The sequence below is a fragment of the Bombina bombina genome, chromosome 9, assembly GCF_027579735.1.
Source record: "Bombina bombina isolate aBomBom1 chromosome 9, aBomBom1.pri, whole genome shotgun sequence".
Classification (NCBI taxonomy): Eukaryota; Metazoa; Chordata; class Amphibia; order Anura; family Bombinatoridae; genus Bombina; species Bombina bombina.
In genome coordinates, this window is record NC_069507.1 from 103,359,936 (window position 1) to 103,432,024 (window position 72,089).

The following is a 72,089-nucleotide window of genomic DNA, read 5'->3' on the forward strand; positions in this document are numbered from 1 at the left end:
AGAGCTTGATGCCCCTGTTTCTGCGCCAGTCTTCAGGCTCGCCGAAAAAAAACAGTTATGAAGCAGCTCCATAACTTGTCTGCCTGCTCTGAGGCTGTGGACAACAATCCGCCCGATCCTAAACTGCTTGTGTAATGATAAATGCAGACAGTGTATGCTGTCTGCATTTATCAATGTGCGGCAAACATGATACGCTACATCATATTATGTACGCTTGCACTTTTTTCAAATTGACCCCCTGGTCTCATTTGAGACCTTTGTAACCCCTGCAGTTATGCCCCTGTAGGTGGGAGATAGTGATTAAAATAAATAAATAAAGGTAGAAATATGTTGTTGAAGATGGAGATCCCCCTTGATATTTACCTTTTGAGGTTGACTTTTTTCACATTAAAATGTTATGGTCTGAATCCACCCCTTTCCTTCAAGGGACATGAAAGCAAAAAAAAAATCTCTCATGATTCAGATAGAGAATACAATTCCAATTGACTTCTATTATTTAACTTGCCTCATTCTTCAGATATCCTTGTGGAATAAATAGCTATACACATGGGTGAGCTAATCACATGAGGCATCTATGGGCAGCCACCAATCAGCAGCTACTGAGACTATTTAGATATGCTTTTCAGCAAAGGATATCAAGAGAATTAAGCAAATTCGATAATAGAAGTAAATTGATAAATAAGTTGTTTAAAATTGCATGCTCTTTTTAAATCATGAAAGAAAAAATTGTGTTTCATGTCTCTTTAACCCACCATACACCATGCTGCATTTTCCCCTTTTCCTTCAATGTAAAAGAGACAATGAGGTGCGTGTGGGGGGAACAAATCCTCCTTCAGCAGAATTTTTAAGGGCCTGACAAACATCTCCCTTTGTTTTGCGAATGGAAACTAGAATGGTTTCCTGTCCTGCTGCTAACTACTAAGGAGTAATGCGAGTAACTGTTTGTTTTGTACTCTGTTTCCATGAGCTCAGTTACTGTAGAGCATGTGCTCAGATTTATAAATACTGTCATGTTGGCAGCTGTGATGTTGCTTCTAGAGGAGCAGTGTGGGTAGGTGCCCGTTTTGAGCTAAGCTGCAGAGCACGCACAGCAGACTTGATAAATTTTGCATGTCATATATTATACAGGCGAGTCTGTATTTTTCTATTTAATTTTTTTTTTACTGAGGATGCAGAAGTGTTTTAAATGGACAGTTAATGCTAAATAATGTATATAATCATATACAAAAGTGTATACACAGAAACGAGAAGCAATAAAGGGACACTAAACCCAATTTTTTTCTTTTATGCTTCAGATAGAGCATGCAATTTTAAGCAACTTTCTAATGTACTCCTATTATCAATTTTTCTTTTTTCTCTTGCTATCTTTATTTGAAAAAGCATGAATGTAAGCTTAGGAGCCGGGCCATTTTGGTTCAGCATCCCGGGTAGTGCTTGCTGATTGGTGGCTACATTTCATTATTTATTTAGTCCTCTTTCGGTGTAATTTAACTTTGTAAATGGGAAAATTGTAGGCTTCCCAATTCCTGTTAGAAATGAAAGTGAAGACTTAATGCTATTACAGTCCACACAGTCATTGGTTGCACCCTAAGCAGTCCCTAAGTGGCCTTAGCAGAGAAGGAAACCTAGGTTACAACATGGCCACTAATGCTTTAAACCTTTCAATAATTAAACAACTAATCATTGTAAAGATGGCTCCTGGTAGCAGTAGTGGTGGGGGGGGGACTTTTGACCCCTGGGAGGAACACCCCTATGAGGCCGAAACCTTGCATGATATGCTTTGAAATTAAAGAATAAATGGAGATATCTTGTGGTGCTGTGGCATTTTTATGGACTTTTGCTGTATATAGGGGATTTACAGTAACCCTTGCTACGTGAACCCTCTCAACAACAAGAATCATTTAAGAAGATTGTACCCAGTGCTAAGCCTATTTTGTACCTTGTAGCTGTTAAGGATTTGTACTAGGGGAGAGGGTATTTATGGGGTAGCATGGGAATAGGCGGCCCCTTAGCGTCTCAAGAGTATTTTCCCTGCCACCCTTAGGGGTACTAAGTCCTCATCCTTTCAGCAACATGATCAAGGCCAGTTGTGGTTGCATTATCCTCCCCATGGGGTTGGGGGAGCAGGTGAAATAGCTCTTTGAGCATGGGGTTCCTTGGAGTGTTATGTGTTATGAATGGTAAAGGACTTAGTACTTTGCTATGTCCAGGTGAATTATGGGAATGGCCTGGTCAAGAAAAGGGGGTGTGTCTTGTCTGGAATATCAGCCTAGCACCAGTGAGTTACACAGTTAAATTATTTTACATCTTGTTTGTTTTAAAGTTTATATGATATTTATATTTTTGTAATATTTTATATTAAATAAACAGGCAGATATATTTTCTACTAAAAAATAAGGTTATTTTATGTGTTATTTATAAGGGAATCTGCATATTATTCTCAGTTTAATCTTCTCTTTGAATATAGCATGCTATCTATCATTTACTGTTCCTTGAAGTGTAAGTAAGAGGTATACTTTGTAACTTACTTTATGCAACATGGGCAGTGTCACTGCAATACAGCTGTTGTATATAAGAAACTGTGTTGCATTATTAGAGTACATCATATGCAAACAATAACATAAAGGCAAATGACAGAATCAGTGTCACATGATATCAGTTTTCAATAAAGATTTGTGCATTATTTTATTCCCTTTCCAATTATTGCAATACTAAATAATATAATATCTAACAGCGCTGCGGAATCTGTTGGCACTTTATAAATAAAGAATAATAATAACATACTCCTTGCCCTCATGTATTTTTTGCAGCATTAATAAAGTACTCTGAATATATTACTGTAATTTATTTGGCAGTTAGACTTTTTAAATATCACGATTTGCATTAAAACAAAAATGTATGTAAAAAAAACAAAAATATTGTATATTAGTAATAATATAGTTTCAATGTGTTTATGGGTGTGTGTAAGACTATAAATGTATTCACTCTTTGTTTATCTCAGTATTTCAGATATACAGTACGTGAGATTATGGTGTAAGCAACTCAATAAGTATGCCTAATAAACAAATTGGAATGGTATGCTGTAGACATGTGCGATTCGGTTCGGCCCGAATCGAAATTCGGACGAATTTGTTCGAATTCGGAGATTCGGATCGATTCGAATTTCCGAATTGCGGTAGTTCCGAATCTACCGAATAAATCCGAATCGATTCAAATTTATTTGGTAGATTTGGATGGCTGTGTATTACACTAGTATACTAGTGTAATACACAGCACATCCCACTTTACAGTGACCGAATTTCCGAAAATCCGAATCGTTTCGAACCGAATCGAACCAAACCGAAACGAATTTGAACCGAATTTTTTCGAATCCGAAAGAATCCGAATGAATCCGAACCGAATTCATTCAATTTCTTCCAAATTCGAATCAATCTGAACTGAAATTCGAATCGGTCCGAATCGATCCGAACCGAATTTTTCGCGGCTGCACATGTCTAGTATGCTGACAGGCACATATCTATGTATTTATAACTTTTGTATTAGCAAATACAGTAGCGTGGTCACTACTCGCCACGCTATTGTGCAGGTCCTGGTAACTGAGAGCTTTTAGCGTGGCTGAGGTTCCGGAAAGAAGAGAAGCAGGTTAGCGTGCTCTCCAGAGCGTGTTAATGTAAGTACTGCTACTATTGTAGTCACAGGTAAACTTTTCACATGTAGCTTTGAAACATTTACATTCATTTTAATGAAAATGATGTCAATGTTTAACTCAAATTCAGTATTTGTTTTCTTTTAAATTCAGAGCTTTATCAACTGAATTTAATGAATTTAAATAAGAGTTCTAAAGAGAGCTTTAGGTACAGAATGGAAAACATTAGCATGTTAAAGCAGCAATTTGAAGCAACTTTCTAATTTACTCCTATTATCAATTTGTCTTCCTTCTCTTTGTATCTTTATTTGAAAAGCAGGAATGTAAGCTTAGGAGCCAGCCCGTTTTTGGTTCAGCACCCTGGGTAGTGCTTGCTGATTGGTTGGTAAAATTTGAGTTTCATATCCCTTCAACAAGTAAATAATAAAAAAGACAATGCAATAACACTCACTCTGAATTTCAAATAAACAGTAGATTTGTATGTGACACATTTATTTTTTCTCCCATTTTCCGGCCCCCTAATACCATGTGACAGACATCAGCCAATCACAGAGTAGTATACATATACCCTGTGATCTTGTGCACATGCTCAGTATGATCTTGTTCCCCAAAAAGTGTGTTTATAAAAAGATTATGCAAAATTTGATAATGGTAGTAAATTGAAAAGTGTCTTAAAACTTGATGTTCTATCTGAATCATTAAAGTTTATTTTGACTTGAGTGTCCTATTAAGTAGTAACCCTGCTACTCTTTAATATCCCTTTAACCTATTTATTGAAATCTGTGACTTAGCTCAACACACTGATTTGTATTTTATGTGGCTGAAAATCCTGAGTCTGTAGCAGCCAAACGTGAAGATAAATGCTGAAGTTTGGTGCTGTTGTCCTCTATTTTATATGCTCCTTCTAGAATATTCCGCTGTGTGGCACATTGAGGATTATTGACCAATTAGCTTAAACTCATGTGCGCACACAAGATCCCTGAGCAGTTCACGCCTTTTTTGTTTTAACCAATCCTTTGGATACCAGGGAGCGGTACAACTCCTGCACATACGTGTAAACACACTTAGAATCCGGGACTTTCATACGCACCATGTCTTCCACATCCAGCAGAGGCGGGCAGTCAGCTAGGCGCCTAGAGGGACGGAGAAATAATGACGCAATGAGAAAGAGGAATTGGTAGATACAGACATGGAAGGGACATGAAATTCATAATTAAAGGAAAGTCAAAATTAAACTTGCATGATTCAGATAGAGCGTGCAATTTTAAGACACTTGAAAAATGACATATACATATTCTATACTAGTAGTAGCTAGCTGGTGATTGGTGCCTGCACACATTTCTCTCTTGTAATTGGTTGACTAGATGCGTTCAGCTAGCTTCCAGAAGTGAATTGATTATCCTTCATCAAAGCATAAGAGAATGCAGCATATTTTATATTAGAAGTAAATTGGAAAGTTGTTTAAAAGTGTATACTCTCTCAGATGATGAAAGAAAATATTTGTGTTTCATGTCCCTTTAAACAAACATAGGCAGGCTCAGGAGCAGTAATAAACTACTGGTAGCTAGCTAATAATTGGGAGCTACACACATATGCCTCTTGTGATTAGCTCACTAGATGTGCTCAGTCCCAGTAAGTAATTGTTGCTCTGCAGCTGGCTTGACCTATGTGTTTAAATCCATTGCAAAATCCTGTAATACGTTAGACAATTTTCTTTTTACTTTTAATAACTTAATTTTTACAGGAAAAATATTCAAATTAAAGGGACATGAAACCCAAAATGTTTCTTCCATGATTTAGTTAAAGCATACAATTGTAAAAAAAAATTCTAATTTACTTTAATTTTCAATTTTGCTTTATTCTCTTGGTATCCTTTCTTGAAGGAGCAGCAATGCTGAACATATTGTTAAGTCAATCACAAGAGACATATATATGCAGCCACCAATCAGAAGCTAGCTCCCAGCTCCTGAGCCAAGCTAGATATGCTTTTCAACAAAGGATACCAAGAGAATGAAGCAAATTAGATTTTAAAAAAGTAAGTTGTTTAAAAATGTATGCTCTAACTAAATCATGAAAGATTTTTTTTGGGTTTCATGTCCCTTTAAGTAAGTAGGATTTATGAATAATATTCAACATTCTGAAACATTATTTGTTCTTTTGTTGAATGTGCTATTTTAACTTACTTTAGTGTTTGTATGTATGTAATCTTTTGAGATACTATACTCTATATTACATACGGACACTACTGAGCATGTGCAAGAGTTCATAGTATATATGTGTATGGGTTTGTGATTGGCTGGTGGATGTCACATGATATAATGGGCAAGCAAAATGGAAGTAACTTTCACATTTGTCAGAAAAAATCTACTGATCATTTGAAATTCAAACTAAGTACTATAGTGCTTTTTATTATTCATATTCAAAATTAAACTTTCATGGTCGGGCATGCAATTTAAACAACTTTCCAAATTACTTTTATCATCAAATTTGCTTTGCTAGCTTGATATTCTTTGTTGAAAGCTCAACCTAGGTAGGCTTATATGCTATTTTCTAAGCCCTTGAAGGTCGCTTCTTTTCTCAGGGCATTTGACAGTTTTTTACAACTAGACAGCGCTAGTTCATGTGTGCCATATAGAAAACATTGTTCTCACTCCTGTGTAGTTACCTAGGAGTCAGCACTTATTGGCTAAAATGCAAGTCTGTCAAAAGAACTGAAATAAGGGGGCAGCCTGCAGAGGTTTAGATACAAGGTAATCACAGAGGTAAAACGTATATTAATATAACCGTGTTGGTTATGCAAAACTGGGGAATGGGTAATAAGCAGATTATCTATCTTTTTAAATAATAACAATTCTGGAGTAGGCTGTCCTTTTAAGCAATTCTACTATGTTCAAATAATGTAAATAAATTGGCCTAGATCCAATAAAAACCACTTATGAAGCTAGTATGTTGAGGGAAAAAAAGAGGCAATATGGCAACTCAAAAATTGCAGAATTCATAAATATTTGTATCCGACCCTCGTCACAACCTCTAGTAGTGATCTCGGCTCTATTATAATCAATGGAGCTGCATATATCTCATTACAGTAAACTTCTTGCAGCATAGGACAAGTTCCACTGTTAAGGACACCGGCATCAGGAAAATGACTTCAGGACTTTACAAAGCAAACAAATTAAAACAGGAAAAACACTCTAGAAAATGGTTTACTCTATAACATAAGAACACTTTGAAAATGTAAAAGGAAAATTAAAGAAAAATAAATACAAGGCAACCTCTTTTACCCTTTCCTGAAAGAGTTAATTTGTCTATATCAGAACTAAGTTCCGATTTAATCAAATTGAAATTACACGATCATTCATGCAATCGCGTGATTTCAATGATGGGATTGGGTTAGAGGGCCTATGACGCTAGGTATGCCCTCCAGCCCACGATCCAATTTACCAAGCAGCTATGACTTCAGGACAGCCAAACGGCTAGGTCATTCCATGCTGTCCTAACGGTGCTAAAGCCCAGCGCAGTTATGACAGCATGGAACGTCCTAACGGGGTAAAGGGTTAAAAAATGTGATGCACTACTGTGACATGAGATACTTCACAAGGACAATAGAGTCTTTATAAATTATGCATGCTTGGCCAAGGTTTAGATTAAAAGTCTTGATCACACACTGGACCTCCTACAGTCAGCCCCCCTTGTCCTGTCTGTGAGGTTTCCAAGAGGACCCTCATTCTATCCAGTGGGACTACTTTTCTATTGGCCCATGATTCAGATAGAACATGCTAAACAACTTTCTATTTTACTTTTATCAAATCTGCTTTGTTCCTTTGTTGTTGTTTGTTAAAGAGTAAACCTAAATAGGCTGATAGGAGTTTAAGAGCGTGCATGTGTCTTTAACAGTCTATGGTAGAAGTGTTGGCAACTATGTATAATAATACTACAAACATTATGGCATGCCCTACTGCCAAATGGCTAAAGACATATGTAAACTGAGCTCACCTAGGATAACGTTTAACAAAGGATACCAAGAGAACTAAGCAAAAGTGATAATAGAAGCTGTTTAAAGGTTCATGCACTATCCAATCCATTTAAGTTTAATTTTGATTTTACAGTCTCTTTGACCAGGTTTCAAATGTGTTTCCAAACTTCTTGTGGTTATTGTTTTAGCCATTTAGCAACAGTTTCTTATTTCATGTACAAGATTTTGTGTATTGATGTTAATGTTAAGAAAACCAACCTCATGTCTCTGGGGCCTATTTATCAAAGGTCTTGCGGACCTGATCCGACAGTGCCGATCAGGTCCGCAAGACCTCGCTGAATGCGGAGAGCAATACGCTCTCCATATTCAGCATTGCACCAGCAGCTCACCCTGCCCCCTGCAGACTCGCGGCCAATGGGCCACCAGCAGGGGGGTGTCAATCAACCCGATCGTACTCGATCGGGTTGAATTCCGGCGATTCCTGTCCGCCTGCTCAGAGCAGGCGTTCAGGGTTATGGAGCAGCAGTCTTTGTGACTGCTGCTTCATAACTGCTGTTTCTGGCGAGACTGAAGATTTGCCAGAAACACAGGCCCCTAAGCTCCGTTCGGAGCTTGATAAATGGGCCCTTTTAAATCCAACTCCTTTAAGGCTAGATTATGAGCTAGAGCGCGAATTGCGCTAGATATAAACCTTTTGCGCGTTTTACATTACAAAGTATAGTTACACTCATAATAACACTATCTAATAAAAATGATTGGAATGTGAAATATTCATATTTTCATGTCGGGTTAGCGCACATTGGAATATGAGATCGGGTTTGCGCAACAGTATGGTGTTTCAACTCATAATACGAGCGCTACCTGATGTGCGCAAAATGCTTACTTCTAGCACAATTAACGCTCAAGCGAGATCTTTAATTAGCGTGCCGCTTGCAATCTGACCCTTTGGGGCCGAATTATCATTGTGTGAGCGGATATGATCCGATATTGCGGATCATGTCCGCTGCACATCGATAAATGCCGACAGCATGCGATCTCGGCATTTATCATTGCACCAGCAGTTCTTGTGAACTGCTGATGCAATACCAATCGGCCGCTAGCAGGGGGTGTCAATCAACCCGATCGTATTTGATCGGGTTGATCTCTGACGATGTCTGTCTGCCGCCTCAGAGCAGGCGGACAGGTTATGGAGAAGCGGTTTTTAGAAGGCTCGCCAGAAACACGGGGCATTAAGCTCCATACGGATCTTGATAAATATGCCCCTTTATCTTGATAAAAAACTAAAACAAAAATATGCATGCCGCTGTGTGCTGAAATCTGAATTCTACAAGATTGTAAAATCTTTGCTTTACAATATAAGTCACTTCGCATATCTCCTTTATGAAGAAGAACAGCCCATTTTCTTAAAGAGTTATATTAAAACATTGTGAATTCTGCAAGACATATTCGATAAAATTACACAATAAATAACCTTTTGATAACCATGCCCATAGGGAGCAGACAAAAACCAGATAGGAAACAGACAAAAAAGGTAAAAAGTGAATAACAAAAAGACTGGCAAAGGAAGGGGCAGAAAAATAATAGTCAGCAAATGAAATAAATAAAAGAAAGAAAAAAATAGGCAAGTTAGAATGGAGATATTGGGCTAGATTCATAGATGCTTGTTAAATTGTTGAGCGGCATTGTTGTTGAACAGAGATGATACCAAATGTTGAATCACTTGAAAGTGATGGGGCACACCTATAAAAAAAACATCTCTGCAATACAAAATCTGGAGTAGACTGTCTCTTTAACATATATAATTGTTTAAAAAGATAGCTAATCCCTTTATAAAAATTCCCCAGTTTTGCATAACTAACACTGTCATAATAATATACTTTTTACCTCTGTGATTACCTTGTATCTAAGCCTCTGCAGACTGCCCCCTTATTTCAGTTCTTTTGGCAGGCTTGCCTTTTAGCTAATCAGTGGTGACTCATAAATAACTCCACATATGTGAGCACAATGTTATCTATATGACACATATGAACTAGCACTGTCCAACTTTGAAAAGCTAATAAAATGCGCTGAGATAAGAGGCAACCTTCAAGGGTTTAGAAATTAGCATATGAGCCTACCTAGGTTTAGCTTTCAACAAAGAATAGCAAGAGAACAAAGCAAATTAGATGACAAAAGAAAATTAGAAAGTTGTTTAAAATGACATGCCCTATCTGAATCTTGAAAGTTAAATTTCGACTAGACTGTCCTTTTAGCTGCATCTGGCTGATGTCCTATTTGTCATGATAATTTTTTGTCATGATAGTAATTTTTCTATATACCTTTGGTATCTGTTTTTAATTTGAACTAATAAATGTTGAACTTTTAATATCCACCGGCTGGTGCTCCGTTTTTCTAGTTTACTTCATGTCCCTTTAAGTGCCCTGATACACGATATCACGCACAGCAAACATGAAATGTTAGCAATGTGGAAAAGCATTAATTACAATCCGTTTAACTTAGTCGCAAAACTGGTTTTGTAAATGTTTGTAACTGTAAAATATTCGTGTGTTTTAATAGCGTAAAGTTGTCTCGCTGTATAGAAAGAAAACCGCTGCAGAAACCTTCCTAACGCCAAACAAGTGACTGGCTACTCTAGTGGGTGTTCTAGAAGAGTGGTTGGAGTTTTTCACCTAAGTCTCGTTCATAAAGACTCTACTGTACTGTATAGTATCTTGTCTTGTGGCTGAGTCCCGCTTTTTAAAGCTGACAAAGTATTTCCTATTGATTTTTTGTTAAAGGGACATGAAAGCCAAATTGTTTCTTTCATGATTCAGATAGAGCATACAACTTTACACAATTTTCAGATTTACTCCTTTTATATAATTTGCGTCCTTATCTCAGTATCCTTTGTTGAAAAGCATACCGTGGTTCAGGAGCAGTAATGCACTCGTGGGAGCTAGCTGCTTATTGGTGGCTGCACATATATGCCACTTTTCATTGACTCAAGAGATGAGTTTAGCTAGCTCCCAGTAGTGCATTGCTGCTCATTCAAGAAAGGATATCAAGAGAATGATGCAAATTTGATAGAAATATATTTGAAAGTTGTTTAATAATTGTATGATTTATCTAAATCATAAAATAAGTTTTTTGTCTTTCTTGTCCCTTTAACTTATTCAGAGTTTTCTTTTAAGCATATGTTAGAAAACACTGTTATATAGGGTGTATTTCTTTCCTAAGATATGGTGAGTCCATGGGTTCATCAATTACTGTTGGGAATATCACTCCTGGCCAGCAGGAGGAGGCAAAGAGCACCACAGCAAAGCTGTCAAGTATCACTCCCCTTCCCACAATCCCCAGTCATTCTCTTTGCCTTCAGTGCAAGGAGGAGGTGAAGTTAGGTGTCTGTTAATGATTTTTTCTTCAATCAAGATTTTATTATTTTAAAGCCAGAGCAGGCTTGCTCTGATCTTTCCTGACAAATGTGGGTATAGCTGTACTCCATGTTAGTCTCTTCAGTAGGGCTGTAGTAGCTTTCAAGCAGTTAGGAACTTGTGGGGTGGGCCTCACTGCGTTTTCCTCACAGGTTGCTGCCCTTACATTGAAAGCCAGAGTAGGTTTACTCTGTCCTCTCTTGTGTTCACAGATCTCTGTAAGGAGTTGCATCCTCTCATACCGGGTGAGCTGTCCTCCTGCCGGACAGACTGAGGTGCAAGTAAGTGCTATTTTGTTGTTTTATATAGAAGACACAGGAATTTGGCACTTAAATTGGTATCTGCATTTTATTGGGGACTTAAGCTCCTCTTGTTAAACAAGTTCATTAGGCAGGAAGCAGGCACTGGGACTTTGAGTGGTTATATGTATGGGGAAAACCCAGGCACTTTAACTAGGTTGTTCAGTGTAGTTCTATCTGGAGTGTGTTGGATAACTTGACATGTCTCAGTTTAGATATAACTAATTTCTGAGACATGTTCACGGAGCGCTTTGGTCGGAATTTGATTATTTCGTATAATGGCCGCTGGGACCGTCTCTATTATTATTAGGGAGGCGGGTCTGTTTTCTGTGGCGGTAAACTTTTCCCTACTCGCGCGCTTTCATTTTTGCAGCGTAGCTGATAATGGAAGTGCTGCTGCATCAAGCTCTTCAACTGAGCTGTCGATTACAGTCACTACAGACTTTGTTCTATCAGTGGGTTGTGTCCGGTGTGCAGAGGGGACAGGAAGGCACCTCAGTGGCACGCTGAGGTGTAGAGAGCCTGTGTCTGTTAAAATTGTCTTACATTTTATTACTTAGCTAAGTATCTTGCCAAAGTTAGTCGGTTTTATAAACCTTGCCTTAGCCGTATTCTGTTGGGAACGGATGCTCTTAAAGGAGCAGTACATTTAAAAAAATGTTTTGTTTTTGTTTCTTTTTTGCAAGATGGATCAAGAGTCTGTGACTCCTGCTTAATGCATGCTTTGTATAGATGGACAAGTTGAACCCCCTTTGCCTTTTTGTTCTGATTGTATTGAAAGAACTTTAATGTACAAGGATAGACTTTTTGTTACATAGCCACCATTCTCTCAGGTTGATGCTGCTAAGGCAATGCTGCAGCTTTCTCCTCAAGCGTCCCAAGCCCATAACCATTCAGTACCCTGTGGTTCCTCACAATCTACTGGAGGAGTGTATTTGCATGCAGAAATTGTGGCCCAGGTATCCTCGGCGGTATCTGAGGCATAGCTGCCATTCCCTTACTTCAGGGGAAACACAAGAGGAAAGTTAAAAAATCAGATTGTAAGGTTTCTGATCCTGCCCAGGCTAACCAAGTTACTCTTTCTCATAAGTCTGAAGAGGAAGATACTTTGGTATAGACATGTGCACGGCTAAAAAATTCGGTTCGTTTTCGGTTCGGATCGATTCGGACTTTTCAAATTTCGTTTCGGATCGAATCGGATTCGGCAAAATTTGAATAAATTCGTTTCGGATTTATTCGGATCCGAATAAATTCGTTTCGGATTTATTCTGATTCGGCTGAATTCGGTTCTATTCCGTTCCGAAATTCGGTATGTTTTTAGTACACTAACACCCATTTAGTACACTAAGTCACTAACACCCATAAACTACCTATGAATCACTAAACCGAGGCCCCCCCACATCGCAAACCCTATAATAACATTATTTAACCCCTAATCTGCCGATCGGATATCGCCGCAACCTACATTATAGCTATTAACCCCTAATCTGCTGTCCCTAACACCGCCGACCCCTACATTATAGTTATTAACCCCTAATCTGCCTCCCCCAACGTCGCCGCAATCTAACTACAAGTATTAACCCCTAATCTGCCGACCCGATATCGCCGCCGCCTACATTATAGCTATTAACCCCTAATCTGCTGTCCCTAACACCGCCGACCCCTACATTATAGTTATTAACCCCTAATCTGCCCCTCCCCAACGTCCCCGCAATCTAACTACAAGTATTAACCCCTAATCTGCCGACCCGATATCGCCGCCGCCTACATTATAGCTATTAACCCCTAATCTGCTGTCCCTAACACCGCCGACCCCTACATTATAGTTATTAACCCCTAATCTGCCTCCCCCAACGTCGACGCAATCTAACTACAAGTATTAACCCCTAATCTGCCGACACGATATCGCCGCCGCCTACATTATAGCTATTAACCCCTAATCTGCTGTCCCTAACACCGCTGACCCTTACATTATAGTTATTAACCCCTAATCTGCCTCCCCCAACGTCGCCGCAATCTAACTACAAGTATTAACCCCTAATCTGCCGACCCGATATTGCCGCCGCCTACATTATAGCTATTAACCCCTAATCTGCTGTCCCTAACACCGCCGACCCCTACATTATAGTTATTAACCCCTAATCTGCCCCCCCCAACGTCGCCGCAATCTAACTACAAGTATTAACCCCTAATCTGCCGACCCAATATCGCCGCCGCCTACATTATAGCTATTAACCCCTAATCTGCTGTCCCTAACACCGCCGACCCCTACATTATAGTTATTAACCCCTAATCTGCCCCTCCCCAACGTCCCCGCAATCTAACTACAAGTATTAACCCCTAATCTGCCAACCGCAAATCGCCGCCACTATAATAAATGTATTAACCCCTAAACCGCCGCACTCCCGCCTCGCAAACACTATAATACATTTTATTAACCCCTAATCTGCCCTCCCTAACAACGCCGCCACCTACCTACAATTATTAACCCCTAATCTCCCGCCCCCAACGTTGCCGCTACTATAATAAGGTTATTAACCCCTAAACCTAAGTCTAACCCTAACACTAACACCCCCTAACTTAAATATAATTTAAATAAAACGAAATAAGTTTACTATAGTTAAATAAATGAATCCTATTTAAAACTAAAGACTTACCTGTAAAATAAACCCTAATATAGCTGCAATATAACTAATAATTACATTGTAGCTATTTTAGCATTTATATTTATTTTACAGGCAACTTTGTATTTATTTTAACTAGGTACAATAGCTATTAAATAGATATTTACTGTTTAATAGCTACCTAGTTAAAATAATTACAAATTTACCTGTAAAATAAATCCTAACCTAAGTTACAATTACACCTAACACTACACTATCATTAAATTAACTAAATAAATGAATCATATTTAAAACAAAATACTTACCTGTAAAATAAACCCTAATATAGCTGCAATCTAACTAATAGTTGCATTGTAGCTATTTTAGCATTTATATTTATTTTACAGGCAACTTTGTATTTATTTTAACTAGGTACAAAAGCTATTAAATAGTTATTGACTAATTAATAGCTACCTAGTTAAAATAATTACAAAATTACCTGTAAAATAAATCCTAACCTAAGTTACAATTAAACCTAACACTACACTGTCATTAAATAAATTAACTACAAGTACCTACAATTATCTACAATTAAATAAACTAAAGTACAAAAAAACCCCACTAAATTACAAAAAAAAACAAACACTAAATTACAAAAAATAAAAAAATATTACAAGAATTTTAAACTAATTACACCTAATCTAAGCCCCCTAATAAAATAACAAAGCCCCCCAAAATAAAAAAAATGCCCTACCCTATACTAAATTACAAAAGTTAACAGCTCTATTACCTTACCAGCCCTGAACAGGGCCCTTTGCGGGGCATGCCCCAAAGAAAACAGCTCTTTTGCCTGTAAAAAAAAAACACAATCTCCCCCCCCCCACATTACAACCCACCACCCACATACCCCTACTCTAACCCAAACCCCCCTTAAATAAACCTAACACTACCCCCCTGAAGATCTCCCTACCTTGAGTCGTGTTCACCCAGCCGGGCCGAAGTCTTCATCCGATGGGGCAGAAGAGGACATCCAGACCGGCAGAAGTCTTCATCCAAGCGGGGCAAGAAGAGGTCTTCCATCCATCATACAAGTACCAAAATACAAACAAACACTAAATTACCAAAAATAATAAAATATTACAATAATTTTAAACTAATTACACCTAATCTAAGCCCCCTACTAGCTATTAATATAGCTTCAATATAACTAATAGTTACATTGTAGCTATTTTAGGATTTATATTTATTTTACAGGCAACTTTGTATTTATTTTAACTAGGTACAATAGTTATTAAATAGTTAATAACTATTTAATAACTACCTAGCTAAAATAAATACAAATTTACCTGTAAAATAAATCATCACCTAAGTTACAATTACACCTAACACTACACTATCATTAAATTAACTAAATAAATGAATCCTATATAAAACAAAAGACTTACCTGTAAAATAAACCCTAATATAGCTGCAATATAACTAATAGTTACATTGTAGCTATTTTAGCATTTATATTTATTGTACAGGCAACTTTGTATTTATTTTAACTAGGTTCAATAGCTATTAAATAGATATTGACTATTTAATAGCTACCTAGTTAAAATAATTACAAAATTACCTGTAAAATAAATCCTAACCTAAGTTACAATTAAACCTAACACTACACTATCATTAAATAAATTAACTACAAGTACCTACAATTAAATACAATTAAAAAAACTAAACTAAAGTACAAAACCCCCCCCCACTAAATTACAAAAAATAAAAAAATATTACAAGAATTTTAAACTAATTACACCTAATCTAAGCCCCCTAATAAAATAACAAAGCCCCCCAAAATAAAAAAAAAATGCCCTACCCTATACTAAATTACAAAAGTTAACAGCTCTATTACCTTACCAGCCCTGAACAGGGCCTTTTGCGGGGCATGCCCCAAAGAAAACAGCTCTTTTGCCTGTTAAAAAAAAACACAATACCCCCCCCACATTACAACCCACCACCCACATACCCCTACTCTAACCCAAACCCCCCTTAAATAAATCTAACACTACCCCCCTGAAGATCTCCCTACCTTGAGTCGTGTTCACCCAGCCGGGCCGAAGTCTTCATCCGATGGGGCAGAAGAGGACATCCAGACCAGCAGAAGTCTTCATCCAAGCGGGGCAAGAAGAGGTCTTCCATCCATCAGAAAAGTACAAAAAAATAAACAAACACTAAATTAGCAAGAATAATAAAATATTACAATAATTTTAAACTAATTACACCTAATCTAAGCCCCCTACTAGCTATTAATATAGCTACAATATAACTAATAGTTACATTGTAGCTATTTTAGGATTTATATGTATTTTACAGGCAACTTTGTATTTATTTTAACTAGGTACAATAGCTATTAAATAGTTAATAACTATTTAATAACTACCTAGCTAAAATAAATACAAATTTACCTGTAAAATAAACCCTAACCTAAGTTACAATTACACCTAACACTACACTGTCATTAAATTAACTAAATAAATTAATCCTATATAAAACTAAATACTTACCTGTAAAATAAACTCTAATATAGCTACAATATAACTAATAGTTACATTGTAGCTATTTTAGCATTTATATTTATTTTACAGGCAACTTTGTATTTATTTTAACTAGGTACAATAGCTATTAAATAGATATTTACTGTTTAATAGCTACCTAGTTAAAATAATTACAAAATTACCTGTAAAATAAATCCTAACCTAAGTTACTATTAAACCTAACACTACACTATCATTAAATAAATTAACTACAAGTACCTACAATTAAATACAATTAAAAAAACTAAACTAAAGTACAAAACCCCCCCCACTAAATTACAAAAAATAAAAAAAATTACAAGAATTTTAAACTAATTACACCTAATCTAAGCCCCCTAATAAAATAACAAAGCCACCCAAAATAAAAAAATGCCCTACCCTATACTAAATTACAAAAGTAATCAGCTCTATTACCTTACCAGCCCTGAACAGGGCCTTTTGCGGGGCATGCCCCAAAGAAAACAGCTCTTTTGCCTGTAAAAAAAAACACAATACCCCCCCCCCACATTACAACCCACCACCCACATACCCCTACTCTAACCCAAACCCCCCTTAAATAAACCTAACACTACCCCCCTGAAGATCTCTCTACCGTGTCTTCACCCAGCGGGCCGAAGTCTTCATCCGATGGGGCAGAAGAGGACATCCAGACCGGCAGAAGTCTTCATCCAAGCGGGGCAAGAAGAGATCTTCCATCCATCAGAAGTCTTGATCCAGGCGGCATCTTCTCTGTTCATCCATCGGGAGCGGAGCGGCAGCATCCTGAAGACATCCCACGCAGAGCATCCTCTTCTTTCTTGATCCGACGACTAGGTGACTGTACCTTTAAGTGACGTCATCCAAGATGGCGTCCCTTGAATTCCGATTGGCTGATAGGATTCTATCAGCCAATCGGAATTAAGGTAGGAAAAATCTGATTGGCTGATTCAATCAGCCAATCAGATTCAAGTTCAATCCGATTGGCTGATGGAATCAGCCAATCAGATTGACCTCGCATTCTATTGGCTGTTCCGATCAGCCAATAGAATGCGAGCTCAATCTGATTGGCTGATTCCATCAGCCAATCGGATTGAACTTGAATCTGATTGGCTGATTGAATCAGCCAATCAGATTTTTCCTACCTTAATTCCGATTAGCTGATAGAATCCTATCAGCCAATCGGAATTCAAGGGACGCCATCTTGGATGACGTCACTTAAAGGTACAGTCACCTAGTCGTCGGATCAAGAAAGAAGAGGATGCTCTGCGTGGGATGTCTTCAGGATGCTGCCGCTCCGCTCCCGATGGATGAACAGAGAAGATGCCGCCTGGATCAAGACTTCTGATGGATGGAAGACCTCTTCTTGCCCCGCTTGGATGAAGACTTCTGCCGGTCTGGATGTCCTCTTCTGCCCCATCGGATGAAGACTTCGGCCCGCTGGGTGAAGACACGGTAGAGAGATCTTCAGGGGGGTAGTGTTAGGTTTATTTAAGGGGGGTTTGGGTTAGAGTAGGGGTATGTGAGTGGTGGGTTGTAATGTGGGGGGGTATTGTGTTTTTTTTTACAGGCAAAAGAGCTGTTTTCTTTGGGGCATGCCCCGCAAAAGGCCCTGTTCAGGGCTGGTAAGGTAATAGAGCTGATTACTTTTGTAATTTAGTATAGGGTAGGGCATTTTTTTATTTTGGGGGGCTTTGTTATTTTATTAGGGGGCTTAGATTAGGTGTAATTAGTTTAAAATTCTTGTAATTTTTTTTATTTTTTGTAATTTAGTGTTTTTTTTTTTTGTACTTTAGTTTAGTTTATTTCATTGTATTTAATTGTAGGTACTTGTAGTTAATTTATTTAATGATAGTGTAGTGTTAGGTTTAATAGTAACTTAGGTTAGGATTTATTTTACAGGTAATTTTGTAATTATTTTAACTAGGTAGCTATTAAACAGTAAATATCTATTTAATAGCTATTGTACCTAGTTAAAATAAATACAAAGTTGCCTGTAAAATAAATATAAATGCTAAAATAGCTACAATGTAACTATTAGTTATATTGTAGCTATATTAGGGTTTATTTTACAGGTAAGTATTTAGTTTTATATAGGATTAATTTATTTAGTTAATTTAATGACAGTGTAGTGTTAGGTGTAATTGTAACTTAGGTTAGGGTTTATTTTACAGGTAAATTTGTATTTATTTTAGCTAGGTAGTTATTAAATAGTTATTAACTATTTAATAGCTATTGTACCTAGTTAAAATAAATACAAAGTTGCCTGTAAAATAAATATAAATCCTAAAATAGCTACAATGTAACTATTAGTTATATTGTAGCTATATTAATAGCTAGTAGGGGGCTTAGATTAGGTGTAATTAGTTTAAAATTATTGTAATATTTTATTATTTTTGCTAATTTAGTGTTTGTTTGTTTTTTTGTACTTTTCTGATGGATGGAAGACCTCTTCTTGCCCCGCTTGGATGAAGACTTCTGCCGGTCTGGATGTCCTCTTCTGCCCCATCGGATGAAGACTTCGGCCCGGCTGGGTGAACACGACTCAAGGTAGGGAGATCTTCAGGGGGGTAGTGTTAGGTTTATTTAAGGGGGGTTTGGGTTAGAGTAGGGGTATGTGGGTGGTGGGTTGTAATGTGGGGGGGGATTGTGTTTTTTTTTTTACAGGCAAAAGAGCTGTTTTCTTTGGGGCATGCCCCGCAAAGGGCCCTGTTCAGGGCTGGTAAGGTAATAGAGCTGATTACTTTTGTAATTTAGTATAGGGTAGGGCATTTTTTTATTTTGGGGGGCTTTGTTATTTTATTAGGGGGCTTAGATTAGGTGTAATTAGTTTAAAATTCTTGTAATATTTTTTTATTTTTTGTAATTTAGTGGGGGGGGGTTTGTACTTTAGTTTAGTTTTTTTAATTGTATTTAATTGTAGGTACTTGTAGTTAATTTATTTAATGATAGTGTAGTGTTAGGTTTAATTGTAACTTAGGTTAGGATTTATTTTACAGGTAATTTTGTAATTATTTTAACTAGGTAGCTATTAAATAGTCAATATCTATTTAATAGCTATTGAACCTAGTTAAAATGAATACAAAGTTGCCTGTACAATAAATATAAATGCTAAAATAGCTACAATGTAACTATTAGTTATATTGCAGCTATATTAGGGTTTATTTTACAGGTAAGTCTTTAGTTTTATATAGGATTCATTTATTTAGTTAATTTAATGATAGTGTAGTGTTAGGTGTAATTGTAACTTAGGTTATGATTTATTTTACAGGTAAATTTGTATTTATTTTAGCTAGGTAGTTATTAAATAGTTATTAACTATTTAATAACTATTGTACCTAGTTAAAATAAATACAAAGTTGCCTGTAAAATACATATAAATCCTAAAATAGCTACAATGTAACTATTAGTTATATTGAAGCTATATTAATAGCTAGTAGGGGGCTTAGATTAGGTGTAATTAGTTTAAAATTATTGTAATATTTTATTATGTTTGGTAATTTAGTGTTTGTTTGTATTTTGGTACTTGTATGATGGATGGAAGACCTCTTCTTGCCCCGCTTGGATGAAGACTTCTGCCGGTCTGGATATACTCTTCTGCCCCATCGGATGAAGACTTCGGCCCGGCTGGGTGAACACGACTCAAGGTAGGGAGATCTTCAGGGGGGTAGTGTTAGGTTTATTTAAGGGGGGTTTGGGTTAGAGTAGGGGTATGTGGGTGGTGGGTTGTAATGTGGGGGGGGGATTGTGTTTTTTTTTTTACAGGCAAAAGAGCTGTTTTCTTTGGGGCATGCCCCGCAAAGGGCCCTGTTCAGGGCTGGTAAGGTAATAGAGCTGTTAACTTTTGAAATTTAGTATAGGGTAGGGCATTTTTTTTATTTTGGGGGGCTTTGTTATTTTATTAGGGGGCTTAGATTAGGTGTAATTAGTTTAAAATTCTTGTAATATTTTTTTATTTTTTGTAATTTAGTGGTTTTTTATTTTTTGTAATTTAGTGGGGGGGTTTTGTACTTTAGTTTATTAAATTGTAGATAATTGTAGGTACTTGTAGTTAATTTATTTAATGATAGTGTAGTGTTAGGTTTTATTGTAACTTAGGTTAGGATTTATTTTACAGGTAATTTTGTAATTATTTTAACTAGTTAGCTATTAATTAGTCAATAACTATTTAATAGCTGTTGTACCTAGTTAAAATAAATACAAAGTTGCCTGTAAAATAAATATAAATCCTAAAATAGCTACAATGTAACTATTAGTTATATTGCAGCTATCTTAGGGTTTATTTTACAGGTAAGTCTTTAGTTTTAAATAGGATTCATTTATTTAACTATAGTAAACTTATTTCGTTTTATTTAAATTATATTTAAGTTAGGGGGTGTTAGGGTTAGACTTAGGTTTAGGGGTTAATAACCTTATTATAGTAGCGGCGACGGTGCAGGCGTGAGGTTAGGGGTTAATAATTGTAGGTAGGTGGCGGCGATGTTAGGGAGGGCAGATTAGGGGTTAATAAAATGTATTATAGTGTTTGCGAGGCGGGAGTGCGGCGGTTTAGGGGTTAATACATTTATTATAGTTGCGGCGATTTGCGGTCGGCAGATTAGGGGTTAATACTTGTAGTTAGATTGCGGCGACGTTGGGGGGGGGCAGATTAGGGGTTAATAACTATAATGTAGGGGTCGGCAGTGTTAGGGACAGCAGATTAGGGGTTAATAGCTATAATGTAGGCGGCGGCGATATCGGGTCGGCAGATTAGGGGTTAATACTTGTAGTTAGATTGCGGGGACGTTGGGGGGGGCAGATTAGGGGTTAATAACTATAATGTAGGGGTCGGCGGTGTTAGGGACAGCAGATTAGGGGTTAATAGCTATAATGTAGGCGGCGGCGATATCGGGTCGGCAGATTAGGGGTTAATACTTGTAGTTAGATTGCGGCGACGTTGGGGGAGGCAGATTAGGGGTTAATAACTATAATGTAGGGGTCGGCGGTGTTAGGGACAGCAGATTAGGGGTTAATAGTTATAATGTAGGTGGCAGCGATATTCGGTCGGCAGATTAGGGGTTAATAAAATAATGCAGGTGTCAGCTATAGCGGGAGCGGCAGATTAGGGGTTAATAAGTGTCAGATTAGGGGTGTTTAGAGACTCGGGGTACATGTTAGGGTGTTAGGTGCAGACTTAGTGTTTCCCCATAGGAAACAATGGGGCTGCGGTGTTAGTTTTTTTCAGCCGAAACTCCCATTGTTTCCTATGGGGAAATGCCGAATTTTACCGAGCTAATTCGGATTTATTCGGAGATACGGCAGCTATTTCGGATTCATTCGGTAGATTCGGAAGTATTTTAATTCGGAAATCCGAATCGATCCGAATCTCCGAATTTACCGAATTTACCGAATTTCCGAATTAATCCGAAACGAACCGCACATGTCTACTTTGGTAGCCTCTGAGGGTGAGATCTCAGATTCGGATAGTATAATTCCTTCTTCTGATGCTGAAATTGTTTCCTTCAGATTGAAGCGTGAACACCTTCGTGTTTATTTAAAGGAGGCTTTAGCTACCTTGGATGACTCTGATACTCCTGTTGTTGTCAACCCTAAAAAATCCAGCAAATTAAATAGATATTTTAATGTTCCCTCCTCTGTGGAGGTGTTTGCTGTGCCAGACCGTGCTACGGAGATCATTGCCAAGGAATGGAAGAGACCTTGAATCCCTTTTTCCCAGTCCCCAGTTTTTAGAAAGATGTTCCCAGTGGCTGACTCCATTAAGGAATCATGGCAGACGGTACCCAAGGTGGAATGGGCGATTTTTACCTTGGCTAAGAGAACCACTATTCCCATTGAGGATAGTTGCTCTTTTAAGGGTCCTATGGACAAGAAGCTGGAGGCTTACTTGAAAAAGATGTATATTCATCAGGGTCTTCAGTGGCAACCAGCGGTGTGTATTGCTACCATGACAAGAGCTGCAGCCTATTGGTTTGATGCCTTGTCTGAGTCTCTTCAAGCAGAGACTCCCTTGGAGGAGATACAAGATAGGATTAAGGCTTAAATTAGCCAATTCCTTTATTACTGATGCCTCTTTGCAGGTAATCAAGTTGGGAGCCAAAATATCTGGTTTTGCGATCTTGGTGCGTAGAGCGTTATGGCTGATGTCGTGGTCAGCAGATGTTTCCTCTAAGTCTAAACTTTTGGCGATTCCTTACAAGTGTTTGGGCCAGTTTTGGCAGAAATTATTTCCGATATTACTGGTGGTAAAGGATCTTTTCTGCCACAGGATAAGAAGAATAGGCCGAAAGGATGTCAGAGTAATTTTTGTTCCTTTTGTAACTTCAGGGGTAAGTCTTCCCCCTCCTCTGCCAAGCAGGAACATTCCAAGCCTTCTTGGAAACCCAGTCAGTCCTGGAATAAGGGGAAGCAATCCAAGAAGCCCCCAGCTGAGTCTATGTCAGCATGAAGGGTTTGCCCCCGATCCGGGACCGGATCAAGTGAGGGGCAGACTCTCTCTGCTTTCTCAGGCATGAATATGGGATGTTCCAGATCCGTGGGCCGTGAACATAGTATCCCAGGGTTACAAATTAGAATTCAAGACCGTTCCTCCAAGAGGAAGGTTTCACCTCTCAAGCTTATCTGTAGACCAAATAAAAAGAGAGGCGTTCTTGAAATGTGTACAGGACCTTTCCCTTATGGGAGTGATAGTTCCAGTTCCAGTACAGGAACAGGGTCTAGGGTTCTATTCCAATCTGTTTGTGGTTCCCAAAAAGGAGGGAACTTTCAGGCCTATTCTAGATCTGAAGTGTCTAAACAAGTTTCTTGGAGTGCTGTCCTATTCGTTCCATTCTTCCTTTAGTACAAGAGGATCAGTTCATGATGACCATAGATCTGAAGTATGCGTATTTCCATGTTCCCATTCACAGAGATTATCACAAATTCCTAAGATTTGCTTTTCTGGAAAGACACTTTCAGTTTGTAGTTATTTCTTTTTGCCTTGCCACAGCTCCCAGAATTTTCTCAAAGGTTCTGGGGGCTCTTTTGGCAGTAATTCGGTCTCATGGAATTGCTGTGGCACCTTATCTGGACTACATTCTGGTACAGGCGCCATCTTTTTAACTTTTCTTTTTTTCTTGTCTTTTCTTCGCACTCACGCTTGGAAGGTTAATTTGGGAAAGAGTTCCCTTGTTCCGGCCACAAGGGTGGTCTTTCTAGGAACAATTATAGATTATCTTTCAATAAAGATATTCCTGATGGAAATAAGAAGAGCAAAGATTCTTTCCTCTTGCCTATAGCTACAGTCTGCTTTACAGCCATCAGTGGCCTAATGTATGGAGGTATTTGGCCTGATGGTGGCTTCCATGGACATAGTTCCTTTTGCCCGATTCCATCTGAGAGCCCTGCAGTTATGCATGCTCAGTCAATGGAACGGGGATTATGCAGATCTGCCTCAGAAGATAGTTCTAGGTCAGAAGACAAGAGACTCTCTTCTATGGAGGCTGTCTCAAGAACATCTGTCTCAGGGGACAAGCTTCCAAAGACCCTCATTGGGGATTGTGACCACGGACACCAGCCTTGTGGGTTGGGGAGCAGTCTGGGACTCTTTGAAAACGCAAGGACTTTGGTCTCAGGAGGAATATGCTCTCCCCATAAACATTTTGGAGTTGAGAAAGATTTTCAATGCCTTGATGGCTTGGCCTCAGCTGGCCTTAGCCCAGTTTATCAGATTTCAGTCAGACAACATAACTTCAGTGGCTTACATCAACCACCAGGGGGGGAACTCAAAGTTCCTTAGACATTAAGAAAGTGGCTCGGATTATTCTATGGGTGGAAGCTCACAATTGCTGTCTATCTGCCATCCACATTCCAGGACTGGACAACTGGGAAGCGGATTTCCTAAGCAGATAAACTTTTCATCCCGGGGATTGGGAACTCCATCCATAGGTGTTTTACAGGATAACCATCAAATGGGCAGTACCAGAATTGTATCTGATGGCGTCTCGTCAGTATGCCAAGCTCCTAAAGTACGGTTCGAGGTCAAGGGATCCTCAGACCTTTCTGATAGATGCTCTGGTATGCAGACCTGGTGGAAATGTCATCTCTTCCACCGTGAAGACTTCCTCAAAGGAAGGACCTTTTACTTCAGGGTCCTTTTCTTCATCCAAATCTCGTTTCTCTGAAGCTGACTGCCTGAAGATTCAACGCTTCATTTTATCCAATCGTGGTTTTTCTAAGTCGGTCATTGAGACTATGATTCAGGCTCGTAAGCCTGTTACTAGAAAGATTTACCATAAGATATGGCGTAAATATCTTTATTGGTGTGAATCCAAGAGTTACTCTTGGAGTAGGGTCAGGATTCCAAGGATTTTAGCTTTTCTCCAGGAGGGTTTGGAGAAAGGTTTATTTGTTAGTACTTTGAAGGGTCAGATTTCTGCTCTATCTGTTTTGCTGCATAAACGTCTGGAGGATGCGCCAGATGTGCAATCTTTTTGTCAGGCCTTGGTCAGGATTAGGCCTGTGTTTAAATCTGTTGCTCCACTGTGGAGCCTTAATCTTGTTCTTAAAGTTTTGCAACAGGCTCCGTTTGAGCCAATGCATTCCATAGATATTAAGTTGTTATCTTGGAAAGTTTTGTTTCTTATAGCTATCTCTTCTGCTCAGAGAGTTTCTGAACTTTCAGCTTTGCAGTGCAATTCGCCTTATCTTATATTTCATGCAGATAAGGCAGTCCTTTGTACAAAGTTTAGTTTTCTTCTGAAGGTTGTGTTGGACAGAAATATTAATCAAGAGATTGTGGTCCCTTCTCTGTGTCCTAATCCTTCTTCTCATAAGGAACATCTGTTGTACAACCTAGATGTTGTGCGTGTTCTTAAGTTTTATTTACAGACGACCAAAGATTTTCATCAGTCTTCTGCGTTGTTTGTATGTTTTTCTGGGAAACGTAAAGGCCAGAAGGCTACTGCTACTTCTCTTTCTCTCTGGCTGAGAAGTATTATTAGTTTGGCTTATGAGACTGCTGGTCAGCAGCCTCCTGAGAGAATTACAGCTCATTCCACTAGGGCTGTTTCTTCTTCTTGGGCTTTCGAGAATAAAGCTTCTGTTGAGCAGATTTGCAAGGCTGCAACTTGGTCTTTTTTGCATACTTTTTCAAAATTTAATAAATTTGATACTTTTGTCTCGTCTGAAGCTTCTTTTGGGAGAAAGGATCTTCAAGCAGTGGTGCCTTACGTTTAGGTCTCCCTGTCTTGTCCCTCCCTGTTCATCTGTGTCCTCTAGCTTGGGTATTGGTTCTCAACAGTAATTGATGAACCCGTGGACTCACCATATCTTAGGAAAGAAAACAAAATGTTTGCTTACCTGATAAATTTCTTTCTTTCCGGATATGGTGAGTCCACGGCCCACCCTGTATATTTAGACAGTTTTTTTTTTACTACACTTCAGACACCTCTACACCTTGGGGCTATTTAACAGTGCGGATCAGGTCCGACAGACCTCGCTGAATGCGGAGAGCAGTATGCTCTCCATATTCAGCATTGCACCAGCAGCTCTTGTGAGCTGCTGGTGCAACGCCGCCCCCTGCAGATTTGCTGCCAATTGGCCACTAGCAGGGGGGTGTCAATCAACCCGATCGTACCCAATCGGGTTAAATTGCAGCAATGTCTGTCCGCCTGCTCAGAGCAGCGGACAGGTTATGGAGCAGCGGTCTTTAGACCGCTGCTTCATAACTGGTGTTTCTGGCGAGCCTGCAGGCTCACCAGAAACACAGGCCCTCAAGCTCCATCCGGAGCTTGATAAATGGGCCACCTTGTGTTAATCTTTTTCTCCATTTTCCTTTGGTCGAATGACTGGGGATTGTGAGAGGGGAGTGATACTTGACAGCTTTGCTGTGGTGCTCTTTGCCTCCTCCTGCTGGCCAAGAGTGATATTCCCAACAGTAAGCAATGAAACCGTGGACTCACCATATCCTGAAAGAAAGAAATTTATCAGGTAAGCAAAAATTTATTTTTTGTTGTTGTTTTCAGTAATTTGTTTTGCAAAGTTTTCAACAAAAGGATAAAAAAAATAGAAGGAAGCAAAGGTTTTAAAGGCATTTTTGCTCGAACTCGTAAGCGGCAAAAAGTTCAGGGTATCAAGATCATGGCATTTGACTATAATGGTGCTGATCTTGCAACTCACAGCTGTAATTAGTGGCAGTTACAATTCTCTATGAATTCTGCAATTATTAAAGGGACATGAAACCCACATTTTTTCTTTCATGATTTAGAAAGAGCATACAATTATAAACAACTTTCTAATTTACTTCTATTATCTAATTTGCTTCATTCTCTTGATATTCTTTGCTGAAAAGCATATCTAGATATGCTTAGTAGCTGCTGATTGGTAGCTGCACATAGCTGCCTCCTGTGATTAGTTCACCGTGTGCATTGCTATTTCTTCATTAAAGTTTATCTAAAGAATGAAGCAAATTAGGTAATAAAAGTAAATTGGAATGTTGTTTAAAATTGTATTCTCTACCTTAATCATGAAAGAAAATGTTTGGGTATAGTGTCCCTTTAAGTAGTGCTGTCGCTGCGTGTGTTTTACAAATTCTCGCTAGTGAGTTTTAGATAATCTAGGCCATTGACTTGCTATTTTCTGTTCTTCATATAATCATCCCATTCTATCTTTTTTTTCCCCTCTAAACAATATCACTTCTTACTCTGCTGCGCTAAACGCCAGCTGAAAGTTTTCTCTTCTGTTTTTAGGGTCGAGAGAATCGAAGTCAAATTCGTCAGGGAAGAAAGCAAGAATAAGAGCACAGAAGGCAAGCCCATCGCTCCAACTGCTGGAGAAGTTCTGTATGTCAACGCCCTGCAAAGAAATGGCAAAAGAGACATAAAACAATTTTTTTTAATATATGAATGTTATATAGCAGGAATTAAGAAGCAAAAAGTCTGCTGTACAAAAGGTCTGCATGCAAAATAAATGCTTTAAAATTCTCTAATTGAACCCACTTTTGAAAGCCATTTATCTTATCTCCTCTGCTGAGTTTAGTTAGGGACACATAAATAATATACTATAGTGATCAAACAATCACTGTGTGGAAGGCAACATGTTTAGTCTTCCAAAGTCTCAAGTATGTGCTTCCACTTTTTGTGAGCGTTAATAAATCTAGTATTAAGGCCAACATTTTTTAGTGTCCTTTACTTTTAATGGATAGTGCAGAGAGCACTATTAACACTCATATTAGCAACACAAACATGTTGTGCTTTTGGAGACCTGACATAAAAGGGCTCCATTTATCATTTGGCGGGCAGACGAGGTTCGCTGTCATGAACATTGTAGGCCCAGCCTTGTGATGAGCAGGCAGCAGTACGCTGCCCTCATTTAACACTGCACAATCCATTGCCAATCACGTGCAAGAGGCGGCTGTCAATCATCCCCATACGATCAGGATGATTAAAGCGCAACCTAAAGTGTTGCGGAGAGGTTAAGTACCAGCGGTCTTGATGTGTTTCAGGCTTGCTCTGATAAAAATAGTGTATTGAATGCATATGAGAGGAACGGCCTAAGGGAGGAGCTTCTGGAAGAACAATAGGCTGGCTAGGTGTGCCAGAGTGGGGGTAGCCAAGAGGGGTTACCTGAGAGGATTGCCAGGGGCCAGCGAGAGGTCATTGGGCAAGACAAGGGGAAGGGGAGGAGCGGAGCAAAGGTGATATAGGGAAGGAGACAACAGGAAGTGGTCACTAACCTTTGTTTTTTTCCTTGTTTTGGAGTAAAGCAGTTTTTCTTTGTTGCAGAAATGGCTCCAAGGAACAGAATAATTGCTAAGAAATTGTGAAAGAACTTTGGATGCTGAAGTCTCAATCATTGCTAAATTGCTAGCTGGTAACGTATAAATAGGTACTACAGCTTAAGCTTTCTTTATAGCAATAGCATAGCTGAAGCTGTGATTTAAAGGTGTATTTTTATGTCTATAAATTAAGATTAAATATATTAGTAATCCTATATAATACCACCAAATGATTCAGCGCAATACTATCTCAGCAAAGGTTTAAAAATAAAAAAAATGTTTTTTTTGAAAAATATATATTAATTGAGTAATATATTAAAACTAAACAATTACAAACCTAACACCTATACTTATATAGCAAATAAGAGATGAAAATATATATATTAGTTGGAAAATGATAATAATAAGAAAAAAAATAAAAGTAAAAGTAAACTAATATAAAAGTCTTGTTAGTGAGAACAGATACATTTATATATATCTCTCTCCAAATGTGAACACAGTCTTACTGTTGATTGTAGTGGTTCCAAAAAATACTCCTTTCTGACCCAGCTGCAGCTATTTCAAACACGCTGCTTGTCTTGCAGTTTGATCACCAAACACTTCTCTCCCAGAAAAACAGCGCAGTCTGTGAAAGAAAGAAGGACTCCAATAGTGCAATATTGTATGAAATAAGCACTCTTTATTTACAACAAGTAAGCCAAATACTCACAATATCTGGCGTGGTTAAAATCACATAAGGGTATCTTTAAAATATCAGTTGAACTTGAGCTATCCTGTGGTCTGTACACGCTTGGGAAGTGAACAGCGATATACCGGTCGGCGTGTGACGTCACCACCCGACAACAGCTGATTCTGTTTGACACTCCGTCTGCATACACTGACTCACAGTGCTCTCAGAATCTCGGCCTCAACGCGTTTCTCGCCCCCTGCTGGGCGCTTTTTCCTCTTGAAAAAGCGCCCAGCAGGGGGCGAGAAACGCAGACCACAGGATAGCTCAAGTTCAACTGATATTTTAAAGATACCCTTATGTGATTTTAACCACACCAGATATTGTGAGTATCTGGCTTACTTGTTGTAAATAAAGAGTGCTTATTTCATACAATATTGCACTATTGGAGTCCTTCTTTCTTTCACAGACTGCGCTGTTTTTCTGGGAGAGAAATCCTATATAATAATTGTACTAGCATTAGTAAATTTATCACTGTAGAAAAGTTTTTTTTTTGGTATTTTATACTCATAAGTTAATTTTTAGTTACTGGTAAATGTTTTAAAAATTGTATTGTGGCTAGATCAGACTTATTAATGCTGTACTGGTTGATATATTGAATTGTTAATAAGGTATAAATTGCTCTGGTTGATTATTTAAGTCATTTAAGACTATTTTGGTTAGATAGCTATATTATACCTCCTCGAAATTCGATTAGGTTGGATATTTGCTAGCTAAACGTTGTTAAATAAGCCATATGCCGAATGGGTTAATGTTACTGGCTAATTATAAATTGCTCTATCTAGTAACATTAAATTGTGATATTTGATAGTTAATTCATTTTGATTTAAAGTTAATTCCTAATAATATTGTGACCATATCCAGGATAAAGACGATTTAATAGAAAATAAATTAATCTAAATATTTCTATACCTTGCTTTATATTATAATTTTAATATGGTAATAATCAATTAATATATATCTGGTCATAATCAATATTCTATTTGCTGCATAAATATAATCACTGTGTTTATAAAAAATAACCTGTTCAGAAATTAGGAAATATTTTAATTTGGGATTAAATATTAATATTTGATAATAATCTTATTGTCATTAATGGCTGAATATCTCAGTGGTGTTATTTTGGAGTGTGCTACTGAGATTATATAACATTTTTCTGGGGTGCACTGCTAAGATTCTACTATATTAATGGGAGGTATTGCTGACGAAAATTTGTATTGTTATTAATTATTAATATTTATAATCCATAAATGGTCTCATTAGGAGGGCACTCCTAAACTGTACTAATATTTATTGAATACACTGCTGAGATATTCTAATAAACAAAATATCTAAGGGAGGGGAGAGAACGCCAAACTTTGTGTCGGTCTTTATTATTATTAATTAAAGAAAATAAGTCGGGAGAAGGGAAGGTTATAAATTAATGGGATTTCAGGGAATAGAAAACTAAAGTTTAAATTCCTTAGTACAGTGTACTGACAGAATACCATGAGAACAACTTAAGGAATTTACTTTGTTAGCGAAGGGAAGTAAGGGGTGGTTTGTTGTTTTAAGCTAGGGCATTGCTTAGAAGCTAAGTAACCAGATAAGGAGTGGGGGAGTAAGCCAGGTTTATTTTTTTCAGCTGGTCATGCTTCTCCTGGATTGATTAATTAATATGCATGATGTCACTAGGAGGAGGGGTTGCATAGGGGATATAAGCTGATGAACACCATGCTATGGCAGAAAATAATTTTGTCTTTACAATAAGAGGTGTGATAGAGGGAATTCCTGTAAATATAGGCATGTGTGTAGATATTGTAACGGAAGTCACCCTTGGCGTGGATTGTAAAAGGGCCAATGTGAATGGACCCAGGTATTCCTTTTGAGGGCAGGATAATACCAGCAGTGGAGTTGGATTGGGTGTTGGCCAAAACACAGCTGACAATAGGTTGTTACAGGAATTACAGGCATATGAGAACATAGAGGATAGAAAATTTCTAGAGCATGGTTTGAGGTGAAAGGGGCAGGTAAGGCGAGAAATTTAAAGGCAGCCATAGAGTTCCCAGAGGTGCTGCAAGAGAAATTGGACAAGGAGGTGAAATTAGGGAGGATGGCAGGCCCATTTAAAGAAAAACTGATTAAGGATTTAGTAGTGTCTCCATTAGGCATAGTCCCAAAGAAGGAGCAGAGCAAGTACAGGATGATCCAACACCTATCGTACCCTAGGGGAGGGTCAGTAAATGATGCAATAGCTAAAAATGATTCATTGGTTGAATACCAGTCATTTGACAGGGCAGTGCATATGGTGCGTGCCTTGGGTAAGGGAGCTTTGTTATCAAAAATTGACATAGTATCAGCATTTCAGTTATTGCCCCTTAATCCAGAGAGTTTTAAGTTAATGGGTTGCAAGTTCAATGGTAACTATTATGTTGATAAAAGTTTACCCATGGGGTGTTCAATTTCGTGTTCAGTGTTTGAAAAATGTAGCTCTTCTTTGCATTATTTAAGCGTTAAGACGTCTGGTATGGACAATGTTGTTCACTATTTAGATGATTTTTATTTATTTTTTGTTGATGGGATTAGTTGGATCTAATGATTGTGAAAAATTAAAGGTGAATTTGTTGGGAATTCTGGAATTCTTAGGGGTACCGGTAGCTAAGGAGAAGACAGAGGGGCCTTGTACCAGGCTAGCCTTTTTAGGTATAGTCATAGACTCCATAAAGGGCCAATGTGAGTTAACAATGGAGAAGGTGAAAAAGGCCAGAGATTTGATAAGGGAAATTGTAGGGAGGAGAAAAAATATCGCTCAGGAGGGGAGCTGGGGGAAGGCATAAAGGGCAAGTGAGACAGGAAGCAAGAATCACTAACCTTTTTTCTTTCTACTGATCTTTGCATGTAAAGTCATACCAGTAGGGAGGATTTTTTAAAAGGCATTTGGAGCTAAGCACGAAGGGCGCAAAAAGACCAGAACACATGATTAGGGTGTCAGGGGAGATAAGTGAGGATTTGAAAGTATGGTACAACTTCTTGCAAGAATTCAATGGGGTTAGGATAGGACAGGAGGTGTCCTCAGCGGTAGAGCTGGAACTGTATACTGACGCAGCGGGCAGTTTAGGCTTTGAGGCATATTTCCAGGGGAGATGGTGTGCAGGAGAGTGGCCGGAGAGGTGGAAGGAGACGGAGTGGGTTAAGAACCTAGTACTACTGGAGCTAATCCCCATAGTGGTGGCCATTGAATTACGGGGAAAGATGTTATCAAATAGAAGAATAATCTGCTGGTCAGATAATAATGGTGATGTGGATGTGATCAACCAATTATCAGCGTCATTGCTGCCTGTGGTTAGGTACTTGAGATATTTTGTACTGAAGTGTTTAAGATTTAACGTCTGTTTCAAGGCTAAGCATATTCCGGGTTATAGAAATGTGGTTGCTGATGCGCTATCCCGTTTTTAAATGGGAAAGGTTTAGGGCGTTAGCCCCCAATGCCAGACAGGAAGGTGAATGTTGCCCTATCTGTCTTTGGCAGATTGGCAACAGATAGAAGGAATCAAGGAGCTGGTTGAGAAATCCTTGGCACCAAGTACCTGGGCAGTTTACAGGAAATATTGGGGTTTAGAATGGTTGTTGATCCAAAAAATAGTGGGAGTAAGAAAAGGGTGTTTGGGTTCAGTATTAGCAGCAATATCATATTGTTTGCAGCTATACGGGGGAATAGATTGGTCTAAGAAGCTTATAGTGAAAAAGACTGCAAGGGCATGGGTATATAAAAAAAAGAGGAGAAAAAGACGGAGTCATGAGGATAGGGGAGCTGTTACCTAGAAATAGGAAGATAGGAATGGGTGGCGTAGAAATTGGTGATGTGAGATGTGGGGAGGAAACAGTGCTTAATTTTGTAAGGAGATCCAAGACAGACACAGAAGGTAAAGGGGCATGGCTGAACATGAAAAGGTCAGGGGGAATGCTATGTCCGGTGGCAAGCGTAAAAAGATATCTAGCGGCACACAGGGATGGGGGTCGTACATTCCTGCGGCATTCGACGGGTCAGAGATGACAATTTTCAATTTAGAAGTGTCTTGCAAAGAGCAGTGGAGAACTTGGGTTGGGGGAGTTCATACTTTGCACTCCTTTAGAATAGGAGCGGCAACCACCGCCGCGAGTAGAGGTTTTTCTGGCGAACAAATTAAAAAGCTAGGAAGATGGAAATCATCAGCCTACAAATCATACATTAGATTGCAAAAAGATTAAAGTGGTTGTTATAAGGATTGTGTTTTTCATATGGTGTGGTGATGCATTTGTTATAGTTACATTTAATAGTGACTAACGGTTTGTAAGAATTTATTTCATTTCAGGCAAAGTGTTAAGGGTGTGGATCATAGGGCATTCCTACGTTTATTGGGCACAGGCTAGGGCGGCAGTGTCAGAGCAAGGGGTGCATTTAGGTTGGCAAAAGAGGGATGAAGTGGGACGAGTTAGTGCCAACAATACAGCAGGCAAGGCTAAGATGGGGTTGTCCTGATGTCCTTATTATCCACCGGGGGGGAGGGGGAATGACATAGGGGCTTACCCGCTAAGAGAATTAGAAGAGAAAGTGACAGGAGGAATGAAATGGTTAAAAGTAGCATGGCCATCAGTCCAGATAATATGGTCCAACATAGTTTCAAGAATATACTGGAGAAACTTGGATGCACACAAAGTGGGGTATAGATCAAGAAGGAAGGTAAACCAGGTAGCAGCGAAGGCAATGAGGAAGATAGGGGGCAAAGTAATAGAGCACCCACTGATGGCAGCAAAAAGGGAAGAGCTGTTCCGACGCGATGGCGTGCACTTAACAGCGAGGAAATGACCAATTGCTGTTGGACATCAAGGGGATGTGCCAAGAATTGGTAAAGGTAAGGAAAGGTCACAAAAAGGTGGTGATGGTTTGGCCGAAAGAGGGTCTCTTTTTGTGGTGGTGAAGTGCCAATTGCTGTTGGACATCAAGGGGATGTGCCAAGAATTAGTAAAGGTAAGGAAAGGTCACGAAAAGGTGGTGATGGTTTGATCGAAAGAAGGTCTCTTTTTGTGGTGGTGAAGTGCCAATTGCTGTTGGACATCAAGGGGATGTGCCAGGAATTGGTAAAGGTAAGGAAAGGTCAGGAAAAGGTGGTGATGGTTTGGCTGAAAGAGGGTCTCTTTTGTGCGGTGAAGTTCGGGTACCACGTGGGCAGGGCATAGGGGGATCCCGCGGCATGCTCAGCCCTGAGGGGTGATCCGGTGGTCTATCTATGGGGTGGGCTATGCCGTGGGTTCTCCTTTCCCCTTCTGCCCTGCCAGGGGGGTATTTGTGGTCCCCGCCCCTAGACGTGGGTCCCAAAATTCTTGTTAATGCAGTGGCATTTTTGTGGTGTGTAAATTTGATTAATTATATGGCTGAATTTTGCTCTACAAAACTTAAAGGTAAAAATGGCAAAATTCAATTTATTTAATAAATTGTGACCTTTCCATATTTCGCCATAACAACTGTGTCCTTGTTTTTATTTTAAATAAGGTTGGATAAGTAAAATAGAGTTAAGTGTTAAGAAATTGGTTTAGTGGTAATTGGTAAAAGGAATGAAGCCTCCTAGACCTTAAAATAGTGTATTGAATGCATATGAGAGGAACGGCCTAAAGGAGGGGCTTCTGGAAGAACAATAGGCTGGCTAGGTGTGCCAGAGTGGGGATAGCCAAGAGGGGTTACCTGAGAGGAGTGGCAGGGGCCAGCAAGAGGCCATTGGACAAGACAAGGGGAAGGGGAGGAGCGGAGCAAAGGTGATATAGGGAAGGAGACAACAGGAAGTGGTCACTAACCTTTGTTTTTTTCCTTGTTTCCCACCCGAGAGACAATGAAGGACAATGCAACAATTTGGAGAGGTCACGTGAAAGAGAACAGTAGTAGCACGGATAGGGGCAGGACGTTGACTACTGGGTCAACTTGGGAATCCCAGCAGGCGGTGAAGTTCGGGTACCACGTGGGCGGGGCATAGGGGGGATGGGGGGATCCCGCAGCATGCTCAGCCCTGAGGGGTGATCCGGTGGTATATCTCTGGGGTGGGCTATGCCGTGGGTTCTCCTTTCCCCTTCTGCCCTGCCAGGGAGGTATTTGTGGTCCACCCCCTAGACGTGGGTCCCAAAATTCGTGTTAATGCAGTGTCATTTTTGTGGTGTGTAAATTTGATTTATGATATGGCTGAATTTTTCTCTACAAAACTTAAAGGTAAAAATGGCAAAATTCAATTTATTTAATAAATCGTGACCTTTCCATATTTCGCCATAACAACTGTGTCTGTGTTTTTATTTTACATAAGGTTGGATAAGTAAAATAGAGTTAAGTGTTAAGAAATTGGTTTAGTGGTAATTGGTAAAAGGAATGAAGCCTCCTAGACCTTAAAATAGTGTATTGAATGCATATGAGAGGAATGGCCTAAAGGAGGGGCTTCTGGAAGAACAATAGGCTGGCTAGGTGTGCCAGAGTGGGGGTAGCCAAGAGGGGTTACCTGAGAGGAGTGGCAGGGGCCAGCGAGAGGCCATTGGACAAGACAAGGGGAAGGGGAGGAGCGGAGCAAAGGTGATATAGGGAAGGAGACAACAGGAAGTGGTCACTAACCTTTGTTTTTTTCCTTGTTTCCAACCCGAGAGACAATGAAGGACAATGCAACAATTTGGAGAGGTCACGTGAAAGAGAACAGTAGTAGCACGGATAGGGGCAGGACGTTGACTACTGGGTCAAGTCATAGTAAGACCGCCCGTGCTTCTCCTCCAAGGGGAACAACGCAGCGCAACTGAAAGACAGCAGGTGACCCGACGATCTACGCTGGCTGGAGGATAAAAAGACGGCAGCTGTTTTTGTCTAGTAAACTTGGGAATCCCAGCAGGCGGTGAAGTTCGGGTACCACGTGGGCGGGGCATAGGGGGGATGGGGGGATCCCGCAGCATGCTCAGCCCCGAGGGGTGATCCGGTGGTATATCTATGGGGTGGGCTATGCCGTGGATTCTCCTTTCCCCTTCTGCCCTGCCAGGGAGGTATTTGTGGTCCACCCCCTAGACGTGGGTCCCAAAATTCGTGTTTATGCAGTGGCATTTTTATGGTGTGTAAATTTGATTTATGATATGGCTGAATTTTGCTCTACAAAACTTAAAGGTAAAAATGGCAAAATTCAATTTATTTAATAAATGGTGACCTTTCCAGACCTTAATGGAACCTGAATCACAGCTCTATAAATGGAACCCAACGTGTTAAAGCTTGAAAATATGCATAACTAAACTAATGAAATATATATTGTATTTCAGTTATATTTATAGATATTAAATGTAAAATAAAGTTTGTTTTTTTACTAAAGCAAAAATGTTTTAACACTTATTTAAAGGTATATGATATATAACTAGGTGTATATTTTACATTTCCACAAATATCTGACCAAGCCCCCCACTGCCATTAGTCCTAACTGATCTGGTAATTACAACCACAATTTTACCTTCAAAACATTGCCCTCCAATGCAATATGCTACCCTCACAATCCCCACTTATACCCCTGCCCCACCATTTGACCCTCCCACCTCAATACCCCCTCAAACCCCAAGGGCATCTCTTCTAACTCCAAGTTACCACTCTAACATTAGGTAAACATAGGACCTGTCTGTTGGAGAATATAAAGAAGTCAGCAATGTCTTCTTTATTTTTCTTTAGTTGTTCTTTTTTTATCTTACTTTGACAATTAAATAATATCTATTTCTAATTTTTATATCTGATTATCTCTACCTGTGCTGTATATCCTCACACTTCTACATTGTTTATTTCTTCTTTAACAATGACAGCTGTTCTCCCCCTCTTCCTTGACTCAACTTTTCCCTGGTGGTTTCTCTTACCTCACGGTTTCTTGTCTTTGCTCTGCACCAGTCTAATAACATGTTCTTCACAGCATTTGCCCCACAACTGGTGGATCTTTGTACTCTGATCCCGGATGTGGCTACCCTAAAATAAAAACTCCCATTAGTAGTTTTCTGTTGGGAGAAGCCAGAGTCCTTGCACTCAAATAGATAGGTCTGGGTAGGTGCCAAAAAAACGAACCAGCATCAAATAGCATAAAAACGCTCCTTTATTGAATAGCACATAAAAGGCATACACGCCAACACAGTGTACAGGTCAAACGCGTTTCGTAGTTCTCACTTCATCAGTGACCTCTAGCCAAACCTTTAAACTTACCCTTAATAAAGGCAATAGCCACTCCCCTATAACAGGTGTTAAAGGTAAGTCAGGTGAAGCAAAGAAAAGGAGGGTAATTCATTTCAATTCATTTCAAACAATAAATCATGAACGAGCAAATGTAAATACAGAATGTACAGAGAGATATTACACAAAAATAGTAATACTAATAATAAATATACCTAAAGTTATATATAATTAAGGATATACTCTATGAGTCAATAGGCTTACTTATATAAATTTAAAGAGGACCTTTTTCATTTTAAATCACCTATGAAGCCTTAGAAGCTCAACATATGTATAAAGTATCTAGTAGAGTTACTAAAGGTACCTAGTAAATGATAAAGCCTAATATTAAATAAGATTATTGCATTACTAATACAGAATTATTGATTAGCATATCATTATAGACCTCTAGCTCTAAAAATGACCAAGATGAAACTTAGGTTTCAATAATAAATTTTCCACTGTCACACTTTGCCAGATTTTACAAGGCAATAGAATTATACTTAGTTTATTAGTCTCCAACCATAGTGTAAGTTCAATCCACATAAAGTTTAATGTCCCAGTCCGAATCTAATCCTCTAGGGACCCTAGTATTCAGTTGGAAAATCCAATATACCTCTCTTTGACTCAGGAGTTTTAATCTATTGCCTCCTCTTACTGGTCTTTTCACATGCTGAATACACTGAAAACATAATAATTTACTGTTGCCATTATGTTCAGTCTTGAAATGTAAGGCAACTGGAGTATCCGAGTCCTCATCACTGATGGATCTCAGATGTTCCAGAAACCTTGTTTTAAGGGGTCTTGTGGTCTGGCCAACGTATTTAATGTTACATTGTTTGCATGTGAGTAAATATATTACATAAGATGTATTACAGTTTATGTATTCTTTTATCTGAAATGATTTTTCATTATCTGTGGATTTGAAAGTATCCCCCAGCGTGGCATAGGTGCACGAAGTGCATCTTCTACTGCCACAGTGGAAGAAACCCTTCTTCAAAGTTAACCAGTTATCCCTGGTAACTGTAGGAAGCATAGATGGGGAAAGAATGTTGGCCAAAGTTCTAGATTTTCTTGTTACAAATTTACATCCCCCTTCCACTATCTTATCCATGGTATCATCGACCCTAAGTATAGGGAGGGATTTCTTAATTATTTGACAAATATTGTCATATTCTTTACTATAGGCCGTAATGAATACTGGTTTCTGATGATAATTAACCCTTCTCTGAGTCTTATATGTGATCATATCCTGCCTTGTCATGTCATCCACCTTAGCTTTCGCTTCTTTCAAGTCCTGAATTTTGTATCCCCTTTCCAGGAACCGCTCAGTGGTTCTCTCAGAATGTAATTCATATGCCCTTTCTGTACTGCAGTTCCTCTTCGTCCTCATATATTGGCCCTTGGGGATAGCCTTTATAACATGTCTTGGGTGACTAGATTTAGCCATTAACAGAGTGTTACCTGCACTTTCCTTTCTGTATAATTCTACTTCTATGTGACACTCACTTACATTTGGTTTCATAAGAACATCAAGGAAAGGCATCTCAGTTCTACTAGTGTTCATAGTGAAACGAAGATTGTGCTGGTTGTCAGAGAGATATGTAAAGAAATCGTTGACCATTGAATCATTTCCATTAAAAATGAACACCAGGTCGTCAATGTAGCGACCATAATGTATAATGTGTTCTTTGAAGGGATTACCATCGCCAAAGACACGGGACAGCTCCCACCAACCCAAAAATAGGTTGGCACTAGTGGGCGCAAACTTTGCTCCCATGGCTGTCCCCTGTCTCTGGCGATAATAATCCCCCTCAAATAGGAAAAAATTATGAGTCAATAGGAATTCAATTGACTTTAAAATAAACTCCCTGAGGCCAGCATCATAATCCGTGTACATCTCAAGACAAGACTATATGGCCATAATGCCCTTATCATGGGGGATCGAGGTATACAGAGATACAACATCAATGGTAACAATACAGTAGTTGTCCAACCATTTCACTTGTTCTATCTGTCTAATGAAATCAGTAGTATCTCTGATATAGCTCTTGAGGCCTAATACAATGGGTTGTAATAGAGAGTCAATCATGGAACTTAATGGATCATTTAATGGACGGATACCCGCCACTATGGGGCGTCCAGGGGGTAGAGTCATGCTCTTATGAACCTTTGGAAGGCAGTGAAAGATTGGTGCAACCGGATGTGCAACCAATAAGTAATCGAAATTCATTTTAGTTATTGCACCAATCATCACTGCCCAATCCAAAAGGTCATGGAGAATTCTCCTATATTTAAATGTTGGATTAGTTAGGAGTTTTTCGTAGACATCCCCATCCTGCAATTGTCTGTGCACCTCTTTTATGTAGTCCGTCCTATCAAGGACGACCACATTCCCTCCCTTATCTGAATTGCAAATTACAATTGACGAACTACTCTTCAATTGTTTCATAGCAATCCTTTCTTGTTTATTCATGTTGTCATGTTTGAATAAACCTCTCATATCTGTGCTTTTCTTATGAAGTTCGATCAATTCTTTCTCCACTGTTTTGTGAAATACCTCTATGCTGTTATTCCTAATATGTGAGGGATAGAACTCTGATTTACTTTTAAATTTCTTCAGAGGAATCTCGCTCCTCTTTACACTTTGAACATCCTCACCTGCCTCCCTTTCTAAGTGGTTTAAATCCATTTCGGCACATAAATCAGCAAAATACAATGTTGCATTTTCATTTATTTCTTGAGTGATTGAATCCATACATTCAGATTCATCCAAAGCATTGTTACTACCTGCTATTTCAAAAAAATATTTTTTTAAAGTCAAAGATCGTACAAATTTATTGATATCAACAATGGTTTGGAATAAATCAAAATGTCAACTGGGGGCAAATCCCAAGCCTAGTGATAGCACTTTGATCTGGTTATCAGTAAGTTTCACAGATGATAAATTAATAACATTCTTGGAGGTTAAACATATTTCCTGTTCTGAGACCTTCTCTGTCTCCTGGGATAGCGGTGCATCCTCCCCTGCTGTTCCCCCTGGTGGCCTCTGCCTCTTCCTATACCTTCTTCCCCGTCATGTCCTACGTTTTTTTCTTTTACTTTTGCCTGCAAGATGCCCTTCATGTTTTTTGAGACCTGGGAGGGGGTGATATTTACATTCTCCCTATCTATGGTGGACTGTAAAACAAAGGTAGCAGTAGAATCTGCTGCCTCTGTAATCCCTTCGAAATATGATGAATCGTAGTCGTATTCAGTGTCAGTTTCATTAAATCTTAGTTTTCTGTTGCAATCATCTTTCACGCTGGACTTGGGGACAAGGGAAACAACTCACTGGACTAAACTCACTCGCCAGAAACAGCAGTTATGAAGCAGCGGTCTAAAGACCACTGCTCCATAACCCTGTCCGCCTGCTCTGATGAGGCGGACAGGAATCGCCGGAATTCAACCCGATCGAGTACGATCAGGTTGATTGACACCCCCTGCTGGCTGCCGAGTCTGCAGGGGGCGTCGTTGCACCAGCAGCTCTTGCGAGCTGCTGGTGCGATGCTGAATACGGACAGCGTATTGCTCTCCGCATTCAGCAATGTCTGTCGGACCTGATCCACACTGTCACGATCAGGTCCGACAGACATATGATAAATAGGCCCCTATGGTTCTTATGTACCTACACAATCTATGTTTCTATATTTCACCAATTCCTTTATTATTACCGGGAACCATTCACTAAATAAATAGAGTGGAAGAGAATGAAAGGTTGCATAGAGTAATATAATAGTAATATAATAGAAAAATATATTAGGAAGTGGGGGGACTTGTGAGGCAATTTGCAAATCTAATTCTGCACCTCGCTTCCATTATACTTTATGACCTTTAAATGGTCAGATCAATATTTGTTTGCATTATACTTACTCTGCATGTCTCTACCAGCTGATTGGGTTATCACAAAATTAAAGGGACAGTCTACACCTGAATTTCTATTGTTTTAAAAGATAGATAATCCCTTTATTACCCATTCCCCAGTATTGCATAACCAACACAGTTGTAATAATATATTTTTAACCTCTGTGATTATCTTGTATCTAAGCCTCTGCAAACTGCCCCTTTTTTCAGTTCTTTTGACAGACTTGCAGTCTAGCCAATCAGTGCCTGCTCCCAGATAACTTCACGTGCACAAGCACAATGTTATCTATATGAAATACGTGAACTAACACCCTCTAGTGGTGAAAAACTGTTAAAATGCATTCTGAAAAGAGTTGGGCTTCAAGGTCTAAGAAATTAGCATATGAACCTCCTAGGTTAAGCTTTCAACTAAGAATACCAAGAGAACAAAGCAAAATTGGTGATAAAAGTAAATTAGAAAATTGTTTAAAATTACATGCTCTATCTGAATCATGAAAGTTTATTTTGGCCTAGACTGTCCCTTTAATTAATCGGTTAATTGATCAATACATTTCCAGGTGTATTTCACTGCTCACAAGAATATTTCTTACCCGCCAAATTTCTCAGCAATGTCTTTCCGAGTCGCTGGCCCATGGGATTTTGGCATTGTTCTTGATCGCGGAAGATCTGTCTTGCGCTCTTGACGCTCCTTTATACGAGCGCTTTCTTTTTTAGGAGGATGTGATGTTTTTTCCTTGACTGCACTGTTAAGGAGAAAATATGAAGATAATTATTCAAAATTAGCATTATTTTCTTAACCATGATTTTTTTCCATGTGACCATCTTAAAATGTTTTTTCAGTCTTTCAGTAATGTACAGTCTCTCCGGTTAAATGGGTATAAAGAGGATTGTTTTCAATAGTAATTTCTTTCACATTAGAGCAGTCCTGTCTCGTCATAATTTAAGGATGGACTGACATACAGTACATATAATTTATTTCTTTATAAAATTATTTTTAACTTATTGCAGGGTTGTTCAATCTAAGTCTGACAAGTCACTATGTGTGCATGTGTCTTTATTATATATATATATATATATATATATATATATATATATACAGGGCTAGAAATTTCCACTAATCCTGGATGAATAAGACATTGCAGTGGGGTTTTCCAATATTTTTAACACTGAGAAGACTAGTAACGTTTTCCCTCTGGACCAATTACTTTCCTCCCCTATTAAGCTACGGAATTTGGCGGCTAAGCTAAAGTGATATTTTATACCCCTTTGTGTGCATGTCTCCCTCTGTGTCTTTCACCCGCTCTTTTATTTTTATATATATATATATATATATATATATATGTAAATAAAAAAAAATATATATATATATATATATATATATATATATATATATATATATATATATATATACATACATACAGAATATACATACATACATGTGCCTTTCCTTTTTGACCCGTGACCATTGTTTATATAAAAATATATTTGGCTTTTAATTGTAATAATTTTGAAAAACCTATTCACCCACCATGCCGATATGTTTGCTCATACAAAGACATTGGCCACCCCTTTTGGATACCAATGAGGCAAAATATTTAATAAAGTTCCTTAAACTTTTACTACTAGTATTTACAAACAGCCTAATCATTATTAACATTTGTATGAGAGATTTGTGTGTAAATTTGTGTAATACGTTTTGTTTGCTCATTCCCTTTAAAAATGTGAATATTTTACTGACCAACACATAGCACATTTATATTCAAATTGTACACCTCAAAGCTATTTTTGCAATACACACTTGTGTAACTAAATGGCGTCACTTTATAAATCTTATGCAGCCTTAGGTTTTGCAAACGGTTGCGCTGTTACCTTGCTGTCTCTTTGCATGCCGCATTTTTATCTTTTGCAGTCTGTTTCGCTCTCGTTTGAGATGTCTCTTTATTTTCATTTTCCTCCTTCTTGCATTCACTTTCTTTTTCTGTTTCTTTTGTTGCTTTGTGTATTTCTGCTTCCAACCCAATTGTTTCTTTATTTTGTGTGTTAACTTCTTCTATTACATCTTTTTGTATTGTCTGGTTTTTTTCTTCGTCTACCTGCACTGTTTCCTTTGTTTTAGAAGTTTCATCTTCCTCTGTTTGATCTGTTTCTATCAGTTCTGTCTCTTCTTCTATCTCAGATATTTCTTTCTTTTCTATTGACCTCTCTCCTGTTTCTGTCATTTCTGTAGCTGCATTTTTCTCTGTGCAATCATTCCCAATGCCTTCATTTTTTATATCCAAAATGGCTGCCTCAGCCTCTCCTTCAAGTTCTGAGGCACCTTCCTGTATATCTGAACAGTCTTGTTTTATCTCAGTTGTCACAGTTTCATCATTTTCTTTAGTCTCACTGGGCATACATTCAGTTTCACAGTTTTCTAAGTGGTTTCCTGCTGAGAGCTGAGACTGATTGTCATCCATGTTTATCTATGTGAAGCTTCCTATCTCTGTCACAAATGACTCCTCTCTTGCTATATTTCCCTTGCTTATCTTTTCAACAGGGTGCTTGCCTATTTTTACTCTGGATTAGCTGGCATTATCCATCCTCCTTGGCTGCTCCCACCCCCTGCCCAGCTGTCACCTTGATGCCTTGTCCCTGGAAAGCTAAATCCAGTGCAGAATCATGTCACTTGTCTCTTTTGCACCTGCCCTGGTAGCCATAACGGTGTCATACATACACCTCAGCATTATTGTAATGGATCTCACACTCAAGTTGTGGTCTTGCAAAGTTCAAGCTCCCCTTTTCCCAGAATACATGATTTAAAGCCGACATCTGTAATGAATGGTTTTCAGGAGTACATTGAAAACATCTGCACTTTAAAATTGCCCTCTCTGTATCAGAGTTTGTGTGTATATGTATCAGAATGTTACTGTTTTATTGATGTGGGTATGTTAGAGTTTGTGGTACATGCATGTGCTCCTATGTGTTAGACAGAGAAAGAGAGAGAGAGATTAAGGGGTGTGTATGTCTATTTAAATGAGTTTGCATGCAGTGTGTGTGTGTGGTGTGTTTGTGTGTATGTATCAGAATAGGCAGTGTGTTATTGGTGTGGTATGTGAGAGTTTGGGGTACATGCATGCGTGTGTGTGCTCATATGTGTCAGACAGAGAAAGAAAGAAAGAAAGAAAGAAAGAAAGAGAGATTAAGTGGTGTGTATGTCTATTTGAATGAGTTTGCATGCAGTGTGTGTGTGTGTGTGTGCGTGGGAGAGAGAGGGAGTGATTTAGTGGTGTGGTACATGTGTTAGTTTATAGTGTGTGTGTAAAGAACAAAATTAGTTATTTGGATACATGTGAGAATTTGTAATGTATGTGTCCCTGTGTGAGAGAGTTAGCCATTGTGTAAGATGGAGAGTGAGCAAGAGTTGGACATATGGGTACATGCGTAAAAAAAGTTTTTGTTGTCTGTGTGTAGGGACAGAGAGAAAGATAGAGCGAGTTAGTGTGTGTGTGTGAGAGAGAGAAAGTGTTAATGATATGTGTGTGTGTGAGAGAGAGAAAGTGTTAGTGGTGTGTGTGTGAGAGAGATAAAGAGAGAGAGAGAGAGTGTTAGTGGTGTGTGTGTGGGGGAGAGAGAGAAAGTGTTAGTGGTGTGTGTGTGTGTGTGTATCTGAGGGAGAAAGTGTCAGAGGTGTGTGTGTGTGTATGTGAGGGAGAAAATGTCAGTGGTGTGTGTGTGTGAGAGAGAGAGAGAGAGAGGGAGAGGGAGAAAGTGTTAGTGGAGTGTGTGTGTGTGTGTCAGAGAGAGAATGTTAGTGGTGTGTGTGTATGTGAGAGAGAAGGTGTTAGTGGTGTGTGTGTGTCAGAGAGAGAGTGTTAGTGATGTGTGTTTGTGTGATAGAATAAATGTTAGTAGTGAGTTTGTATGTGAGAAAGTGTTAGTGGTGTGTGTGTGTCAGAGAGAGAGTGTTAGTGGTGTGTATGTGTGTCTCAGAGAAAGAGAGAGAGAGAGACAGAGAGAGAGAGAGAAAATGTTAGTGGTGAGTGTGTATGGGAGAAAGTGTTAGTGGTGTGCGTCAGAGAGAGTGTTAGAGGTGTGTGTGTCAGAGAGAGAAAGAGTGTAAGTGGAGTGTGTGTCAGAGAGAGAGTGTTAGTTGTGTGTGTGAGAAAGAGTGAGAAAGAAAAATTGTTAGTGGTGTGTGTGACTGTGTTAGAGAGAAAGAGAGAGTGACTGAGATAGACATTAACTACGGGCATGCTGTGTGAGAGTATTTAGTATGTGTGTGTGCAGGTGGCTGTGTTTGCAAGAGAGAAAGTAAGTGAATTAGTGGTGTGATCAGTGTTTTTGTGGTTTGTGTGTTTAAGAGATAAAGTGAGAGTTAGTGGGATGCATAAATGTGCAAGAGAGCATGTGGTATGTGTGGGAGTGCGTGCGTGAGTGTCTGTGCCGTGCATGTTTATATGCAGTTTGGGAATGAGTAATGAGACTGTGCTGTGTGCCAAGCAGAATATCTGCTAGTATGTAAAAGTTAACTGAGAATCACGTCACTGCTAAGAGTCCAGTGAATTATGTGACAAACAGGGATTTATTTTCTAATGCAGAAACCCTGCGTATGAGAGAGCACAATATATGCAATATGACTGCGTGTGTTAGAATGTTGGAGACTCCTATTTAAAGGGACATTATACACTCATTTTTTCTTTGCATAAATGTTTTGTAGATGATTTATTTATATAGCCCATAAAGTTTTTTTTTTTTTAAATGTATAGTTTTGCTTATTTTTTAATAACATTGCTCTGATTTTCAGACTCCTAACCAAGCCCCAAAGTTTTATGAGAATACCGTCGGCTACCTTCTCCAGCTTGCTCCTGTTTGTGTAAAGGGTCTTTTCATATGCAAAAGAAGGGGAGGGGGAGTGTCTTATTTCCCACTTCCAGTGGGCTTTCCAGCAACCTTTTCAACAGAGCTAAACTGAGAGCTTCTAAGTAAGTTTTTAAACAGTTTTATACTGGATTTTTATATCAGTATCTGTGCATCTTATTCTTTATAGTAGTGTCTATTACATGCAGTTATATGAAAATGAGTATATACTGTCCCTTTAAGGGGTGAAACCTTCTTCCCTGGGGAAGTGCTGAATTGTATCCAAGACACCAGCGTTTGTGCAGGGGAATCCCATCTGTGACAGGGCTGTGGGGAACCTTATCTAAGACTGGAGCTCTGATAGTGTTTGGGAAAGGGGAAAGGGAAATCCTATTTGAGACAGATAGGATTCTTCGCTGGGGGATGGGTGCTGTTTATGTCCTGCCAGTGAACACAGAATCCTATTTCAAAAGCCCAGATTGTGGTTTGTAAGGAAAAAGCAAGTGGCAAAATAAGAAGCACTGGCTTTGGAGGATGTTTGTTTATCTATAGGCAGATCAACACTGTGATGAAAGTTATACTCCACATTAAGGAGTCTATATATAAATGTAATACTGGGTTTTACACACAAGAGTGTAAGGTTGTAGGATCAAAGTGAGATGCCTTTCAGCTAGAATAAAGAGCTTGAGATTATTTTCTGTGTTTATGATGATGATCATGTGTATGTCTTTGTGTTCGGGTTCTCGTCTTTGAGCCAGATTACAAGTGGTGCAATATTTAGCAATTTCGCTCGACCATAAACTATGCTTTCTTATGGGAACACGGCTGCAATGCCGACCTGAATTATGTTGATCGCAATGATTTTTTAACATACCTGTCTTGAAAAAGGCCCAAAAGAGGGCCGAAACGTCGACTATCATATTGAGAACCTGATGTATTGAAAATAAAACATTTTGAATTGATGTAAAAATTCCTGAAAGTGCCCTTCTGAACTAAAAGTTTACACACACACACACACACACACATATATATATATATATATATATATATATATATATATATATATATATATATATATATATATATATATATATATATATATATATATATGTGTATATATATATATATATATATATATATATATATATATACAATACTTGGTAGGCCAGCACTCACAATCCTATAATCACACCAGGGTGCTTCCAAAAAGTAGGCAATGTAGCACATAAAGGGATGCACTCAGCAGGATTTTGTATTACCATCACCTTTTAATAGTTGGAATGTTTCAGGGTTTCATCCAACCCCCCCTTCTTGAGACAACAATGTCACATTTCTTGTTGTCTGAAGAATATATACAATATAAGCACCAGCATTATCTATTTATATTGGATGATATTCTGGTTCCCAAAAGCCACCCAGTAGCCTGTATATGTGTGTGTGTAAAATCTATCTTTATATTATGAAAAAACACATGCCTATTTTTAAATAAATAACAGTTACTATAATTTAAAGGGACAGTCAACGCCAGAATTTTGGTTGTTTTAAAAGATATATAATCCCTCAATTACCCATTCCCCAGTTTGGCATTAGCAACACAGTTATAATAATACACGTTTTACCTCTGTGATTACCTTGTATCTAAGCCTCTGCAGACTGTCCCCTTATTTCAGTTCTTTTGACAGACTTGCATTTTAGCCAATCAGTGCTCACTCCTCGGTAAATTCACGTGCATGAGCTCAATGGTATCTATTTGAAACACATAAACTAACGCCCTCTAGTGGTAAAAAACTGTCAAATGCAGAGGTGTCCTTCAAGGTCTAAGAAATTACCATATGAACCTCCTAGGTTTAGCTTTCAACTAAGAATACTAAGAAAACATAGCAAAATTGGTGATAAAAGTAAATTGGAAAGTTGTTAAAAATTACATGCCCTATTTGAATTATCAAAGTTTTTTTTGGACTTGACTGTCCCTTTAAAGGGACAGTTTACTCAAAAATTTCCCTTTTAGGGCTAGATTGTGAGTGGAGCTATATTTTGTGCTCCGACTTATTATTATCGTTTATTTGTAGAGCGCCAACAGATTCCGCAGCGCTATAAACAAAGGGGGAGTACAACAAAACAAATATAGGGATCAAATGGGTAGAGTGCCCTGCCAAGAGTTGCACTGTTGTAGTCGATGACAATTAAAGAGGATACCAGATCCTCAACAGAGGTGCGCTTATGGCCACAAAATATGGTAGAATCTCTAGCGGTGGACGGCTGCTCTTTTCAAACACCAGACGAATCATAGAAGACCTAAAAAGGAAAAACAGAGGCGCCACATAGAACAGTATTGTCTATTCAGAATATAACAATGGAAAAAACGGAGCCTCTAAAGTAAGCCTCTCACCAGATGGAGCGGCACAACCGGAGTGCCGTACAAAGCAGTACGGGACCTTCTCAGTGGCCCTTAAGACACAGTGGCAGCGTCAGAGCACGTCCAGAGCAGACAGGTGCTCGGGCCAGCCAATCAGAGGGTCCAAGCAAGCCGGATGTGGGCAAGTCTAGAGGTCCGTGAAATCAGACAGGAGCACGGATAGTGTAAAAGTACAATCTTTTATTTGTACAGACAATAGCAACGCGTTTCTCAGCATATGAGTCAGCTGTTTCATCAGGCTACATACACTGTAATAGAAGGTGCTCCTTATAAAGACGTTAGTGGACCAATCAGAGGTCAGGCTGGTGACAACACCTACTGTGACGTCAAAATGATAGTCACATCCACCTACCACCAATGATTGGAGCACTAACGGACGAGTCATAACATAGAAAATATACATGAAAATACAAAGAAATACATATAAAATAAAAATATGTTATATATATATATACACACAAATTACATCATGCTCTAAAAGGTTAATTAAAAATCATTAGTAGATGATTAAAAAATAAAGGTTGTTAACAGTCGTAATTAATAGTAATAGACTGTATGTGTTATCAGGGTCAGAAATAACCTTCTAACAGAAAGTATAATATGCAAGGGTCTTAATTGTACCAGAAAGAGGCTACAAATAGAGAAATAAATCTAGACCCAAATACTCATATGTTAAATCAGCAACCTACTGACTATATTGAGACAAATCAGAGGTCATATCTATACATCTGAATGCAAGTAAAAATGTGGGAGAGGAGAGAAGGAATATTAATAATTCCTATTAGACAAGAATACTGGTGATCACCCTCTGATTGGCTGGCCTGAGCACCTGTCTGCTCTGGACGTGCTCTGACGCTGCCACTGTGTCTTACGGGCGACTGAGAAGGTCCTGTACTGCTTTGTACGGCACTCCGGTTGTGCCGCTCAATCTGGTGAGAGGCTTACTTTAGAGGTTCGGTTTTTTCCATTGTTATATTCTGAATAGACAATACTGTTCTATGTGGCACCTCTGTTTTTCCTTTTTAGGTCTTCACTGTTGTAGTCAGCTCTTAAGAATGTGATCTACAAACAGCTGGACTCTCAGGCTTACATGCTAATGGGTTTTAGGGGATAGCGATGGAGGAGTGGAACTGGTATAAAGTAACGTTAGCATAGGTTGTAAGCATTCCTGAACAGTAGAGTCTTTAGGGAGCACTTGAAGCTTTCAAAACTAGGGGAGAGTCTTGTGGAGTGAGGCAGAGAGTTCCACAAGATGGGAGCCAGTCTGGAGAAGTCCTGTAAACTGGAGTGCGATGAGGTAACTAGAAAGGAGGAGAGTTGGAGGTCATGAGTAGAGCAAATTGGACGGGAGGGAGAGTATCTGGAGACAATGTCTGAGATATAGGGGGGAGCAGTGCAGTTGAGGGCTTTGTATGTCAGAGTGAGAATTTTGTGTTTGATCCTAGAGGCAAGAGGATGCCAGTGAAGGGATTGGTAGAGAGGTGCAGCAGATGAAGAGCGATGTGTAAGGAAGATGAGTCTGGCAGAGGCATTTATTATGGATTGTAAAGGAGCTAGGCGGCAGGTGGGGAGACCAGAGAGGACAGAGTTGCAGTAATCGAGGCGGGAAAGAATGAGAGAGTGGATTAAAATCTTAGTTGTGTCTTGTGTAAGGAAGTGTTGAAATTTCGAGATGTTTTTAAGGTGGAAGCGGCAGGCTTTAGCCAAGGACTGAATGTAAGGAGTGAAAGAAAGATCTGAGTCAAATGTGACCCCGAGACATCAGGCATGCGGGGTAGGGGTAATGATGGAGTTGTCGACAGTTATAGAGAGATTGGGGGTGGAGATTTTGGAAGAAGGGGGGAAAATGAGGAGCTCAGATTTGGAGAGATTTAGCTTGAGGTAGTGAGAGGACATCCAGGAAGATATGTGAGAAAGACAGTTAGTGACACTGGTTAGCAAGGAAGGAGATAGGTCTGGTGCAGAGAAGTAGATTTGGGTGTCGTCGGCATACAAATGATATTGGAAACCGTGGGACTTTATTAGGGAACCTAGTGATGACAAGTAGATTGAGAAGAGAAGGGGACCGAGGACAGAGCCTTGCGGTACTCCGACAGAAAGTGGTGACGGGGCAGAGGAAGCCCCAGAGAAGGCTACACTAAAGGTACGATTTGACAGGTAGGAAGAGAGCCACAAAAGGGCTGTGTCACAGATGCCGAAGGATTGGAGGGTTTGGAGCAAGAGAGCGTGGTCAACAGTGTCAAAGGCTGCGGACAGATCAAGGAGGATGAGCAGACAGAAGTGGCCTTTTGATTTTGCTGTAAGTAGGTCGTTGGTAACCTTAAAGGGACACTGAACCCAAATTTTTTCTTTCGTGATTCAGATAGAGCATGAAATTTTAAGCAACTTTCTAATTTACTCCTATAATCAAATTTTCTTCATTCTCTTGGTATCTTTATTTGAAATGCAAGAATGTAAGTTTAGATGCCGGCCCATTTTTGTTGAACAACCTGGGTTGTCCTTGCTGATTGGTGGATAAATTCATCCACCAATAAAAAACTGCTGTCCAGAGTCTGAACCAAAAAAAAGCTTGGATGCCTTCTTTTTCAAATAAAGATAGCAAGAGAACGAAGAAAAATTGATAATAGGAGTAAATGAGAAAGTTGCTTAAAATGGCATGCTCTATCTGAATCACGAAAGAAAATTTTTGGGTTCAGTGTCCCTTTAAGGTTACCAACGACCTACTTACAGCAAAATCAAAAGGCCACTTCTGTCTGCTCATCCTCCTTGATCTGTCCGCAGCCCACAGCTCAGTGTCCCTTTAACAATAGCTGTCTCTGTGGAGTGATGGGGATGAAATCCAGATTGCAATGGATCAAGAAGGGAGTTTAATGTAAGGAAATGGGATAGGCGTGCATATACTAGTTTTTCGAGAAGCTTTAAGGCAAGAGGGAGGGGGGAAATAGGGCGGTAGTTGGATGGGGAGGTAGAATCAAGGCAGGGCCATCTTTAATATTGACTGGACCCTGGGCAAAAATTTTCTTGGACCCCCCCCCACCCCATGCAATTTCGCTCTCCACCCGAACATCCCAAAAAACAACTAAATCAATTATTTTATAATTGTTTTCAAAATTATTAGCCCAGCAGTGGATCATCCACTGCTGGGCTAATCATTTAAAAAAAATGAAATAAAATTGCAATATGTGAAACTGGACCTAAGCAGTAAGTAAATAAATATATAAATTCCTCCACTGTGGATTCATTTAATATTCTTTTGAATGTGATTCTGGTGTGAGGTTAGCTGGTTAAAGAGATTTAGGGCAGCCAACAGGAGCAAAGCAAGTTAAAGACTGAGGAGGAAGCATGGAGGTGCAGACAAATATAAGTTTACTGACTGAAACAGCAGAACTGCTATGGGAAGCTGTAAAATCTGAGACAGAGAGAAAACAAAAACTATAAAAATAAACCTTACATTAATGTGTGAAGTATCAGCATGACACTATACATCAGCCACAGCAGCACATGTCACTTCTTTGCTAGGAACAAGTTCCCTCTCACCCTGCACTAGACAATGCTGCAGGGGGAGGGGAGTATGTGCACTCACTTATTCTTCCCACTGACACCTTTCTACAAATCACTGTTCCCCTAACAAACTTCAGTTAGTTGATCTTAGGGCCACAGCAGAAAGAACAGGGCTAAGGGGACCAGCAGACTGGATACTGTCTGCCCAAGGCTGCATGGATACAGTGTGAGATGTGTCATACAGCCTCAAGACTGAAGAGAGCAGTGTATGCAGCTGCACAGATGTTCAAATCCTCATGTGCCTGCCGCTCCAGCTTTCTGCTGCATGTGCCTACAGTCAGCCCTACCCAGAAACAATCCCCACCACCAGAGCAGTTACCTGGTAATAGTGGTAACCCCAGCAGGACCTTTTCTGATGCAATGGAATGGCTGGATGCCAAGTTAGGGCTTTGCATTCAGTGCTGCACAGTGCATATCTAAAACAGCACATGGCAATAGCTTGGCATGTCACATGACACCGGCACGGTCTGGCACAGTTTTAAAAAAAAAAATATATAAGCAGAGTACTTTTGACTGTGACAGTATTATGACTGAATGTGTGTGTTCCCCATGTCACATCAGCAGTCTGGTATAAACCATAATTTTTTATTTTTTTTTAAGGACTCTTGGGCCCCTCAACAGAGACTGGGCCCTGGGCAGCTGCCCCTTTTGCCCTGTGTTAAAGATGGCCCTGGATCAAGGGAAGGTTTTTTGAGGATAGGTGTGACCAGTGCATGTTTCAGCGATGAGGGAAATATACCAGTGCTGAGGGAGAGGTTGAAAATGTGTGTAAGTATAGAGGTAAGGGTAGCAGAGAGGGAGGGGAGTAGCTGTGAGGGGATAGGGTCAAGGGGACAGGGAGTGAGGTGAGAGCGCAGTATAAGTGCCGAAACTTCTTCCTCAGTAACAGGGGAGAATGAGCTAAGTTTAAGGTTATGTGGGTTGCAGTTGAGTGAGAGCATTTGGGGGGGTGAGAGAATGGAATTATGTTGAGAGCTGATTTCATTTCTGATGGAGTCAATTTTGTTATTGAAGTGTCTGGCAAAGTCCTGAGCTGACAGAGAAGTTGTATTAGGAGGCGGCGGAGGGCGGAGGAGAGTATTGAAAGTGGAGAACAGACATTTTGGGTTTGAAGAAAGATTAGAGATAAGAGTAGAGAAGTTGTGTTGCTTATGGAGATTAAGTTCAGAATAGTAGGAGTTCAAGATGAATTTGCAATGAAGAAAATCAGCTGAACTCCGAGACTAACGCGTTATCTTCGATAGACAGAGGTTTTTTGTGCACGTCAGATTGCGCTCATATTATAAGTTGAAAGTAAAAAGTTAGAGCACAACTGAAAACCTGATGCGCGCAAACGTTTGAACTTCGAATATTGCAACCTTGTTAACGTATTCTCCCATAGACTTCAATGGAGCGCGAAAACCTAACCACTTTTATTCAAGAGTGCTAAACCCGACATGAATTATGAATATTTCACATTCCCAATGTTCTTCACATAAAAGTATATGTTCTATTTATTCTTAAATAATTAAATATATATATATATATATATATATATATATATAGTATATATATATATATATATATATATATATATATATATATTTATATATCCTGATATTTTTATATAATATATATATATATCATGATTATATGATTATATATAGGTGTAGATATATACAGATATATAGGAATATCTATTTAAAAATACTTAGAACATATTCATCTATGTGAAGAACATTGGAATGTGAAATATCTACAGTAAATACATAGTTAAAACCATTATTAAATATTAATATTGCATAAAAATGCTTTTTCATGTTTTTTTCATGTTTTTTGAAACCCAGTTTATAATGTAAGTCAATGGGAAGTGTCATAACTAACATCTAATACATCTAATACATTATTTTTAAAGCTTTGAAATGAAGACTTTAAATGCTAAACAGCATTATAAACCTAATAAAATAATGACACAACACAGACTTCACTTGCATTTTTCTGCAAAGAGTTATTTCTATGCATTGCAATCTGGACTGATTTATAGATAGGAAGATCTTGTTCCTTTGAAATCTGCTCAATTAGCTCAGGTCTGGTTAAACTGATTAATTTCAGCTTGCTTGGCTTTGCTGCAACACAAGCGGACAGCTCCACCTACTGGCTATTTTAATAAATGCATTGCTTCTCAATGCTTTTCAATAGCAGTCACATGACTGGAAAAAAAGGTTGTTATTCTGAAACGGTGTAAATTGAACCGTTGTAAAATGAGGGCCACCTGTATGAACTTGAGCTCAATGCAACATACTCTCTTTCTGAGAAACAGTCTTGATAAAGGTCCCTGTGAGGACCGAAACGTTGACTGACTGAATTGGTGAACCATCAATAAAAATTTTGTGTTAACTAAGTCGTTAACACAAAATAGAGTGCACCCAGGCAACACACACTTACAGTGAGTGCTTGGATCCCAAAACTATATATATATATATATATATATATATATATATATATACAGTATATGTATGTACATTTGTATTTGTGTTTATATGTGCATATATGTATGTAAATCTGTATATGTATGTATATATATATATATATATATATATATATATATATATATACATACATACATACATACACATATTTAGCCCTTTGCAGCCCCTTTTTTTTTCAAACACCTTATATCATATATCTTTGAGCCCTTATACCTTTTTATTAATTTTTTTCCAAATAATTTTTATGCAAGCTCTGAAGTCGTACTAACCCGAAGAGCATAAATTGTGATTGCTTTCTCTCGCGTTTAGTTTCAAACTGTAAAAGCAGAAAAAAGCAGATATCGCTTGTGTGCTAGGTAGCACTCCACTCATAATCTTGCCTTCTATTTGTTCCCAGTTATCTATTTCACCTGCTGGAGTGTATTAAATTGTTTACAAATAGCTCCTTTGTCTTCATATAAGCATTTTAAGTAGCTGATTTAACCTGTGGTATTCCTACCTAAGCTTAAAATTTCTATACTAAAGTATAGGATATTGACTAGCTGGGTAAACATAGCCAGCAGAAGAAATTACACTCCCTGTGGTAAAATAGGAGAGATAAATTAATAAAATGTTAATTGTCCATTGTTCTCTCCAAATATTGGGCTTTAGTTTACACAGACAGATAAAAGATAAGGAAGCATGTGTGTGTACACAAAGCAATAAAAAAATGAGATCGGATTTGAATAGATAGTGGTTTCAAAGCACAAAACTAGAAAGCTTTATATTCACAAATAAAACTTAAAAAGCAATTTCTCATACATTGTATACTCTGCAGCTGGTATAAGTCATTGGAAATAGATTAAGGGAAAAACTATTTTACAGAATACTGCCCCTTTAAAGTCTTCAGTATTTAACTATTATTCATTTCATTCTAGATAAATACACATTCTAGATAAATATGAACAAACTTATTTTAAGGTTTCTTAATATTCACTAACTTTTTGATTAAAATCTGATTCATTTAACAAATAACCATTCAAATGTATTTCTTACCTCAGTCAGTCAATTTGAAGTATCAGTATTTGGTCACTGTAGAATATTTGCTATTTTTTTTTTCTTCTGTAAAAATAAAATTAATCAACCGGTGTAACGTTCTCTCTCACTTGATCTCCTCTCTTCCTCTGTTGGGGAAATACTTCTCTTGGCTTCACATTAAGACTTGGTAGAAAAAATGCAGCATGATCGTGTCAGGACACAAAGGGAACAGTTATAAATGTGGTTTAGAAAAACACCAAAAAAGGACACATCATAACTCAGAAGACCCAAAGCAGGGAAATGTATGTTTAATTAAAGTAAAAACATCCACTCTTTTGCATTTTTTTGTCTTTGTTTTGTTCTTTGTTTTTTTTAATAATTAGAAGACTTATCAAGAGTGGATATAGACTGGTAGTTACCATGTTGCAGCACTAACAGAGTAATTTTTGGTGCTGTGTTTTTTGGGTGGGTTTTGATCCTACATAACAGAGAGAATTCCCCCCCCCCCCTTTATAATATCTTTTCTCAAACTCTTATTGAGTAATCTCAGGGAGGATCTCTGTAGTCCTGAAAGACTTTCAAGAACCATCATTGATCATATATTATCTTAGTCCTGTGGAATGCATGACCATTAAGTACACATTAAACAGTTTATCTTATTTTCTTTAAAGGGGCACTGCACGTCCATATTTTGAAGAAGAACATCCTTAAAACATTACAGTAGTAGTTTATTTGTTTAAAAAGTTAAAGGGACATAAAACACCATTTTTTTTTTATTCATGATACAGGCATAGCACACAATTTTAAACAATTTTCCAGTTTACTTCTATTATCAAATCTCTTGATATCCTTTTTGTCGAGGGTGCAGCGATGCACTACTGAGAGCTAGCTGACCACATTAGGTAAGCCAAGGAAAACAGGCATATAAGAGCAGCCACCAGCTAGCTCCCAGTAGTGCATTGCTGCTCCGGAGCCTACTTAGGTATGCTTTCCAGCAAAGAATACCAAAAGAATTATGCAAATTAGACAATAGAAGTAAATTGGAAAGTTGTTTAAAAATTCATGCTCTCAATCATGAAAGAAAAATTTGATTTGCAAATCTTGGTGCCATTTCACTCCTTTTGAGTGAAAAAAAAAATCTGAATTCAACTTGGATGGCATATGCTTTTTTTTTATATAGTATTCCAATTTATTAGAAGCTGCTCACATTAGTTAAAGGGATATTACAAGTCATTTTTTTATTTATGCACCAGAAATTATCCACAGTGCTACATGCAAAATAAAGGTTTTAAAAACACTTAAAACTGTAATTCTGTTAGCAAAATGTACAATGTTTTGCAGGCCCAGGACACACCCCTTAACATACGTTGTGAATGTTGTTTATATTATTTCCTTTTCTGTTGCCCAATTAGGGACAGAAATAATTACTTACAGCAGGTGGGAATGTCACAGTTCTGCACTCAAGTCTCTCTGGGGGGAAGAGAAAACACTACAATTTTCAGACTAAAATTACATAAAATAAATAATAAAAAGGGCATTGCAAAGTTTTTTATTTTACATCATTTAACATTTTGGCCCAGATTAAAAGTGGCGCGCTAATGCTAGCATGGGACGAGATAGGAAGTATTTCTGTAATGATCTAAAATTACCGTGCAATTTGATATTACAAGTCCATGGTACAACAGATTTACCAGAGAAGGTTTAGCGAGACCAATATCTCTCTAGCGTACCCATTACTGTCAATGGCTATCATGACCTCGTTAAATTGTGCTGATATTACAAGATGATAGTTATGGGTTGCACTCGAGCAAAAGCCCAACAATCGCTAAAAGAATTAGTGCAACCTGAGACCTGAAGTAGAAATGTAAGGGGAAAGAAAAGTAAAAAAACACACGTAAAACATACTAAAATAAATTATTGCACTCATATGTAAACATTTTTAATAATAAAAAAAATTATATTAAAAAAATGTTTTAAAAGGGTTAAAAAGAGATATAGGGGTAAATCTATCAAATGCCGGGCTGTAGCATACGCTGTCGGCATTTAACATTGCACAAGCATTTCTTGTTAAATGCTTGTGCAATGCCGCCCCATACACAATCTCGGCTGCTAGCAGGGTGTGTCACTCATCCTAATCATATCTTACGACCGTTGCTTCTTAACTTAGGTTTCCGGCAAGCCAGTAACCTCAGGCATAGAAAGCAGCTGCTTGATAAATCTACCCCAAGGTGTATGGCAAAGTGTTTGACTGGGAAGGGCCCAAAAGTATATAGTGGACTGCACTCTCAAACTGGACCGGATACAACATGACAGTTCAAAATGCACAGCCCTGGGTGCTCAATAGCACTCACAGCCAGTTGCACAGCTCCCAAAGACCCAGACACCAGGCAGTTAACCCGAGACTAGTCTTGTCGCAAAGCCCATAGGGAAAATTACTATACAAATGAATCAACACCACCCACAGAGAAAGTCTGGCACTCTCTTGCAAGTACGCAGCTAAGATTAAAATAAAAAATGGAAGAGTAACTTGCCGCATTTGGCCAAAATGGTCAAGGCCAGGAATCGTGTCAATGTCTCCTCCCTCTTGGGTCCCTATCCACAGCCACACAGACACAACAATGCATGCTTGCAATCATACAAGCAGGAAACCACACAAGGGTGCACAGGCCTTATGTAATCTCCCTAGAGACATACAAAACACAGAAATGGACTGCACTCTCAAACTGGACCAGGTACACATCAGATGACCCCGCAAAATACACAGCTTGGGTGCTCGATAGCACTCACAGCTAGCTGCACAGTTCCCAGAGATCCATGCAGTTAACCCCAGACAAGTCTGGGTGCAAAGCCCATGGGGAAAATTACAAAACAAATTAATCAACACCACACACTGAGAGTGCTCTGTGTGTGGTGTTGATTTTTTAATTTTCCCTATGGGCTTTGCATCCAGACTTGTCTGGGGTTATCTTCCTGGGTCTCTGGGAGCTGTGCAGCTGGCTGTGAGTGCTATTGAGCACCCAAGCTGTACATTTTGCAGGGTCATAGGATGTGTACCCGGTCCAGTTTGAGAGTTTAGTCAATTTCCGTGTTTTGTATGTGTCTAGGGAGATTAGATAAGACCTGTGCACCCTTGTGTGGTTTCCATTTTGTTTGAGTGAACTCAAGCATCTCTCTCTCTTTCTCCCTCTCTCTAATCTCTTTTTCTCTCTCTCTCTCTCTCTCTCTCTCTCTCTCTCTCTCTCTCTCTCTCTCTCTCTCTCTCTCTCTCTCTCTCTCTATATATATATATATATATATATATATATATATATATCAATTCCACTCCATTCACTCCAAAATAGACACTGCACTCACCGGATTGTCACTTTTATTAAAGTTGCATTAAAAAGGCATGTTCCCAAACGTTTCAGTACCACCCTGGTACCTTGTTCACTATGACACCAAGTATGAGAAAAAAGTGTTATACCTAAACACCTACCCCCACCTCTATTTAAGCTACTTGTGCAATTTACTTCCGGTCGAGAGAGCCAATGGTCAGGGATCCACTCCAGGGTTGCAACCGCCCCCTCACAACAAAACACCATGGCTAATTATTACATAGCCTATCATAGTGTGCTGTGTATCATATTCATCACCCATGTAATCAAAATAGTTAGCAGTCCCTCCCATTGTCTCTGACGATCACGCTACACCTTACCCATTTAAAAGCATAGCTTAATGCTATACAAAACCTTAACGACATTAAAAACAAACATGTTACATTAATCATTGCTAGACTAACTTAGAACAAGGCCAACTTGTCTCAAGTTGTATGGTAGTAAACTTTGGCGGTTTTAGATGTTAGCTTGTATGAGAGCGTATATGACACTAGTGATGACATCATTCCATTAGATCAGCATCAGGGCAAACTTATTTCAAAGATTAAACTATCACAACCTAGACTGAAAGTTTATTCTTGGAAATAATTTTGCCAAGTTTTGTCAGGAAATAAGCGAGTAATAAGAAAAGCCTGAGTCAGGAACATAAAGATCAGCAAAATATGGAACAAGCCAGGGATCAGGAACCAGAAAGGACGTCAAACAAGCCAGGTAATACAGGGAGTCAGGAACTCACAGAGAAGTCAGACTCAATGCAAGGGCAAAGGCAAACTGAATTGAGGCACTTAAATAGTAAGTGATGAAATCATCATTCTGGAACTGCAACCTGTCTCTCACTGATGATGTTCTCCAGTTTGGCCATAAGAGGGAGACTGGGTGTAGTGAGCAGTGACACACACTCTGCTTCAGACAGGGAGAGAACACAGGTGAGAGAAATGGCAGCCAAAACAAAAAGCTGCAAACAACAAGCGAAGTCAAGTGAAACCCTGACAGTACCCTCCCTCAATGACCCCTCCCCCACAGGAGGAAAAAAGACTTATCGGAGTAACGGGCATGGCAGGCATGGAGGAAGGTGGGAGCATGAATGTCAGAGAAGGGGATCCAAGAACTCTCCACCGGACCGTAACCCTTCCAGTGAACCAAATACTGTACGTGAACTCTGGACATATGAGAGTCAATAATGCTGATGACCTCATATTCTTCATGATTGTCAATAGAAATAGGACATGGATGAGGCAACACAGTGGTAAAACAATTGCAAACCAATGGTTTCAAGAGGGAGACGTGAAACACATTGGAGATGTGCATGGTAGGAGGATGGTCAAGAGTGTAGGCAACCAGATTGACCCGTCGAAGTACTTGAAAAGGCCCACCATAATGAGAAGCCAGTTTATTAGAAGGCACATGAAGATTCAAGTTATGGAAGGACAGCCAAACCCTTTCTCCGACCTGGTAGGTAGGTGCATGTAGACACCTACGATCTGCCTGGAACTTTTGGCGCTGCATCAACCGACTAATGCTAAACCTGCACCCAAGTGGAACAGAGTTGCCAGAGATGCTCCTTCAAAGCCAGAATACCCTGTGGCAAGAATGTATTGGGCAACATAGATGGCTAAAACCCATAGTTCGCCATGAACAGGGACATCTTTGAGGAAGCATTTATAGTACTATTATGAACAAACTCCACCCAAGGTTACCAGTTATTGTGGTAATTGGAAACAAAGCAATGGAGGAACTGTTCCAGAGCTTGGTTAGTTCCGCAGCCCCATTGGATAGTGCCGAGGAGAAGGAAAGCTGGATCCCCATCTGGGCACAAAAGCACCACCAAAATCTAGAGACAAACTGAATACCCTGGTCTAAGACTATCTCTTTGGGTAATCCAAGTAAACGAAAGACCTCCCGGGTAAAAATTGAATCAAGCTCATGAGCGGTTGGCAGCTTCTTCAAGGGAATGCAATGTGAAATTTGGAAAAAAAACAGTCTACAATCATCTGAATGGCAGTATTGCCATTGGAAACAGGAAGGTTGAAAATGAAGTCCATGGATAGATGCGTCCAAGGACCCTCACCATTGCTATATGTTGAAGAAGACCCACCAGAAGGCATTGAGGAGTCTTATTCTGTGCACAGACTGAGCAGGACGCAACATACACAGCAACATCAGAATGAAGACCTGGCCATTAGAATTGTCAAGAGACAGAACAAATCATTTGGTTCTCTCCTCGGTGACCTGCAGCTTTAGGATAGTGGTAAGTGTGCAATAGTTTGGTGCAAAGATTCTCAGGTACAAAGCACTTGCCATTAGGTTTCTCTGGAGGGGCAATGGTTTGTGTGGCCAGGATCTCCTCCCCCACAGGAGAAGTCATATTGGTACGTATGGTGGACAAAATATGGTCAGGAGGTATAACAGGAGTGGGAACAGACTCCTTTTTTGGACAGAGGCAAAAACTGGCGAGAGAGGGCAACAGCCCTAACATTCTTACTACCAGGCAGGTAGGAAACCACATAATTGAATTGAGACAAAAATAGCGCCCATCTGGCCTGTCGGGCGACAAACGTTAAGCTTCGGAAAGGTAAGTTAAATTCTTGTGGTCAGTGAGGATGAGCACCGGTTGTGGTCAGTGAAGATGAGCACCGGTACGCTAGTACCTTTGAGAAGTTGCCTCTATTCCTTGAGTGCCAAAATTATGGCCAGTAATTTCCTGTCGCCAATTTCATAGCTGCATTCTGCTGTTGACAATTTTTTAGAGAAGAAACCATATGGATGCAAGGAACCCTCAGGCGTAGGAAGTTGAGACAAGAGGGCTCCTACTCCTGTCTCAGATGCATCGACCTCTAGAATGAAAGGCAGAGCATGGTTAGGATGAGCCAGAACCAGGGCAGCACAAAAGGCAGTCTTAAAACTATCAAAGGCCTTAATTGCTGTAGGAGACCAGTGGAGTAGATGATTCCCTTTACAAGTCATGTCCGAGATAGGTTTGACCAAGGAAGAAAAGTTTTTAATAAATGTTGAATGGACTGGCATCTTCTATCTTCATCCATCCGGTGCGGAGCGGCTCCATCTTCAAAACATCTGATGTGGAGCATCCTCCTCTTCCGACGACTAAAACAGAATGAAGGTACCTTTAAGTGACGTCATCCAATCAGCCAATAGAATGCGAGCTCAATCCTATTGGCTGATAGGATCAGCCAATAGGATTGAACTTCAATCCTATTGGCTGATTGCATCAGCCAATAGGATATTTTCAACCTTAATTCCGATTGGCTGGAGCCAATCGGAATCTTAGGGACGCCATCTTGGATGACGTCACTTAAAGGTACCTTCATTCTGTTTTAGTCGTCGGAAGAAGAGGATGCTCTGCGTTGGATGTCTTGAAGATGGAGCCGCTCCACGCCGGATGGATGAAGATAGACAATGCCGTCTGGATGAAGACTTCTGCCCGTCTGGAGGACCACTTCTGCCCGGCTTGGATGAAGACTTCTGCCCGTCTGGAGGACCACTTCGCCCGGCTTGGATGAAGACGTCTCCCGGTAAGTCGATCTTCAGGGGGTTAGTGTTAGGTTTTTTTAAGGGTGTATTGGGTGGGTTTATTGTTTAGATTCGGGGTTTGGGCTTGCAAAAGAGCTAACTGCCCTTTTAAGGGCAATGCCCATCCAAATGCCCTTTTCAGGGCAATGGGGAGCTTAGGTTTTTTTTAGCTAGTATTTTATTTGGGGGGTTGGTTGTGTGGGTGGTGGGTTTTACTGTTGGGGGGTTTTGTTTGTATTTTTTTTTACAGGTAAAAGAGCTGATTTCTTTGGGGCAATGCCCTGCAAAAGGCCATTTTAAGGACTATTGGTAGTTTAGTTTAGGCTAGGGTTTTTTTTTATTTTGGGGGGCTTTTTTATTTTAATAGGGCTATTAGATTAGGTGTAATTAGTTTAAATTTCTGTAATTTGTTTATTATTTTCTGTAATTTAGTGGGGGGGGTTTGTACTTTAGATAATTTAATTTAATTTTGGTAATTTTATGTAATTTATTTAATTGTATTTAATTTAGTTCATTTATTTAATTATAGTGTAGTGTTAGGTGTAATTGTAACTTAGGTTAGGTTTTATTTTACAGGTACTTTTGTATTTATTTTAGCCAGGTAGTTATTAAATAGTTAATTATTTAGTAACTATTCTACCTAGTTAAAATAAATACAAACTTGCCTGTAAAATAAAAATAAATCCTAAAATAGCTACAATGTAACTATTAGTTATATTGTAGCTAGCTTAGGGGTTATTTTACAGGTAAGTATTTAGTTTTAAATAGGAATAATTTAGTTAATGATAGGAATATTTATTTTGATTTCTTTTAATTATATTTAAGTTAGGGGGTGTTAGGGTTAGGGTTAGACTTAGATTTAGGGGTTAATAACTTTAATATAGTGGCAGCGACGTTGGGGGCAGCAGATTAGGGGTTAATAAATGTAGGTAGGTGGCGGCGATGTTAGGGACGGCAGATTAGGGGTTAATAATATTTATTATAGTGGTGGCGATGTCCGGTTCGGCAGATTAGGGGTTAAAATTATTCTTTTAGTGTTTGCGATGTGGAAGGGCCTCGGTTTAGCGGTTAATAGGTAGTTTATGGGTGTTAGTGTACTTTTTAGCACTTTAGTTAAGAGTTTTATGCTACGGCCTTGTAGTGTAAAACTCTTAGCTACTGACTTTAAAATGCTGTACCAGTCTTGACAGGAGAGGGTCTACCGCTCACTTTTTGGCAGACTCGTAATACCGGCGCTATGCAAGTCCCATTGAAAAAAGAGGATACGCAATTTACGTAAGTGGATTTGCGGTATTTGCAAGTCTCGCCAAAAAAGTGAGCGGTACACCTGTACCTGCAAGACTCGTAATACCAGCGGGCGTTAAAAAGCAGCGTTAGGACCGGCTAACGCTGCTTTTTAAGCCTAACGCAAAACTCGTAATCTAGCCATATGTACATTCAATTAACAATTGCATATCATATTGCATAAATTTACAATTAGAAATCTAAAATGTTAAAACATTTAACAACAATCATAAATGGATATCCTATTTTAGTAAAGTCTTGTAGTTCAAAAGTATGATTTGAGCTATATTTATTATATTTATATTAAACCAGAACATTATTATGTTTATGGACATGTAAGTTGAGTACTTAAAGTTTAAACAAATAGCACGTGAAAAGCCAAAGTAAGCTGTTTGAAAGAGGCAAACATTGGGGGTACTTTCTGTGGAGGGCATCATGTCTGGTTACATCATTTCTGGCTCCTGTTGAGACGCCTATCTTCTCAATATTGTCTATTCCAGACAGCACCTGTGAGCTTTACTACTTTGTATTTAAGAAGCTACACAGACTTGAATAATAATCTCATTTAAAAATGTGGAGCCATCTGGCGCAGCTCACATTAGTGTGGACATGCTGAGTATACCCCAAGCCTTAACCCCACTCTCATAATCAGAGGTTGATTATGTGAATATCTCATATAAGTGACAAGTTTTTATAATCGATATGGAGAGATGCATTTTTCGAATATGGGAGTTCACCCCCCCCCCCCTTTGACTTTTTAAAAGCAGCAGTTCTTGAATTACCTGGGGGCATATTTATCAATGTGCGAGCGGACATGATACAAAGTAGCGTATCATGTCCGCCGCACATCGATAAACATTGATAAATGCCGACAGCATACGCTGTCTGCATTTATCATTGCACCAGCAGTTCTGGTGAACTGCTGGTGCAATGCCGCCCCCTGCAGAGCTAGCAGGGGGTGTCAATCAACCCGATCGTATTCGATCAGGTTGATTCCTGTCCGCCACCTCAGAGCAGGCGGACAAGTTATTGATCTTGATAACGATGCCCCCTGGAGTCTAGTTTTGCGCCAGCTCCTATCACAACTGCAACACAATATTTAGAACAGCTAAATTATAGCTATTCTAGCAACACCTGTTTTTGGGTGTTGTGTTCCGGCTGCTCACCTTGTTTTAAGTTAAATTATTATATAATATCCCCACTAGACATGTGCAGCCGCGAACAATTCGGTTCGGTTCGATTCGGACCGATTCAAATTTCGGTTCAGATCGATTAGAATTCGGAAGAAATCGAATGAATTCTGTTCAGAGTCATTCGGATTCTTTCGGATTCGTGGGAAATTCGGTTCGGTTCGATTCGGTTCGAATCGATTCGGATTTTCTGAATTTCGGCACTGTTAAGTGGGATGTGCTGTGTATTACACTAGTATACTGTACAATACTATACATGGCCATCCCAATCCATCCGAATCCATCCGAATAAATTCAAATCGATTCGGATTTATTCGGTAGATTTGGCACTGCCGCAATTCGGAAATTCGAATCGATCTGAATTCCGAATTCGACAAAATTCGTCCGAATTTCGATTCGGACCGAACCGAATCGCACATGTCTAATCCCCACTGGTTTTATAAATCAATTGATTGCTACATAAGCGCTTTTACCTATACACTGTGTTTATGAGATTAAACGACAATACAGTGGTCTTTTTAGAACACTACTGACACAATTGTCTACATTTTTATACGCAGTCCTCTGGCTGCACACAATTGAACTATACGTTGTATTTGGGACAAGACAAGTTTTATGACCAACCGCATATGTGATACCTCATAGTGATTGAGGTTATTCTTTGTAAATAGAACTCTGTACGTTAATAAATAACTCATTGTAACAGAGTCACGCTATGTTTCCTTTTCTCTTGTCCCACTGTATATCCTGAAACCATCACGATGGGAGAATAATAGCGGTCATACAAAGTTTTCATCAGACTTCGACAGAGCTAGTCAGAAAAAAGCTAAACTTGAAAGACATCTATCGGAGGTGCTCCGGGAAAAAAAAAATTCAACTTGAGCATACAGCGGTACTACATACTTACCTCATACGATTGAGGTAGCAGGACGTAAGTAGGATAGAAGCCCAATAAGGGATACGTTTTCGATATCCAAACAAGCTGATTTACTGACTGTGCCTTTCTAACACTGGACTTTCTCCTCCGTTTGATACGATTGTTTGTTCTTCCTTTTGTCTATCATATTAATAGTTCTGTCGTATATGCTATTGCTTCTACACTAGCAGCACGTTTTAGAGTGTGCAATATTGATAGCAACTATTTTTCAACAATTATTAAGTGACAAAAAGGAAAGTTGGTTAAAGTGCTTTTTTTAATACCTCTGCATTTCATTCTATATACGGTTGCTTTTCAGGAGGGTAAAATAACCTTATATATACAACCATGTTTTTGAATATATAATTATCTGCATAACCAATAGATATTTTTTAATTTACGACCATAACCTTATTCTTTATACATTGTTTTTCTCATATGAAATAGGGTATAGCGCAGTGAAGTGTGTTAAATCTTAATTTATAAATATCGGACTAGTGACAGACAATATAACACACATATATATATATATATATTCATATTTAGACGTGTATGTATGTTAAAGCCCTTTGCATTCCTTTTTTTTCTCTAACACCTGAGACTTCATATATTTTATCCTTTTTGGTCCCAAAAGTGGCCTATTTTGTTATTTTATTCATTTTCCTTACCTTGTTTTTTTGGGGGGTCAAAGAGTGACCTCTTGTCAATTTGTCATCTGTTTATTGTGGCTTGTGTCTTTAACATATGTGTTTAATGATTTGTTGCAAAATATAATAAAAACTAAAAAAAAAAAAAAGAAAAAATCTAAAAAAAATAAAGGCCCAGATTGCGAGTTTTGCGTTAGAGGCTATGCGGTGCTAACAAGCAGTTTTCTCTCACCGCTCACTTTCCTGCAGCGCTGGTATTACGAGTTTTCAGAAACCCGTCGTTAAAAGACAAGAAGTTAGCGTTGAGCAAAATTTTGCTCATTACCGCACTCCAATACCAGCGCTGCTTAAGTCAGCGGTGAGCTGGTCGTACTTGCTCGCGCACGATTTCCCCATAGGAATCAACGGGGAGAGCCGGCTGAGAAAAAGTCTAACACCTGCAAAAAAGCAGCGTAAAACTCAGTAAAGCAGCCCCATTGATTTCTATGGGGAAACACATTTTATGTTTACACCTAACACCCTAACATGAACCCCAAGTCTAAACACCCCTAATCTTACACTTATTAACCCCTAATCTGCCGCCCCCAACATCGCTGACACCTGCATTATATTTATTAACCCCTAATCTGCCGCTCCGGACACCGCCGCCACCTACTAAGCAGAGGCTTAGATACAAGGTAATCACAGAGGTAAAACATATATTAATATAACTGTGTTGGTTATGCAAAACAGGGGAATGGGTAATAAAGGGATTATCTGTCTTTTTAAATAAGAAAAATTTTGGTGTAGACTGTCCCTTTAAAAGCGTTAGGACTCTTGGAGGTAGAGGGTGTACCGCTCACTTTTTGGCCTCCCAGGACAGACTCATAATACCGGCACTATGGAAGTCCCATAGAAAAAAGACTTTACGAAGTTTACGGTAAGGCCAAAGAAGTGTGCGGTGACCCTAAACCTTCAAGACTTGTAATACGAGCGGGCGTAAAAAAGCAGAGTTAGGACCTCTTAACGCTGCTTTTTTACCCTAACGCACAACTCGTAATCTAGCCGAAAGATATTATGTGAAGACATTGGCAAAACGTTTTTTCATATGGATTGGAATACTGTCCTTGGAAGTTCTCAATGTGTATATATATATTTTAATGTAAAAAAGCAATAGAAAACATGTGAAAAAAATGGATTTCTGAGTATTATAACCTACTGAAAACAACTGCAAAACACTATGCAGAAGTTTTCTAATGTATTAGAATATACCCTTGCCCTTATGTTTAAACATATTTTTGCAAGCTTTATAAAATATCTGAAATCACTAAACAAAGCACACACAAAATAATCATATGGCAGTCATGTACTAGTAAAGTATACTACCCAATGCCTTCTATGAACAGGAGGAACTCTTTATAGATGTTTTAGGGTGCCTACCAATCACCTTCCTTATGGTTTCAATTCAAATATAACCAAAAGAACCTAAAGAATGAAAAGTGAAAAGGAATTTTAATCCCTAGACCTTGGAGACCAAACTAGGTCAGGTGACTAAAAATATGTAAAGTGATTGCATTACAAATTGCTCAATTTAGGCCTCATGATAATGAACACAACAAATTAGATGATAACTCTAGTAGTGCAAGGCTTGACAAACTCAATGGGTCATAAAACCGTGGCTTTTTAAATATTTATTCTTACTTCAAGTGTTTAGGAGTAAAATACAAATACATTAAAAAAAATCATACCCTGGTTCTTTAACATGTTTTGGGCTCCTCAATAGTGATGTCGCGAACCTACAATTTTGCGTTCATGAACGGCGGACGCGAACTTCCACAACTGTTCGCGAACGGGCGAACCGGGCGAACCGCCATAGACTTCAATAGGCAGGCAAATTTTAAAACCCACAGGGACTCTTTCTGGCCACAATAGTGATGGAAAAGTTGTTTCAAGGGTACTAACACCTGGACTGTGGCATGCCGGAGGGGGATCCATGGCAAAACTCCCATGGAAAATTACATCGTTGATGCAGAGTCTGGTTTTAATCCATAAAGGGCATAAATCACCTAACATTCCTAAATTGTTTGGAACAACGTGCTTTAAAACATCAGGTATGATGTTGTATTGATCAGGTAGTGTAAGGGTTACGCCCGCTTCACAGTGACAGACCAAACTCCCCGTTTAAAGGGACAGTCTACACCAGAATTTTTATTGTTTTAAAAGATAGATAATCCCTTTATTATTATTAGTGTGAAGGAAACTGACTGCTATTATTTAACACAGTCAAAAAAGTTTTTTTTTTTTTTTAAATCTACACTACTGTTGCACCACATATGAGTTGCACTGGGGTGACACTGTGCCCTGGCAGGCAGGGACTTAAACGCACACGTGTGAAGGAAACTGACTGCCATTATTTAACACAGTCAAAAAGGTGTTGTTTTTTTTTAAATCTACACTACTGTTACACCAGATATGAGTTGCACTGGGGTGACTCTGTGCCCTGGCAGGCAGGCAGGCACTTAAACGCACACGTGTGAAGGAAACTGACTGCTATTATTTAACACAGTCAAAAAAGTGTTTTTTTTTTTTAAATCTACACTACTGTTACACCACATATGAGTTGCACTGAGGTGACACTGTGCCCTGGCAGGCAGGCACTTAAACGCACACGTGTGAAGGAAACTGACTGCTATTATTTAACACAGTCAAAAAAGTGTTGTTTTTTTTAAATCTACACTACTGTTACACCAGATATGAGTGGTGGCACTGGGCAAGTGGGCACAGTATACGCTGTGAGCCTGACACACACGCTGGCAGGCAGGCAACTGCAATTAGATTACACAGGAAAAAAAAGCAGCCCTAAAAAGGGCTTTTTCGGGTGCTGTCCTTACAGCAGAGATCAGATGAGTCCTTCAGGACTGTAGTGGACACTGAATACACTAGCCTAGCTATAGATTTCCCTACTAAATCAACAGCAGCTACACTGTCCCTCCTCTCACTAACAATGCAGCTTCCGAATGAATCTAAAATGGATGCTGTCCAGGAGGTAGGAGGGTCTGGGAGAGAGGGTCTGCTGCTGATTGGCTGGAATGTGCCTGCTGACTGTGAGGTACAGGGTCAAAGTATTACTCAATGATGACGAATAGTTGGCGGATCGAACATCGCATATGTTCGCCCGCCGTGGCGAACGCGAACATGCTATGTTCGCCGGGAACTATTCGCTGGCGAACAATTCGCGACATCACTACTCCTCAATATTCTGAATTATTCCACCAAATTGTGCCTAGTTTAAAATGTGTTTCTGATAGCTGTATAGCCCCAGAATACTGTACCATATCCCTTTAAGTGTGTAGAGCTAAACATTAGCTGTTTTTTGTTGCAAGCTCTTTGAGGAAATATATTTTTATTTTGTTATTTGGAGTGTTACACTTCCTTATGTTCTTAAATTTTACATACTGGACATGTAAATAAGAGACATTGAACTTACAGATGATCTGGAACTTTACTGGAAGTATGTAAATGCACTAACAGATCTTCTCAGTTACAGTGTTGCATATTTCTCTCTTTTTTCAGTGGGACAAACAGGGAGAACAGCAGAATTATCAATGAATCGTGAAGACATATTACTACCAATTCATAAAGCAATGACAATACAGTAATCTATCAGTGCAGTAAAGTGCCAATATATCTGTTAGTAAAACATGTAGGCAGGGGTCAAGTCCTACAAAAAAAATGTGGAAACTCACCAAGACTTCGACCCCCCCCCCCCCCACAATTAATATTATTATATATATATATATATATATATATATATACACACACACACACACTGTATTTAAATATATAATCTATACACTTTGGTTAATGAAGGGAAATTAAAACCAATGAAGGGTTAAATGGTTGCCTGAGAATCCTCCTCTGTCACATAGTCTCATCCACTTAAGGTGCAATAGTCCTTTTTCTGCTGAGGGCCGGGGTGTTAAATAACCACAGAGCAAACCACACAGAAATGTAAGCACCATGTGTTCCACACAGTGCAGGGTGATCACACAGCAGGACTGCTGATAGTCAGTTACAGTACATTTAGTGTATTGTAGGAAGTGTTACTGCCCATTACTAGAGGATCTCACTATCCCTTTAACCCGATTATGCTCCAGCTCCTCCCACCAGCAGCAGCAGTGTTTACTGAAGCATTTCTGTTCTCTGTCCAGAGGGAACTTAGTTCCTCCTGCAAAAATAGTACAGGAACTCCGTTCCCATGTGTTCCCGCTCGACTTGACTTCTGCATGTAGGTTTCATGTGTAATCATAGTAAGAGTGTTGGAAAGTATTGATTTGTTCAGTTTTCAAGAATATGGGCAAATAGCTTTAGGATCACTAAACATTAAAAACCAGATTGTTAAAATATCAATACAGCTATTATGTATCTTTCTTATTTTAGATATATCTCATGAGTATCTGCATATGAGCGGTAATAACCCGGCACAATGCGTGGGTCACAAATGGGCGCCGATCGTTGCCAAGTAACCAACCGCTATATACAAACAGTGTCCTCGTGTTACCCATGTAAGTACCGTGCAACTATATCTAAAAGAATAAACCATTAAATTAAAAACAAAGTGCAAAAATGTCACATCAAACATTGCAATATCTAATACTTAACCATAATAGTACACCTTGGTTAACAGCATATACGATCAGTATAGGTATACATAACCTCTATATTTCTCATCTCTAAACCTGAATTGGAATGGAAGCTAGGTAAGACAATATCATAGTTATAAGTCAAATAGCATATCCTATGGAGAGAATTATGCAAGGGACTTGGACTTTGTTATATGGGAATCTATCAGGGTTATTAGATCCGGCAAAGCTAAACAGATCTATACATTAGTGAAGCTCCGTATTATATTAGGTTAGGAGCGCTAGAGAACCCAATATATAGCATTAGAGGAAGCTATGACATTCTATTTTAGTATTTAAACTAGGGAAGGGCAAAAAGTGTTTATATTTGAATTCGAATGTTAGAACGAATGTTATTGTAGAAATTCTATAATAGAATGTTGATAAGAACAAATATTCTTAAAAATTCTATTATCGAATGTTATTTACAGTTTTCTAATGTCACATATTTATAAAACACAGTTGTAGACTAGAAATACTATTTCAAATTCGAATGCGACATTCGTATTCGAATGTGACATTCAAATTCGAATGTGACATTTACATAACACAGTTGTAGACTAGAAATACTATTTCAAATTCGAATGTGACATTTGAATTCGAATGTGACATTCGAATTCGAATATTACATTTATTCAACACAGTTGTAGACTAGAAATACTATTTCAAATTTGAATGTGACATTCAAATTCGAATGTCACATTCAAATTCGAATATTACATTTATAAAACAAAGTTGTAGACTAGAAATACTATTTTGTATTTGAATGTGACATTCGAATTTGAATGTCACATTCGAATATTACATTTAGAAATTGAATGTGATATAAAATACATAGCTAAACATTCTATTATTCGAACGAATATTTTCAAATATTATTGAAAAATTCAAAACTGAAAATTCAAAAATAGAATGTTAGAATATTATATAAACATTAGAAATTCGATTTGAACGAACGAATGTATCAAAATTCATTTTAAATTTCAAATTTTTAGAAACATTCACCCATCTCTAATTTAAACCCTTTGGAATCATAAGCTCATAATTCCATCTTGCTTCTCTCTGCAAAAGTACTTTGTTACGGTCACCCCCCCGGGCAGTGAAGGTACATGATTAA

General features: G+C 38.9%; 1 protein-coding gene across 1 annotated transcript; it reads right to left on the reverse strand.

Annotated features, from left to right (window-relative positions):
• Positions 1-4,110: 4,110 nt before the first annotated feature.
• SMTNL1 (smoothelin like 1) lies at positions 4,111-43,619 on the reverse strand. Its single transcript, XM_053692285.1, has 5 exons — positions 42,941-43,619; positions 41,662-41,814; positions 36,826-36,931; positions 27,162-27,313; positions 4,111-4,779 (listed from the first exon to the last, which is right to left on the reverse strand). Exons 1-5 carry the CDS (start codon positions 43,525-43,527, stop codon positions 4,635-4,637), a joined length of 1,143 nt encoding a protein of 380 aa, XP_053548260.1. The 5' UTR covers positions 43,528-43,619; the 3' UTR covers positions 4,111-4,634.
• Positions 43,620-72,089: the final 28,470 nt, after the last annotated feature.

Coding starts and splice junctions, on each gene's coding strand:
- SMTNL1 (XM_053692285.1), bottom strand. CDS start 43,527: ATGGATGACAATCAGTCTCAGCTCTCAGCAGGAAACCACTTAGAAAAC. Junction 41,815..42,940: donor GCATGCAAAGAGACAGCAAG/GTAACAGCGCAA, acceptor TCTCCTTAACAG/TGCAGTCAAGGAAAAAACAT. Junction 4,780..27,161: donor CTGGCGTTTAGCGCAGCAGA/GTAAGAAGTGAT, acceptor CCGTCCCTCTAG/GCGCCTAGCTGACTGCCCGC.